The sequence below is a fragment of the Polypterus senegalus genome, chromosome 14, assembly GCF_016835505.1.
Source record: "Polypterus senegalus isolate Bchr_013 chromosome 14, ASM1683550v1, whole genome shotgun sequence".
NCBI classification, from domain to species: Eukaryota; Metazoa; Chordata; class Cladistia; order Polypteriformes; family Polypteridae; genus Polypterus; species Polypterus senegalus.
The window spans coordinates 110,179,956-110,240,903 of record NC_053167.1 but is presented as its reverse complement, the minus strand read 5'-3'; the positions used below and the strand labels follow the sequence as shown (position 1 = coordinate 110,240,903).

Below are 60,948 nucleotides of genomic sequence, written 5' to 3'. Positions count from 1 at the left end.
TGGCATTTTACCTTCTAACTTTTGTCTTATATTATTTTGTGTAAGGGCAGTAATCGGTGTCAAGGCAATATTGCATAGTCAATCTAACTGTAATATAATTAAATCTTAACATCAAATTAAATTTTATGCCATTTACTACATATAAATTGTTTAACTGGATCAGCAGATTTACTGTGTTCTTCCTGGTTGGCATTTAGTTTGTAACCAAAGAAGAATTATCCATAAATGTGACATGAATGGGTCCAGAATTTGATATCCTTCTCAGTAGGCTTTTGATTTAATCAATTTAAATATGAACCCTTAAGAGGTATGGTACCTGCCTGTATTTAATTTTGGTTTTATAACTTTTGCGGAAGTTGAAGCTACCACCGAAGGCCAAATTAATAATTTACAGTGCAGCATTTGCTTTATATGGATTGTAAACACTGCTTGTTATATTTTAAGGAACTGAACTCTTTAATTGCCTTTTTATGCAATAGCATGTATGTCTAAATCATTAAATGGTTTTCTTGTCATGCAGCCTCTGTAGCGTTCTTGTATTTCCACTCTCAACTCCTCTTGTTGAACTCTTTTACAGGAAGTTTCAAAAGGTGTAGAACAGTCAATTTCTGTGTTCTGAGATTTTAGCACATTCTGTACCATCTAAAAGCTACCAGTTCTTGAGGGTTTCCATCTTTATTGTATACTTAACTGTTAAAAGCTGTGCTCTGCAGAGTAATGCCAACCTTCCAGTAAGCATCTTTGTGCCATTTGAGAAGCTGTAGCTGTGATCATTCTACTGACTTAAAATAAATATTCTTTTCAGTGTTTTTTTTAGCGTGCAAAACGTGTAAACGTACCATTGGTACAAAATACCAGATGCTCCCCCAGCAAGACACATTCCAGTCAGTTTTATTGTTGCACTCCCAGAGAGTCACCATACAATTCACAAGATAACAGACAGGAAGGGCACACATCTGGTGTTTGCACCATCATATTACAAAAGTGTATTACTGTTGACTAGTACTGATATTACATAGAAGCCAGCCGTCTTAAATGTAACGATAGGTAAAATACAGCTATGTTACCAGAAAAGGAGGACAATGAAGCTCACCTGCTGCCTGACCGAATTTGACAGAATAAGAAATGCACATCACGTTCTCACCAGAAGACCTTTAAGTGAGAACCTTCATTGGCTATTCTTGTCAAAGTCACTAGCAGGTTTAGAGAGTCTGAAGTGCATCGTATTTAATGGTGCAGTGTATTCACAATTCACAGGTCTGCTTTTATTTTTACATCCAAATGAATCTTTAAATGAACATGCAACTAGGTTAACGAAATTGAGCTTCACAAACAATATGTAGGCCAGATAATGAATGATTTATAGAAATGTGCTCCTATCTTAGTGATCTAAATACTAATATATTATTCATGACAGCACAGTGGAGAATTATGCGGTTTCTTTTGCGAAGATCTTCTTGGCAAGTCCAAGGAATGCTGGATATCGATCAGTTTTGCTCTTCCATGAATCTGGAATTCCACTCAAACCATACTAGAACACAAAAAAATAGCATTTTGATTAGCAGGCTGAATATATTTGAACAACATATGCGTATCGGACTACTATGGGGGTGTTAACAAAGAAACAGACTGGGTGCAGAGACTGAGTAAACTGGACCTGATGGACAAGAAACCATGAAAATGTTCACAATCATATCTACTGAAAGGAGTGAGATACGGTATACACCTACCTACCTGGATATCAACATGCACAGTATTAGCGTAAAGCTTCTAAAGCGACTTGGTTTTATTTTTTGGTTGACATTTTCAAATTCACAGATGGTGAAGAGTGCTTCAGTGGTTGATTAACACTCACCTGTCTGTATCCACATCTGCTGTTAAGTGCAAATCACTTCATGAAGACTTACAACTGGTAAACGTTCCTTTAGTAACCCGCACATTGATTTCACATGTGCAGTGCTCTTATTTTTTTTTGGTACATTTTTTTCCCCCTAGAAGGATTTTTTTTTTTTGGGTTGGGGGGGATTGGTGGGCTGTCAAAACACAGGATTTCTTTAAACCCAACGAGGCATCCCTTGTGTGCTTATATATGTACTTAACCTCCTTGCCACATTACACAACTTTCTTTTCAATTGATTTTTAGTCACAGACTTCACCTAAATAGTGTTGGCACATCAGAGGAAGTTGCTGTGCACTCCTGTGACTTCCACTTGTGTAGTTTAACATTCCCAGTAACTCACCCAGATAAGGTCAAGGTTTGATTTTGGCTGAAGTCATTGGGCTGGTGTATGTGAAAGTTGACATCAGAATAATGTAGCTACGAGGAATAAGCAACAGAGATGTTTTGGACTTGACACATAGAAGAGACGCTCATCTGTCTGATGCTGCAAGTTTTACGTTCCACGACTTATAAATGGGGGGCTGAGAGTGCAGCTAAACTTGCTATGCCTAGATAAAAAAATTCATAGAGCGCCTGCGCCGACAGCCTCTACAGATGAGCTTGTGGCACTATGGAGGTGTGAAACTGTGCTGGAGAGGCGTCACGGTGTTGGCACAAGTTGTCATCCTCTGCGATGACCATATATACTCGCGTACAAGTCGAGTCTTGAAACCCCAAAAATCAGACCCCCCCCGACTTATATGCCCGTTCAAAAAAAAATATTATTTTTTTTTACATCTTCCTTCTTCTTCCATTCTCAGACACATCGAACTTTGTTGCAGCAGCGTAGTTACCAATTTCTTTCGCCACTTCAGGGAGTTTTAATTTAAAACCAGTTTCATATTTTCTTGTGATCCAACGGTCCATCGTAGATAAGGGGTGCTCTTACAATAAAGGTGTATGAGGGTGTAAGATACAAACAAAACAAATCAGTGCAAACGTCGCTTTGGAATAGTTCGGGTATTACCGTGTGGTCACGTAGGCACAATACATAGAAAAAAAAAGGCGGTGTGCTCCGTGGTTATTCTCTCAGGTAGGCGTTAGCATGTCATCATTTCTTGGAGTTTTCCGCATTTGACTTATACAACCGACATTATAAAATAAGTGGGAGAACTTAAACGTGAGTATATACGGTTGCCATGTAATGTGACATGCTCAGGTGACGACTACAGAAGTTGCCGATCTCAAGTTTGACATCTGCTCTGAATGGAAGTCATCTTTTGCCACATTGGCTAAGGAAAGACTAAACTGGTGGCTTCTCATCACTATTGTGCTAAACGTTTCGTTTAGATAGACAGATAGATACTTTATTAATCCCCAAGGGGAACTTCACATATTCCAGCAGCAGCATACTGATAAAGAACAATATTAATTAAGGAGTGATAAAAATGCAGGTAAAAAAAAGTTAAAAAATGCAAGGTGGAGGATGCAAGTCAGGTATGCCAGTCAATAATCTTGTGTAATGTTAACGTTTACCCCCCCCGGGTGGAATTGAAGAGTCACATAGTGTGGGGGAGGAACGATCTCCTCAGTCTGTCATGTCAGTGGAGCAGGATGGTGACAGCAGTCTGTCGCTGAAGCTGCTCCTCTGTCTGGAGATGATACTGTTTAGTGGATGCAGTAGATTCTCAATGACTGACAGGAGCCTGCTCAGCGCCCGTCACTCTGCCACAGATGTCAAACTGTCCAGCTCTGTCCCTACAATACAGCCTGCCTTCCTTACCAGTTTGTCCAGGTGTGAGGCGTCCTTCTTCTTTATGCTGTCTCCCCAGCACATCACTGCGTAGAAGAGGGCGCTCGCCACAACCGTCTGGTAGAACATCTGCAGCATCTTATTGCAGATGTTGAAGGACGCCAGCCTTCTAAGGAAGTATAGTCAGCTCTGTCCTCTCTTGCACAGAGCACCAGTATTGGCAGTCCAGTCCAATTTCTCATCCAGCTGCACTCCCAGGTTTTTATAGGTCTGTACCGTCTGCACACAGTCACCTCTGATGATCACAGGGTCCATGAGGGGCCTGGGTCTCCTAAAATCCACCACCAGCTCCTTGGTTTTGTTGGTGTTCAGGTGTAGGTGGTTTGAGTCGCACCATTTAACAAAGTCTTTGATTAGCTTCCTGTACTCCTCCTCCTGCCCACTCCTGATGCAGCCCACGATAGCAGTGTCGTCAGCGAACTTTTTTGCATGTGGCAGGACTCGTGAGTTTTATTGGATGTTCAATGTGTATAGGCTGAATAGGACCGAAGAAAGCATGTAGTTGTAGGTAGCGCCCTCACTCTTGGTTTGTAGTGAGGCTGAAGCAGAACCAGGTTATGATCTGCTTTCCCAAGCACAGGCAGCGGGGTGGTGCTGTATGTGTCTTTAACGTTGGCATACAGTAGGTCGATAGTCCTATTTCCGTGGGTGTTAAAATCCACATACTGGGAGAAGGCAGGTAATGTTTTGTCCAGCAACACATGGTTAAAGTCTCCAGCGATTAGCACAAGCTCTTCGGGGTGCTGTGTTTGTAGTTTAGCAACAGCGGCATGGAAGACGTCACTCACTATCTCCACGTCCGCCTGAGGAGGGATGTAAACAATAACAACAATGACGTGTCCAAACTCTCTGGGTAAGTAATAGGGACGCAGACTTACGGCCAACAGTTCGATGTCCCTGCAGCAAGTGGAGATTTTAACGTTTACATGTCCAGGTTTACACCACCTTGTATTCACATAGAGAGCGAGTCCTCCTCCTTTCCGAAGGTATTTGCGTCTCTGTCCGCTCTAACTGTGCTAAACCCAGGTAGCTCCACATTAGCATCTGGGATGTTAGTTGTAAGCCACTTTTTACAAAAACACAACAAACTGCATTCTCTGTAGGTCCTGACATTTTTCACCAGTGCAGCCAGTTCGTCGATCTTATTTGGTAGTGAGTTCACATTTCCCAGGATCACAGAAGGCACTTAAGGTTTGTAGCGCCACTTCCTCGCTAGCCATTTAGCCTTTAGCTTAGCTCTGCTGCCCTGATACCACCTTCTTACCTTGTCAGGTAAATAGGGAACCACACCAGCATGGGCCTTTGTTCTCAGTGCTTGAAGTTGACTACCTGAATAGACGAGTCTCGGCGTGTAAAAATCCATGTCCAAGTAGTAAAAAGTGTCCAGGAAACGAATCCACATATAGGAAAGTGGTAGGAGTGATCAGAGAGATAGAGAAAAAGGTAGAAATATAAAGTCGTACACGGAGCTGCTGGAAAGGCTGCCACTCACGGTGGCGCCTATGATCACTCTTGCATGCCTGTGTCCTCAGGTTTCTGTTAAATGCCGAGTGCATTTCACTAGTTTTTAATTTCGAGTAGTTAACTTTTTATTTTCTGCTTATCTGTTACAAAAAATCTTACAAGAACAGCAGGCAACTTAACTGTAATTTTTTACCGTGTCGGTAAAGAGATGGCTGCCTTGATGGCGTCAGATTTTTGTACTGCTGGGCCTTTTCCGAGACCGTGGTGGTGTCAGATCACTGCACATGACAGTTATGATTATCTGAAATTCTTTTTATTACCACTTCGACCAGGAACACAGCAAAAACTGAGACAAAGGCAGGTGTGCTGCTTACCTGTAGACTGCTTTCTTTTAATTCCCATGAGTCTTACGTTAACCCTGCAGCCCTCAGGACCCACTCTTGGTTGGCTTTACAGAGCAGATAAAAAGAGAGCTGCTTGTTAAAGCAAACCTTAAATGTGCTGAGCAAGACAGCAAGGTCTCTCTCCTCCCAGCTGAGTAAAGCTGGTGGCACATTACATGTCTTTGAGGGGATGTCAAATTTGATGACTGCAGCATCTGATTTCATTGCTTTAGGGATGTCTGACTTCATGACTAGAAATCACAGGGCTTACCTCATTACCTGACTCTACGACAATTTTGCAGCACAGTTTCATACTTCTTAAGTATCACGAGCTTGTCTCCATTTCTGACAGCCAATAATATGGTATTAAAATTATTAAAATAAAAATAAAGCTGCTGCCATATGATTGCTTTTAGGGTACGGAGAGTTCAGCCACAAATCTCCTTTTCGTTTTTTCCAATCTGGTGAGGTAGGAAAAAAAAACACAAGACATCGGACAGATGAGCCTCCCTTCTGCTTGCGACTTCCAAAACTCCCTCTGTTCCCGATTCCTTGTAGTGTTATTAAATGCATTGTACTTCCAGTTATAACTGGTTTTCAGCTCATACACACATAGACCCCTATGATGCAAGACTAATTTTGTCAGGGTGGGCAGCAGCCTGGTTGGACTGAGTCGCTAGGGAGGTCCGACTACATGACTGGGAATCGCCGGAGCACACGGCAGCTGCCTCTGACTCACTTTTATACGGGCCATATAAATGAACTCTTCAATAGGTTAAGTTACTTCTGTAATATGAAGAACACTGTGGTAGCAATACGTCTCTTTACAGTGCATGTTGGGTAGTGGGGTCACTTGCTTGGACTAATAGCTATATGCCACGAACTGTATTTTTACCTAACCATAAAAGAGCCACATTTGTGTTAAGCACAACATACATGCTAATAAATCAAACTGATCTCACAACACTTTAAAGAAAATTTAAACAATGTATGCAGATTACATAAAATGTTATTTCTCCTATTACCTGTAATTAAAGTGCACACATTTTTCCAGTACACAGAACATTTCTTTCTCTCTATTCCCCTTCTTTTCTATGAGCAGCAAGAAGTTCATGAAAAATAATAACCCAAAAAAGGTGTACCTGAGCACCAAGACAGGCACCGATGAATGAGCCTCGGCTACAGGAGCACCCCCCACAGCGCATGGTGTTTCGAATGCCCTCTTCAAAAGTGTTTGCCGTCAAAACTCCATGGACTGCTGCCTGGAATGCCCCGGGTAAGGCTGTAAAGAAGGAAACAATTGATGTCATCAAAAACGTGCACAATCTCCCATTGTTCAGTCCGATCAGAGACCTACCCAGAGTTAAATCTGGAGGGATCATGAGGCTGGAGGTTTCCATTTCAGCCAATCATAATAAATAAAAAATGGGTTGGTGGAGCTGGAGGCTATTGTGGCGTCATTGGATGTATAGCAGAAGACAACCATACTTACAATTGACCAGTTTAGAGCTTCCGCTTAATATAATGTCTGTGACTTGGCATGCAGAGTATCTTGGGAAAACCCACAGGGAGAGCACGCAAAGGCCACACAGAGGAACAAGACTTCTGCACTCATCACTCTGTTGGTAGTCACAAGACGATTGTTAGAACCTGGGATTCTGATTTGTACTGTGTGTCGCTGTTTTTCATAGCACTGCAAAAATAGAATTCCAAACCTTTAGAATAAATTGTTGCCATTTCAGTTTATAAGCATTCCAACCACCCAATCATCACATTCAGTAAGCTGGTTGATCAGCCTCTCACATCTTTCTCAGCAAGTTGTTTTTGTAAGGATTTACTCATTTTGCACCATGTGATGGAGTAAGATTCGTCCATTCCTTTTGCAAAATAGTTAAGGCTGTGCCAGGTTAGTTGGAAATGGGTGGAGGTTTGCAGGTTTTAGGTTTCACCACAGATGATCAACCAGGACTCTGAATGGGCCATTTGAGGATATCGATTTTCTTTCATTTTACACTTCTGCCCTGTTCCTCTGGCCGTGTGTTTTGGGTCTTTATTTGAAAACAAACTTCCTCCCCAGTTTAAGCTTACTGGCAGAGGGTCCAGGATCTGTCTGTGCAATGGAGCATTTGCCTTGCCATCGATCTTGACCAGACAGTCAGTCCCAGGTGGAGGAAAGCATCCCCACAACAAGAAGCCAGGTCTTCTTCCCTTTCACATTGCATTGCCATGGAGATTGTCAAGTCCTGAACACCCTTACTACGTGGCAGTCACTGACTTCTGCTGCCCAGTCAGACTGACAGTTGGCATCACAGAGGCCTCTAAGACAAGTGCCAGTCTTGTTTAGCATGGAGCAGTGTGGCTATAGTTTTGTAATTTTTTTCCATTTCTGCATGATGGGCTTCACTTAACTCTCTTTGGTGCCTTTGAGGTGGTCTTGTACCCGTCCCCAGATCTGTGCTTCTCTATGATTATTATCTAGGCTTGTTTTGAAAGCTTTTGCCTTCATTTTCAACAGTCTTACTATTGGACCTTTGTAAGGTCAGTTTATCCTCATAAATTCCTTGACAACATGTGATACACCAGGTGCAGACCACCAACAAACTTGCCCCTGAGTAAATTTGGCTTTGTATTTACAGAGTTTTTTTTTTTTTTTTTAATTATTTTCACAGTTGCGCTTTCCTTTTTTATTCAAATTATTGAAAGGTGTTCAGTTTGTTTCTTTTGATTTAACATTATGTACTTGGCCTTGCAGATTAACTGGAAAAATAATTTCATATATTGCAAGTTTATAATCAGAGGCAATACTCAGTTTAGGACTGCAGAGCGTGTGGTGAACACAGCACAGCATACCACGGGCACACAGCTCCCTACGATCCATGACATCCACACCACACGCTGTCTCAGGAAGGTGAACCGTATCAGGTGGGACCCCAGCCACCCTGCTCTGTCACTTTTCACCCTCCTCCCATCTGGGAAGTGACTAAAGTCCATTCGGGTGCGCACCTCCAGGATCAGGAACAGTTTCTACACAACTGCAATCAGACCCATGAACACTCAGTAATCTTGTGTCACCTCCACTGCTACCTGCACATATACTTCTGCCCCTGTCTCTATTTATTCCTAGGATTGTGGTTGTATTTATTTACTTATATTTATTGTGTGTTTTTTTTTTTAGTCTTTGTTCACTGTCCTCCCTGCGGTGGGCTGGTTGTTCCCTGCTTTGCGCCCTGTGTTAGCTGGGATTGGCTCCAGCAGACCCCGTGACCCTGTAGTTAGGATATAGCGGGTTGGATAATGGATGGATGGATGTTCACTGTCTGCGGGGGCACATGCAAGCAAGCATTTCATTGTACATGGTACTTGTACACATGACAATAAAGAATTGAAATTGAATACTTTCTAAATGCATTATATAATATGAAAGAGGGCAACGTTTGCAGAGGATAGCAGCTGGTCACAATGGAAACCTTCAGAACAAAGAGAGGCCACAAGAGGAGGGGAAACATCTCATACTGGGGGGTAGGAGAAAGGCAAGGGAACTATTAGGGGACTGTAAATTTGACAGGCTAGGTACAAAGATGGGGAAAACGGCTATCGTCTTTGGAGCTGGAAAGAGTCGAAGCAGATTCCTCATGGATTCTATAAGACAGACACCCTGACTGTTCACATGGATGCCAGAAACCTCAACATAGTGGCTACTGATGGTTGGCTAGTGGACAGAACGGCCTTTAGTCACAGAGGACAGCAAATAATCCAAACCTGTGAGAAATGGGACCATGTTATACTTTAAAGGCTGGGGTCTGACAGGAGGCGACTCGCTATCTTGCAGCCAGGCAGGTGGCCACATGGTTCATCAGGCAGACAAACAGGACATTGTTTCTCTTTAATGTGGATCTGGAAGTTGCCAGACAGCCTCTGCCTATTGAAGTCTACTAAGGAGCAGGGACCTTCGGGAACTGCAAAAGGGAGACGTAGCTTGGCATTCCCTGCAGAAGTGACCCTGGGAGGGCAACTCAAAAATAAACTGGTGGGGATAAAAACTGGTCGAGGCTTGTGACATGAAGAGAAGACTGGAGAGATGGGCACGCTGGCTAGCTACCCTAGCTGATAACCAGGGATCAAGGACCTTCTGTATACAGACGAGCCGCATGCGGAGTTGAACGGGGCTTCAGCTGTCATGCTCTTTAGAGTATTCACTGAGCACTTGTACCCTGTGCTGTACATAATAAGCATTTATCATCACTAAACTTTAACTGCACAAATCGCTGGTTATAAATGCTTCACAATTTCGACCACTCAATAGAGTGTTGGTTTATTGCTGTTAGCTCACCCTCTAAAGGAATCATAACAATGCCACCTCTTAAGTTCTTTCTATTAAGCTTGCATCTAATGTACACATATGATAAATGAGCCCTCCAACAACATTCATTTTTCTGCTACGTCTTTGCTGCACCCAATGTATAATTTTAGCAGTAACAGAAGTTTCTTGTGACAACCCAACCACAGATCTTAGCAGACCACACATAATGAAACTTTGTTTCCAATTTAGATTCATATTTGCAGCCGTATGTTACTAAGTTGCTTATCCATTTTTCCTTTCACTAGGATCAATACACTAACATCACGGTTAAGAAGCTGTAGTCCACAGGCATCTATAGCTGATGGTCTTTCTCTTCAGGTTCAATTTGACATCATAGTGGGCCTCGCTTGAAGTCACTGAGAAATCTTCAAAAGTCAGTAACCAGTGGGTTACTTTATACTATACATGACCTTCCACAGCACAGTAACTGCTCAGTTACATCATTGCTCACAGCTGTGTACACCTGCACTGCTAACGTCAATGCTTCCTATACTTTGTCAGCTGTCTGTGCCCGTGATCCTCATAGGAAGGATAAATTGTCACCTGCATTGGACTGCTTTGTGAAGTACTGCTTGCACAAAAAAACAGCTGGCAGTTTCTTTATGAGGAACTGTAGTTGGAATAAATACACCTGATGTTTATCTTCGCTAAATGTATCACATGAGGTGTCTTACTTCTCTTTGATTCTCAGAAAAAAAAAAAAAAACCTGCAACTAAACAACAATTTTAGTAGAGGTCTGCCTCAAGGCTTGCAACAACTGTGGCCATCCAAAAGGTTTCACTCCTCTAAATTAAGGCAACTCCGGGACTTATGTCACAGTGGTTCATTTCACTCCAGGGCAGAGTTTGAATCCTGGCCTCCTTGAGGGCCTGTGTGTTTGTCTTTGCATTCTCTCCATATGTACCGTATATACTCGTGTATAAGTCAGGTCTTGAAACGCGAAAAATCGATCCTAAAATCAGGCCCCGACTTATACGCCTGTTTAAAAATATGACACTTAAATGTATTATTTTTTACACCTACTTGATTCCTCCAATCTCGCACCAGTTTCTCAGACACATTGAATTTTGTTGCAGTGCAGTTACCAATTTCTTTTGCCACTTCAGCAACTCTTCTGATCCAACGCTCCATCGTAGATGAGGGATGCTCTTAACGATAAAAGTGTATGAGGGTGTGAGACACAAAAATCACAAAACAGTGCAAATGTCGCTTTGGAATAGTTTGGGTGTTGCGTGTGGTCACGTAGGCACAATACACAGAAAAAAAGGCAGTGGGTCCGTGATTACTCTGAGGTGGGTGTTAGCATATCATCATTTCTTGGAGTTTTCCGCATTCGACTTATACGACCGACATTATAAAATACCAGAAATTATACGGTAAAATCAAGTCCCAATTTAAGAACTTTAAACGCGAGTATATACGGTAAGTGAGCTGTCCTCTCACACCCCAAAGCATACATGTTTGGTTTAAAACTCTAAACCGTGAGTGTGCTTTGGTGTGGTGACTCATGCAGGACTTGCTGTTGCTGATTTGTACCCAAAGCTATGTCTTGGATTAGATTAAAAAAAATTAAATTAAAATAGGATATTTTGTGTTCAGGCAGATTGATAAAAATAGATAAAGTCATATTACTGTTTGCCAGAATGACAACCAGTGATGGCATTCAGTTTCCTAAAGTTGTATACTATAAATATGTTAAATATTACTGCAGTCTTGCTGATCAAAGAAGTTTATTGCGAAAATGTGTCTATTCTACATCAGTGGTTTATAAAAGGTGGTCAAAATTCTGCAACTTTTTAATAAAAAGGCAGCACTTAAAAAAGCTCCCCCTGCCCACCGAAACTACATCTGCTCAGCCCCTCTTACCTCATGTGTTAGTGAAGACTGCAGGCGTGACATCTTCTGGTGACTTTGACAGGAAGGCTTTCACTTGCTGCAAATGACCTGCAGTATTCAGGGAGGAAACAAAAATGAAAAGCAAACAAAAAAAAAAATTTTAATTATACGATTAGTGGTTTTATGCATAGACTGGGCTACATTAGTAATATTTTTTAAACATGTGCTTATTTGATGAAACCTTTGAGAATGGTAAAAACAAAATGCTTTCTTTTGTTTAATTAAAATTACTTCAAAAAAAATTAAAAGGGCAATGCAGTTTTTTTTTTACTCTGAAAAACATTATTTAATGGCATTTAAATTCTAAAGTTAAACAGTGCACAATTATAAAGAGTGTCTCTGGATTTCCCACTGCACCAGGTAAAAAATAAAGGATGCAAGAGAATAATCTGTCACTCATCACTTTGGGGTCAGTTCTGGGTGGTTTTGGGGTAGCACTTGATGTACTTGCTTAGTAAATGGCAACAAACACTCAAATATATTTTGCCCTAGAAATTAATGAGCATGATAATAAATGGGAGGGCGGCATGGTGGCACAGTGGTAGCGCTGCTGCCTCGCAGTTAGGAGACAAAGGTTCACTTCCCAGGTCTTCCCGGTGTGGAGTTTGCATGTTCTCCCCGTGTCTGCCTGGGTTTCCTCCCACAGTCCAAAGGCATGCTGGCTAGGTGCATTGGTGATCCTAAATTGTCCCTAGTGTGTGCTTGGTGTGTGTGTGTAAACGCATGCCCTGCGGTGGGCTGGCGCCCTGCCCGGGGTTTGTTTCCTGCCTTGCACCCTGTGTTGGCTGGGATTGGCTCCAGCAGACCCCTGTGACCCTGTAGTTAGGATATAGCAGGTTGGATAATGGATGGATGATAATAAAGGGGCTGTTGCCTGTCAGAGGTTTTTAAGAGGCCATATCACAATACATGACTTTTCCAGCAATTCTTAGTCATAAACTTCTTTTACATAATCTGACATTCAGTGACTCGGTCAAAATACTCTGCAACTCGATCAGACAAATCTGATTTTGTGTTACATTGTGGAGCGATTTTGTGTACGGAAGTACAGTGCATATAATGCAGCTACAAGGAAGAAGGAATGCAGGCTTTTTTGGCCCTCGCAAACGGAAAAGATGATTACATGTTGGATGTCTGCAGTCTTACATACCAACACAGAATGAAAAGAATAAAAAAATGGGAGAGTTGCAGCTGAACTTTCTGTGCCTAGAAAGTATACAAACAGCACCGACTCTGTCACACAACATGCTACTGGCCATAACAAAAAGGAGGGAGCATGCAGTACTTTGAAGATGTCAAACTAGGGTGTAATCAGACATTCTCAGGAGACGAGATCTGCAGTTAGTCATCAAGTCTGACATATAACGTAAAGCTGGCTTTTGGTCTCTTTCTCAGGGCATCAAGAATTATGTATTAGGATATTCTGTGTAAAAAAAAAAACAAAAAAACTACTGGACAGTTATGACTTGGTCAGAGGTGAACCCTCTAGCTTAACAAAAACCCTACATGTAACTCAACAATGGATAAAATCGTAAATCTTTCAAAAGATGTTAATTTTAATATACTGTAATTATCTTGGCAAAGAAGCCTGTGGTCTTTCTATATGTGGACATAATTATCATAAGCTATGTCTATTTTATTCTATAAGCCTTTGTTTTTTTATTCTTATTAAATATACAACTTGTTTCACCCACTTTACATTTGATGTCTTCAGCTGTAAATGGAGAATTACTACATTTATTACATAATACCACCAATACTGAGAATTTCAAAGACAGTTTGAAGACTCCTGCATCTAGTTCCTGTGTCTATTGGTTGTGAATTAAAGGTGTTGCTAAAATCCAGCCTTATATTTCACCTTTCATTAATGAACATAATCTCAAGATGCTTTAGATGTTTAACGCTATAGTGCAACTGTTAATGTTATAGGCAGCTGAGACTACGTTCTCAGGTATACAAATATGTAGGTGGGCACTGAATGAGTAACCTTTGAATTTACTATCTGGTGCTTTAGCCACTCTGCCAAATACCCTGCCTTTGGCTGCTGATGTTTGTTTTTTGTCGATGTCACAGTCATAGCTGCCAATTACTGTTAAACTGTTGCCATCGTATTCTTATCTTGTTAGCCACTTGATCTCTGCAGGGGTCATGGCCTCCTTACTGGGATTGTCTTCACTGTTGGACCAGCTTTTTGTTTTAAATTCTCCATAAGATACCTGCTGAATGTTGGGACAAGTGCCTTGTCTGTCTATACACACCTTAATGTCTAGCTATATACACCTTAAGAGTTCCAAAAGTGTTTCTGTGTGTGCAGCTGGCGTTCATTTGCAAGACATTCCTTTACTATTCAGATTCTGGTGACCACAGGTTTCAGGTCAACAAAATTTATAATATAATGGCCTAAATACCTCACTATTTAATCTATTTAACCTTACTCAATCCTTCTTCTCAGTTATATGTTTATTGACCTTTTTTATTTTTTAAAACCATCTTGATAATCTGTTCACTTTTGTAAAGAATGCATTGCCTTTCACCACTATAACATATGGCTGAAGCATTCTCCACATTAACATTCACAGGATCTCAACTTCACAGCACTGCATGAATTGGACATGTGCTGTATGTTGCTCTCCTCTAGAGGGCAGCAGGTTTTCAGTTTTACTTGTTGTGATTGAGAGTCTTTTTATTGTGCAACTGGAGACTAAATTCACCAGTCCTACCATAAGAAACTGGATTTCACATTGCTTAACACTTAGCATTTAACTCTTAACTTGCCATTAGATCATTTTGTATCTTGCAGTTAAAGAAAGCTATAATCATAGTACATTGAGCAATTAATTGCAAGACCGCTGTTTACAGAAAATATGGCAAAATAAAACAGCCGAGCATGACAAATCAGAAAATAACATTCAAGGAAGAAATAAATGCCTCTTCAGCTGCAAAATAAATAAAGACTAACCAGCCACCATTTGGTCAAGGCCTTCTGGATGTTTTTGGTGCTCATCCTGCAGTTGTTCCAGTACACAATCCAAGGCTTTCTCACTGCTACCATGAAGCACATAATACTCAAGCAGTCTGAAATAAAATTTAGCAAACCTTGAGCATAAAAGGTAAATGATTGACTACAGCTCTTAAATCATCATATATTCATTCCCCAAACCCATGTTTTCAATGTTTTTGTATTCTGCTTTGTGCGTATGTTCCAAAGTCTAAACTAATTGAACATGAGGAAGAATGCAAGTGTACCCTAGTATGAAATGGTGTTTCTGCCATGAAGGTGCTGAGCCTTTCCATGAGCCTGTACTGGAATAAACAGAATCCAAGTCTTTTATTTTTTGGTGGGCAAAATTTAAATCTATAATGATACCTGATCTGTGGTGGGTTGGCACCCTGCCCAGGATTGGTTCCTGCCTTGTGCCCTGTGTTGGCTGGGATTGGCTCCAGCAGACCCCCGTGACCCTGTGTTCGGATTCAGCGGGTTGGAAAATGGATGGATGGATGATACCTGATCTTAAACTGCATGGTCCAGGTCAGTGGTTCTCAACCTTTTTGACTTCTGGACAAGCGGAAGAATGACAGAACCTCCACGGATGGGTAGGTGGACAAGATAATATATTTATTTACTCTCTATACTAAATTAGTCCAATCAGTGTCTGAACTTGAAATATATCTAACTGTAATTCCCCTGGAGTTATAAGTGTCCAGATTTAATATGAATCGAACATGGGGAATGGTGGGAGAATGGCCTTTGGGGTTTAAGCTCTACAGAATGCTTTTCAGAACATTCTGAGACAGATAGAAGATCCAGATTTTCTAGTTACATAGGATAGAACATGACGTAATTTTTCATTCGAAATGTTATCTGAAATATGTTCACATTGACTGAAAAACATGACCTGAGATTTAATCACTTTTCACAATCACGCAAAAACATTCTGTGGACTTGTGTCGGACTGTGCACCAGTGGCTGGGAAACACTGGCCAAGATCATGTCATAACTAGAACGAAAGAAACATTTTTACCATACATTTATCTTCCATTGATAAATATAATTTGCACATACTGTTATTAATTTTAAATACCTCAATACTGAATTACTTGAAATTTGTATTTATTTATTTATTTATTTAATCAGAAAAAAACAATATTTGTTTAGTAGTGTATGCAAAGTAAGAAAAATGCCATCTCCGGGACCAATAAATCCTGATCATGTATAATAAAATTAGTTCTGAACAGAAATGTGCACAGAAATGCTAACCTAGCCAGGGGAATGAGCAATGATGCCACAACACTGACAAACTTTCTGTCTAGGGATAGTTCATGCCCAGTATCCAATGTTGCAAACATTTTTTCAATCATATTTTAAAAACATACATCTTATGTTAAAAAGTAAATTGATTAAATATATTTACACTCTTCTGTCTCGGATATATTAAAATGTACAGTAGTATAACTTCACATAGGTCAATATAATGCCCTGTATAGGTTCAGAACAGGTAATCGTTTCTTGTCTTTGTAGCTATAAAAATTCAAATTTGTGGGGGTTTTTCCCCCACAATTCTTTTTATTGTGTAGCTCTTGTTAGTAATCTTTAAGAAAGTATATAATTAATAGAACATTTTTTAAAGTGAGAGCTATAGTGAGAATCCGAAGTATTTTAGACTGGATGTCAGACAGGGAATGCTTGCCTAAGAAAACATACCTGATATACTTCCAACCTGTATGTTGATTTTTGACATACAAGTAAAATACACTTATTGCCTCCTGGTCTGCCAGTTGCCCTTAAAGCTTTATGTTGTACACTTTCCATTGTATACTAGAAGTTTAAGAGGGAGTCCTTGTTCTATTAAAATTTCTGCTGTAACTAAGGCTTCCTAGAAGTGGCAAGAATTTGGTTAGATTAACAGGAACTGGAAGGAAACATCAGACAGAAGATTTTAACTAGTGGACACCACCACAAAAGAAATCAGTCTGTTCAACTCTGCAGATTATGTCCTCTCACTAGGGAACACTCTCTTACATTAATGTCTTCCACCAGTTCATCATTTCATGGTAACAGTCTCTCCTATCACCACCCACCACCATCCTACACAAACATCTTGGCCAGTTTCCTTCATAATTCAGGTACACTTTTTCCACCTGCTAAATTCTGTTGAAACAGTAGCTGTTCCATCAATCACAGGCACTTTAAGTCTCGAGTAATATTGTAATATGGCCATATCTTGTTTCTCAGAATATACTGCTATTACAGTGGGCTTCCAGCTGAGCCTCTTGCAGAAAGTTTCACTTAATTAGATCTTTGACACAATCAGTTTACTGCTTGTGCCGTTTCATTGAGTTTCAAACACCCCTTTCAAAGAAAAACCAGACGCAGCTAAGCACATTCTTACACCCGTACTATACACTGCTCTTAGCACTCGATGATAAATTATCCTTTTTGATTTTTCTTTTTCTTCTTTAATGGCTGCCTTTTGCTTCCTTTTCCTATCAGTTTATCTTTGTTCTTCCCTTACCCACATCCTTTCCTCTACTGTATACCTTAACTGTTTCTAATCTTATTTTGATTGTTGGTCTCTGCTGATTTGTTGAATTACTCTGTATGGTGTGATAGATGTATATAATTTCCAAGCAAAATGTGGTTTAATTTTACATAATGTTATTGAGCCAAAACCAAGCATCTAATAGTCCAGAATGCAGTATTTAGTCAAGTTTTAGAAAATAGTGAAATCAGCATAATAGTACAACTTCACAAACTGACTATATTTCACCATATTACTTGGGTAATAAATGATGACATGTTTGGTAAACTATCTCACTTTTGACACTGTTGTGATAATTATTGTGCAGAGACTTAAGATTCAAAGTATTATTGTATTTAAGAATTCATTCATCAGGAAAAAAAAAATACTGTGTTTAGCCTTGGTCAAGAAGCAAAGGACCTATGAACAAACACTATAAAAAATGAAGGCTGACCTTGCACCTGCTAGTGTTAGGCTAACACACATATCATCATTTTGAGTGACTCGAGTTGCTTGTTCAACTTTTTCCAACAGCTCTGGTTTTCCGGCATACATTGCTACGATAGGAGCCAGTTTTGCAATGCCATCAATCTGTCTATCGATATCACAACCTGCAAATAATATCATAAATTCTCAGTAAATGCAATTTTAACTTTTTCATAAGTCAGTAGCAGTTCAAACTGAGTAATCAATATCACATCAACAGGAACTAACACAAAAAAGACAAAATAAAAACATTAGAATCGGTAAAATTCTTGATTTGACTTTCTGAAGCATTTGCTACATTGGTCCTTTTAAGAGCATAATGGTGTTTTAACACAAAACAATAAACATTTAAGCAAAGGGCTGGCATAAGAATACTACAGGCTGTTGAAAGAATATACTGTATTTTGTCTTCTTTCAAGCTCTGTACCTCCGACAATGCAGCTGTCACATACAAAAGTTTATATTGTGTACTCACCCATTTCCTGTTCCATCACAAATTTTAAGTGGAAAGAAAAGCATTGGGATAATGTATGACAACTTTGAGTGGCAATGTTAATTCTTTAATTTAGCACATAGAAAGAATGAACAACATTTTCAGAAATGATGGATAACCTTAACAAAGAAAATGCAACAACGAAAAGTGAAAGTGGTACAAAGCTCACAACCTGGAGTATAACAAGTTCTTTAGCAAGCCTTAAAAAACAGACCTAGCTGCTTGGAGAAAAAAAAAACATTCGATAAATCTGTCAAAAGAGGGTCCCTGAAAATTTCTTTGACTACCTGGTAGACTTTAGTTTCAGGGTTTTTGATTTTTAGTTTTTGTGCTTTTGCATTAGGCAATATTTCTTAGACCATTCCCGCCACTAAAACATTTTCTAGCTACATATGCTGGTAAATATTCAGTCTGGTGTGTAATTGTCTCTCCAGACCAAGGTATTTTTACATAGCCAGCATAAAATTTATAGGAATTTTGTCACTCCCCAGCAGCAACAAGGAGCCGTGTCCTAAAAGCTACATTTATTCTGTGTAGTCCGTGAATTCCAATATTCAAATGAGAACAGTGTCTTCACAGATGCTCTTATAGTGAATGAATAACATTTCCAACTGACCTTGGGGCTATCCACTGACACCTGCAGTGAACTACACATTATTTTTTGCCACAGGGTTATTGAAATGCAAGTCATTTGCACCATGTAACTACCTTACCATTATTCCATAGCCAAATGTGAATATCCAGTGCTTTGTGTTTAAACTTTCCATGCAGCCGCACACATTGGTCTGCGTTTTCTTTTTTCTGCATCAGCATGATCGTAAAATATGGCACATTTCTGTTTCAAGAATGGTATGTGCATTTTCGTTCTCCATGTGAGAAAATGTTACAAACTCGCAATCAGATGATGTGCTTAAACATCGTATTAACATTTTTGCACTAGCCATACATATAAAGTTAATCAGCAATATTTAAGAACCATAAATTTTCAGATTTTAGAAAGTCCATCTTGGAAATGAAAGAGCTATGCCTATAGAGGGGGAAGATACTAGGTGTGGGGTTATCCACTGCATTGCCTGTAACCCTAGCCGTGCTGCTACCTATGGGTGAGAGAGGCCTTGATGATAACCCAGAGAAGCTTTTTGCATCAAACTGCTGGCATTCCTTTTGATGGCAGCTTTACCCGTGTTATAGACAGCAAACTTTTTCTTGCAGTGCATTTGTTGGTTTTGTCTCTCCTGAAGTCAGATGTCACTTTTGTTTTTCAGACAATTTAAATCAAAGAAACACTTGCCTGGCATCTCTTTTACTGCATTAAGACTTAAAAAGCAGATTTTATATATTGCTTATGCTGATGTGGAAAGCTTTAGCTCACTAAAGAGAACGGCACCTTTACATTTTTCATTGGACTTCCCTCCCCAATCCAATATGCAGCACATGTGATGATGGTTTTTGCACTAAATTTAAATATTTCCCATGAAAAGATTGTTTTCAATGTTGGTAAGTGCATTTTAAAAACGCTAAATTCAAATAAATAAATAAATAAATAAGTAAATAGATAAATAATGGTTTTCAAGCATCTTTAAAAAAAAATGTAATTTTCAAGGTTATTCCAGGACTGAATTTTACCAATGTGTGACTCCATGTTCTTCCTGGATTTCAAGCACCCTAACAGCCATTATTCTTCTAGCATTAGTAAAAATGTTGAAAGATTTGGTGGTCTCAGACTTTAAAGAGGAGGAAACGCATCAATTTTTGTGCTGTATAAACATTTTGCAACGTGCCATTGCTTTGCCTGTTGTTAGCTGAATGGTTTCAAGATCACAACATCACTGCAGATATAGATACAAAAATGAAGAACTGGTGAGTATGCTACAAGTATCTGTTCTACCAAATACAACACTAAAACTTCACAGAAACATTAGAAATAACATGACCTTTCTCGCTAACAGCAGTCCACAAATGCTAGGTAGCTCTTTTAGGCCTTTCTGATGTCTTAAACACTTTTTTTCATGAATGCCTTCAGCATTACCTCATTCTAAATGGGCACCGATTTCTCTTTCAAATGCTTTTAAGCTTTTTCAAATAAATATTCACCCAGGCTTTTTAACTTTCTGCTTTGAACTAAAAATCATACCAACTAAAAGTTCCCATGGATTAAAAATTTAAAAGCAAATGAAATTTTAATGAAGGCTAATGCTTCAACAACATTTCTATACTTATTTTACCTGGAAGGCACCTTTTTTGTTTATCCCAAGACGTTCTATTAATATCTATGCTTTTATACAGGAGAGTTTTGTGGACATTTTTATGAATACAAAGTAACTCTTTCTCTGTGTCTCTCTCAGTCCAACTGGCTTTTTATTATTGTACATGTGATAACAGTCTCAGGCAATATGAGCACATATTCTCATACTTGCTCATCCCAAGCCACAAGTTAAACTGAGATGGATGTCTTTAGCATGAAATAGGAAACTGCTGTACACCAACACAAAATACATGAAGAATATGCACGAGGTCTGTTAACTTCACAAGCCTTCAAAGCAATTATATTATATGTAACTGGCACACGTAAGATGTAGTCATCCAAAATTATTGCATTAAAGGTTTAGTTGGTAATCAAAAATAGCATCCAGTTTCCATTTGCAGCAGAAAAAAGTAAAATCTGAATGATATAAAATTGACTGCTTTAGTGTGTAAGTTATAACCTGTAGACCACTTGCCCATTTTGCAAAGACATTTCAAAGAGCAGGAGATGGAGCACTTGTGCACAATAATTAGCACTACTGCCTCACTGATCTATAATTATTGGCTCCAATTCTGTATCTGTGCGAGTTTTCCTCCCACATCCAAAAGGATGTATGTCAGGGTCATTAGCAATTTTAAATTGACCCACTGTGTATTTGAATGACTGGGCCTTATAATGGACTGTTGTTCTACCAATGACTTGGTGTCAGCCTTATACCCAGTGCTGCATAGACGGGCTCTGTATCTTAGCAATCCTGAATTATGTTATTTTTAAAATAGGCACAGAAGAAAAAGCTCCATTAACTTATTTAATATCTGTGAATAACAGTATGCCATCTGGCTGCCAAGAAGCCCAAACCATTGTACTATAGCTGCCATGCTTCACAGTTAAATTGAGTGCTACACCGTTTATTACTGTCCTGTATAATGTTTAATTATTTAACAAGCTTCAATGTGATCATTCTGTATCAAACACATTATTCCAATAGGCCTCTGATATATGAAGTTAGTCAGTGGAAATGTCAAGATGAATGACAGTGTCCTTTATGGAGGGTAAGGGTTTCCTTCTTTGTACCTTCCTGTAATAGCACTGGGGTCTTTTTTAATGGTGATCCATAAACACCAACAATGACCACTGCAAGAATGGCTTATTACATTAGAAGTTTAGCTGTTGTCCAGAGGTTTTGCATGACTGTCCTGTATTACTCCTGTTTTACTGCAGACTAATGAAGATCACAGTCATTAGATGTAGTTTTACATCTGTTTCACATTCTTAATGAGCACTGACCATCAGATTACCGAAGTCCTCAGAATTTTCTTTTTATTGAATTATTATTCTTCTCCACAAAGAAAAGGTAAATAAATCCACCAGGAAGGTGAATTACCACCTAAATAGAGACGAATATCTAAAGTATTCACATATTTTTCTAAACAGATTGAGCATTATGGATAAATGTATTTAGTAGGGATAGGAAATTGTGTAATTTGTGTTAATTAGATTGTATTATATGTTACTAAACCTCACAGGCCAACCTGATCAAATTTTACTCCATATTAGTGCAAGAATATACATATTTCTAAAGAACTGAACTTTTTATCACCTCTTCCAGTTACAGGACTTGAGTTTTATAAACAGGTACCTCTAGACTGGGGTTTAACACTGCTAGCCTTAATCTGGCAGACAAGCTTGGCTAAAAACAAAAAGCAAGAGTATGGCATGGCAAAAAGCAACAATGAGAAAAAATGAAAGTAAGATAAACCCAATGGGTTAAATGACATTTTCTTTTAATGTCTTATTTTTTTCTCCATTTTATATACTGAAGCACAGCATTACACTCTTTAGCTCTTACTTAAAAAAAATTATAATTTAAGTGGTTACCACTATATACAACACTCACAGATTCTTCAATTTAGAACTCAGACAGGTTACAGAAATTACTCAGTAAGGCAGAGGAGGGCTGTTCCTTCAAAAATATCAAAAAGTATGTTCGCTCAGAAGTAATAAATTGCCTTCCAATTGCAGTATTGCCTGGAAAGAAAACCTACCGCCACTGCATCCCTCCAGGAATTGAGTAAGAGACCTATTAGACATACTGACAAACAGTGAAATAGTGACATGATATAGCACAGCTCTACCTGCACTGACCATGCTGCCAACGACTGTTTTGAGAAGTATTTCTGTTGCAAAGTTATCATTTCAGTATATGACACCCATTTGTTTTTAACTGGTGGGGACTTTTATTTAAGTCTTACTGAGCTTGTAACAATTACAGACTAAATAAACCATAAATATTTTTGTGTGGAAGATGGATAAAGATGTATCCTGGGCACAAACACTGAAACATGAGCAGAACAGTTGGCTTCACGATTATTAACTAGGAACATAAGTGGTTAAGAGTAATCATTTCAACACAAGTATCTAAAAGACAATTTGTCAACAATGTCCACAGGAATTAATTCAAGTGTCAGCCCTTCCAGTAAAATGTATTTATGGCTAAGTAATGCACATGTACTGGCATATTCATTTTTTCATTTGAAAATTAATGTCAGTTGACCTGAGTTAAGTTGAACACTACCTGCAAGCGAGATAAGATAACAATTTGTGTATGTATACTACTTTCCAAACAAACATGCTGGCTACCTGCAGGCAAAGTGAAGACAGTGTTTAAAATAGGAAATCCCCATGAAGGGTAGCAGGAGTCACATAAGGCAGGAGCTTCTAGGCAGTTCTCCTCACTGCAAGAAAGGATATGACAGGGTGCAGCTGCATAGCCAACTACTTACAGATATCATGGAAATGACTGCAAGCAAATACCCCAAACACACTTAAAAAGACATTCAGACTAAATGTTTTATTTTGTATTCAAAGTATATTCCATTACACACTTTTAAAAATAATGTCCAAATATTTTTGTTATTTTGCATTTTGAATTGTAAAGTGGGTGCAAATTAAACATATGATAATTCACAACTACACCCAACATTTCATTATGGAAGCATGTAATGAACCTCTGAATTTGAAACTAAATACTGCACTGCTTATAGAAATACTATACAGCTTCACTAGAGAGATTTTTTGTTAATAAAAACTGTGCAGGATTATTCACCTTTGTGGTGTTACTGCTGGGATTTGATGAACAAAACATTCAAATCAAAATAGTCCATAACACAGAAAATAAAAAGACAATTTACACATTAACTCCGATAGATGAGATGATTGTAGACTACCACCTTGCACTGTATTAACATCACTAAGATGGACAGTTTCAGATACTCTGCGTCCACATACCAGAGAACCTGACCTGGTCCAAACACAGACACCTTGGTGAAGGCAGCATGGTAACATTTTTACCACCTCTGATGGCTCGGAGACTGCAGGCTACCCTTACAGATAGTAAAGAAATTGTACATGTCCACCACCAAAAGTATTCTGGCAGAAGTATACAGACCACAAGACTTGCAGAGAGTGGTGTTGTCAGTTGAACACATCACTTGGTGTGTACTCCATAGCGTCCAGGACATTTACACCAAATGATGCCGGACTACGGCAAAGGAAAAATTATCCATGACACCAGTCCATCCCAACAACCATCTCAGTATTACTGCCTAAAATCAAGTTCAGAGAGAGTAAGGCGGAACTTTTCCCCCCACATTCCATCTGCATGTTGCATAAAGAAAAGTATCTAGAAATGTATGATGCCCTAGTATTACTCTCTTACATTAAGCTAATTATTTACTACACATTTATAAATTCTATTAATACTTTTTGAATATTTATAATATTATGTATTACTGTTATTGGCCCTTTATATTCTTCTTAATGGCACAGTCATTGGAATTAAGCAACATAGAACTACATATTATACTGTATGTATAATTTGTGTGTGACAAATAAAATCTGATCTTATTTTTTGAGAGATCACCTTACTGTCATGTGACAAAAATAACTTGTCAGACTCAATATTGGGCACACGACAATTAGAATCAGTTTTTCTCCAGAATTTCCATTAAAATTGAGTTTCTGTTTTCTTCTAACTGTGAAGACTTTGCCACATGTGGTATGATTGTAACCTTAATTTGCAATATATTTGTTGTGTACTGTGACTTGAATTGACAGTTTGTGTTCATCCCTCTCAGTCCTGTAATAATGTAAAGAGTTGTTTAAAAAAAAAAAAAAAAGATTCTGAACAGAGAAAAAGACAACAATTATTTTTATGGCAGAAGAACATTTTTTTAATAAAACAGGGACAAGCAGTTCTTATAAACTGGTACTTACCAGTTTCTTTCTTCCTGTTATCGTAATTTTTTAAAAAACTTTTAAGGCTTGCATGTCTCCATGGCCCTTCAATAGGCAATTGTGGTCTGGGACCTTAAAGTCAGAAAAATACTATACATGAGTCTTGACATGAATCTATTACATTGTTATGATTAATACTTTCTAATATTCCAATAGTACATTTTACACTTGCATCCAAAACTACAAATATGCAAATACTAAGCGAAGCCATTCGTGGCAGGTAAAGATTTATTACATGAATAAAGCACAAAGTTACTTTTTAAGCAGTATGAAGCTAACAGTTCTAGCAAACCATTTATATGTTGTTAAATCACAAAATTATATAAAATGCATAAATAAATAACCTTGATTCTCAAGCATTTACTCAGATATATACAGTTTGTCTTCTAAGCTCCACAAAAAACATCAAATATATCAGCATATTCAATTTTTTCCATAAGTCAAATGGTATTTTCTATATTTTAGAGTAAACATTAAATAATCAACATTATATATGTTTCCCTCCACTATCATTGGCACCCCTTGTAAAAATTTGTAAGAAGGGTTAGGAAAAAAGAAAAAAAAAAAAAAATCAGTTTCCTGAAGAACTGTCATCTTGCACTGAAAAAATGAGAAATATCTAATATTTAATTGAAACCATTTTAATAAGGGGTACCAATAATAGTGGAGGACATTATATCTATACTAATAAAAGGCAGAGCCCTCACTCACTCACTGACTCATCACTAATTCTCCAACTTCCCGTGTGGGTGGAAGGCTGAAATTTGGCAGGTTCATTCCTTACAGCTTCCTTACAAAAGTTGGGCAGGTTTTATATCGAAATTCTACGCGTAATGGTCATAACTGGAAGCAGTTTTTCTCCATTTACTGTAATGGAGATGAGCTTCAACGCCGTGGTGGAGGAGTTTCGTGTGACATCATCACGCCTCCCACGTAATCACGCAGTACATAGAAAACCAGGAAGACCTCAAAAAAGCGCTTAAGAAAACATGCATTATATAATTGAGAAGGCAGCGAAACAATAAGAAGCGAGCGAGTGACATATACAACCATATTCATGAGTTCTGCTACTTGGAAACAAAGCGATGTAAACCTACACTTTAAATTAAGTTCATAGACAGGCTGCGCTGGCGTTTGTAATTTAGTGCCTGCCCATATAAGGCCGTCCGTCAGCGGCAATCCAATAGCAAACTGCCACGGGTAAATATTCACGGGTGAAGGACTGTGCTTATGGAGAGGAAGATGAGATGGTCAGGGTGGTGTTTGACACAAACTCAGCGAAACTGCAGAGAAAGTTTTAAGTGCCAGGACTAAGGTAACATTAAATAAAGCCATGGACATAGCACGAGATGGCACCAGCACAGCTGGGAACCGATGCATGTACACCGAGCGGCTCACGTGAACTCACGCAGTGCACAGATAAAATGCAACAGTTACAAAGAGCTGAACAAAACGAATTACACAATTGAAAAGGCAGCAAAAATATGAAGCGTCTGATAAGCATATTCATAAATCCAGCTACTGTGGAAACAAAGCACACGGTGGAAAAAGTCAATGTCCCGCTAAAGGAAGACAGTGTAAAAAAACCGTGCATGCAGTGTGTCAGGTCTCAGATAAAGAAGAAGACGAGCTGTTTATTGATGCAGTAAGAAGCGAATCGATGAATGAAACCTGTCATCTTTACAGCGATTGACAAACACGGAATGTAACTTGAACACAACACATCCTACAAATACGAACCTGATTGAAAGAAATAATGATAATCAAATCCTTGATGACAGCAACACTCAGTAACACTCACAAAACAAATACTGTATATTGACAGTCATGTTACGTTATTTTTAAAATGTTCCCTTTTCTTTTCTACCTTTTTAACACACTACTTCTCCGCACGATACGCGTATCTGCGGGTATATATATATATATATATATATATATATCCCGCTCTACATACTCGAATAATGGATACTTTATTAGCCATCAATGATTGTTTTGGTAAAGCCATACTCAGTGTATTCATTAGATGAGCGGTAAAAAGTAAGAGCGAGGGAGGATGACTCATTGAGGCATGCAGGCTGTAGTCTTGGCGTCAACTCTATCTGAATTGCGCGATCACATTTGAAAAATATATCTTTTCAAGTTCTATTTAGTCCATATGTGTCAAACTCAAGGGCATGGGCCACATCCGCCCGGCGTGTAATTATATCCGGCCCGAGATCATTTTATATACTGTATTATTGTTATTAAAGCCGGGTATATGAAGCGCTGGTAACACAATAAACTACAGATCCCATAATGAAGCGCTTCAGCTGCCTTGCATCAGGGTAACCTGAATGCAATTCAGAAGATACAGAAAACAGCATAATTAAATAAGAATCTGACACTTCAGCGGACGTTTTAACCGTGCACAATCACAAAGTGATTTCAAGTGAAGCTGCTTTTATGGGAGACACAAATGCACCAGTTCACCTTGCCCCACTTTCCCTGTTGCCAAGTACTGTTAAACCAAGTCGTCACTACGGTGTTCCCAAATCGCACTTTGCTGATAAACTGGCGCACTGCACACTGAGTTTGCACGGCGCTTTGGTGACTTTGAAGAACAAAAAGTCCGTCTACATGCGGCTCGAACCTTGTGCATGTTTGGTAGCACATATCTGTGTGAGAAGCTCTTCTCAGTGATAAAGACTAACAAAACAGCACACAGGAGTCGCCTCACTGATGAGCACCTGCAATCCATCCTGAGAATCTCCACAACACAGAACCTCACAGCAAACAGAAACGAACTTGTGGCCAAAAAAGATGCCAGGCGTCCAGCTCTAAAATGACATATGAGCAAAGACAACTGAATGATTTGATTTGTTATTGCGTAAGAGCGAGTCAACCGTTTTAACAAACAGCGTATTGCACTGATCTGAAATAGCTGTGTGTGTATATATGTAGATATGTATGTATATGTATATATATGTTTATATATGTGTGTGTGTGTGTGTGTGTGTGTGTGTGTATGTATATATATATATATATATATATGTATATATATATATGTTTATGTGTGTGTGTAAATATATATATATATATATATATATATATATATATATATATATATATATATATATATATATGACAACAACACTCATCACTCACAACAGTGACAAAACAATTACATTGACAATCAGGTTACGTTATTTTCAAAATGTTTCCTTTTCTTTTCATTGCTTCTTTAACACACTACTTCTCCGCTAAGCGGAGCGCGGGTACTATGCTAGTATATATATATATATATATATATATATATATATATATATATATATATATATATATATATATATATATATATATATATATATATATATATACACACATATACATATACACACAGTATATTTATTTTGTCACAGATGGCCGGGGTCCTTGCCCAGCCAGGATGCCTCTTCACTGAGAGGACCAGGGGCCTCATGCATAACGCGGTTCCTAGAATTCACACTAAAACATGGAATAAGGACAAAAGCGGAAATGTTCGTATGCACAAAAAAATCCAGATGCATAAATCTGTGTGTTCGCCTACTTCCACGTTCTTTCGCTCCATAAATCCAGCTCAGCGTGAAGAGTAACGCACGTGCATGCGCCTGTTGCCACTCCCCAAACTCCTCCCAGAATTACACCTCTTTGAATATGCAAATCAATATAAATAGCCCTTAAGCTCAGCGTTTTGTGAAATGACAATGGAAAAAGAACGGGGGGAAATAGAATTTAAGCAAATACCAAGTGGAGGCAAGGAAAAACGTACTATTTGTTGGTTTAAACAGTGATATAATCAACAAAAGGAAGTTGATCGAGTGACATAGGGTGTTGGTGAAATTCGAAAGCTCAAGTTCACAAAGTCGCACAGTGCCCGAAATAAAAAAGAACTTGTCAGATATCAAAGTCGCCGTGAAAAGGAGAGTCGTAGCCCACCGTCTGAGCGTCACATGTAAGTTTATTAGGTTACAGCGGAAAAAAAAAAAAATAGGTAATGTCAAAAGCACAAAATGTTTAATCTCGAAATTTCCACTTTAATCATGTAGTTTATTTTGTCATTAAAGTAGAACATCATAAACTTCATCTTAAAATCGTTTAATTTACTAGTTTCTCAAATCCCATCATGACTAAAGTAGCACGTTAAATGCTTTGTTTTGTATTTGATCTTCTATGTACTCTGTGTGTGTGAATCACCATGTGCTTCTTAAATGGGCTTTCTCTTCCTCCAATAGGACACAGAATCCATTACATTCGTGATATTACAGCTCTCTGAATAATTAAAATACTGAGATGTATACGTGATATAATTTTCATGAAGATAGAGGAGTTAAAGCATGTTATTAAACATGGGAACATGGTGGCGCAGTGATTGTTCATGCCTCACACAAGATGCTTGCTGCGCTGTGCACGACCTTCGATGAAATAATTTATTACAGCAGTACTCTCTCTTTCAAACGTACTAATCCCCAATTCTTGTCCTTACTTTTCTTTCTCCAAATACCCAATCGCCACACAATCAGCTCTGTAATAGACATTAAACCATCTGTAAGCTCAGAACGCCAATTCTTCAAAACTTTTAAGGAACATTGAAATATCTTCATAGTACATGTTTAATTATTCTATCCATCTATCCTTCCAGTGTCACGCCAGCACCAGCAAGAATACAGCATGAGGCAGGAACAATCCATGAACGGAGCGCCAGTGACTCGCTAGTGCTGCGGCACCGTGTCCTCACATGTTTAATTATTAACAATATAGATTATTTAAATAAAGTTAAAGTTTTATCTGTATAACATTTTGCTGCATTTCATCTTAAAAATGCTATTGTCATCATATGTAAATACGCGCTTTATAAAGTGGCTCAGTTTGTGCAATAATACAACTGTATCGCAAGTTTGCAGTGCGGTAATTGCACTTACAAGTACAAAGCATTCTACAAGGTGCAATTGATAGAATGATTGAGTGTGTGTAGAGTTCTTGGGATAAAACTGTTTCTGAACCGCAAGGTCCGTACAGGAAAGGCTCTGAAGCGTTTGCCGTATGACAGCAGTTCAATAGGTAGCATGGCTGAGGCAGCGTGTGCTTGATGCTGTATAACGATAATTCTCTTTCCAATCAGCTGCTGTACATCTGTGATTCACACTCAGATACAGTGATATAAATACTCAGAATGGTGCAGTGAGATTAGTATGGAAAAAGATGATCCGCTGTGGCAACCCCTAATGGGAGCAACTGAAAGAAGAAGAAGGTGGTGCAGTGCGAGGAACACGCTAAAGTAGCTATTGTATTTAGAATAGTTTGACCATTCTGTGGACCATTATATTGTTACAGGTTAATTACAATCAGATGCCTTAAACTAATAAACAATATGCAGTTAATTTCAGTGTATTTATAAAGCCGCGTCAAGGATGTGGATCTAAAAAAGAAAGGGAAACCACACTGGAACAGTAGCACTGCATTGACACTGGGTGCTGCCAGTTTGCAAAACCGAGCACAGAACTTGTGCACGCCAGGGTTTTAGATAGTGTGAAAATGTGCATGGCTTTACGGCAAGTTTAGGTTTTATACATTGCGATTTGAGCATGGAAACGTGAGTACGCAACATTTTTGTGCGTACGCACCGTTTATACATAAGGCCCCTGGTGAGTATGCATGGCCAGAACAGTACCTCCCCTGGGACAGTAGATGGCAGCCCCCATGGGTTGCAGTGGTGCCTCAGACTCCCGCACGGCTTCATGGGAGATGGAGTTGTCTACAGCCCTGTTGGGTCTGAGGGCACCGCCAGAGGGCACTGCAGCAGAGCCCGTATGGGTGAGCCTTGCACCACACCCAGAAGTGCTGCCAGAAGCAGGTCATCAAGCACCGGAGCACTTTCAGGTAACATATAAAAGGAGCCAGCAGACAATAATCGGTGACCCAGGGCCAGGAGGACAGAGAAGAAGTTTGCTGATTAGAAATGGAGGAGAAAAGAGAGAAAGAAGAAGGGAAAGGAATCGATTTATTGTGTTTGTGCGTGGGACTGTGTCTTATACTTGTGGGAATGGGGAAGGCATTGCCCACAAGTCAAGAAAAGAAATAAAATCACTTGTGCTTTTATCTGTGTGCCTCCTACATCTGTGTCAGGTTGGGTGGCTCCTATATATAGGAGGAAAATTCTAGGATAACATGAATGGAACATGTTACCTTAGGGAAAAAACACACAATTAAAAATAAAATTTTAAAAATGAGCCACTGTTGAGAAAAAGTTTTAGGCTAGTTATCCTACCTGGCAAGCAGGACTCAAGACCTCTACAGTATTTATTCTGTACTTTATATTCTCCCTGTGTTATCCCTGCCTTGTATGTTTGAGGGATAAAACAAATATTTTTATATTTTTGTCCCCTTAAATTTTTCTGGATCTAGATACCAAATAGGCATTCTCTTCTCTTACAATATAACAGCTGCATTACAGTACATTAACTGTTAAGAAGCGTCTTTAGTTGTGCCCTCTAATAAAGGCACAATGGATAAGTCACATCAAACATCAAAATACTTGACTGCCTGTCTGGTATCTTGCTGGAATTTTGCCAGGATTTGCTTAGTAACACAACTAAATAACAGGTTTTTATTTAAAAAAAAAGAGCAGAAGTCTTGAACATATCTAGCATCAGGCGGACATAATATCCACACTGAATCAATAGAGGTTAAACATGTTCCCTTTAATTCTACATAGCTTTTTCCATAGTGAACAACACTGTTAAATGCGTTATAATTATGGCACTACAGTGAGGTCCATAAATATTTGGACAGAGACAACTTTTTTCTAATTTTGGTTCTGTACATTACCACAATGAATTTTAAATGAAACAACTCAGATGCAGTTGAAGTGCAGACTTTCAGCTTTAATTCAGTGGGTTGAACAAAACGATTGCATCCCTTCATTTCAGGGGCTCAAAAGTAATTGGACAAATTAAATAACTGGAAATAAAATGTTCATTTCTAATACTTGGTTGAAAACCCTTTGCTGACAATGACAGCCTAAAGTCTTGAACTCATGGACATCACCAGATGTTGGGTTTCCTCCTTTTTAATGCTCTGCCAGGCCTTTACTGCAGCGGCTTTCAGTTGCTGTTTGTTTGTGGGCCTTTCTGTCCAAAGTTTAGTCTTCAACAAGTGAAATGCATGCTCAATTGGGTTAAGATCAGGTGACTGACTTGGCCATTCAAGAATTTTCCACTTCTTTGCTTTAATAAACTCCTGGGTTGCTTTGGCTGTATGTTTTGGGTCATTGTCCATCTGTATCATAAAATGCCGCCCAATCAATTTGACTGCATCTGAGCAGACAGTATGTCTCTGAACACCTCAGAATTCATTCGGCTGCTTCTGTCCTGTGTCACATCATCAATAAACACTAGTGTCCCAGTGCCACTGGCAGCCATGCACCCAAGCCATCACACTGCCTCCACCGTGTTTTACAGATGATGTGGTATGCTTTGGATAATGAGCTGTTCCACGCCTTCTCCATACTTTTTTCTTGCCATCATTCTGGTAGAGGTTGATCTTGGTTTCATCTGTCCAAAGAATGTTTTTCCAGAACTGTGCTGGCTTTTTTAGATGTTCTTTAGCAAAGTCCAATCTAGCCTTTCTATTCTTGAGGCTTATGAGTGGCTTGCACCTTGCAGTGCACCCTCTGTATTTACTTTCATGCAGTCTTCTCTTTATGGTAGACTTGGATATCGATCGCGACCCCTGGAGAGTGTTGTTCACTTGGTTGGCTGTTGTGAAGGGGTTTCTCTTCACCATGGAAATGATTCTGCGATCATCCACCACTGTTGTCTTCCGTGAGCGTCCAGGTCTTTTTGTGTTGCTGAGTTCACCAGTGCTTGCTTTCTTTCTCAGGATGTACCAAACTGTAGATTTTGCCACTCGTAATATTGTAGCAATTTCTTGGATGGGTTTTTCTGTTTTCGCAGCTTAAGGATGGCTTCTTTCACCTGCATGGAGAGCTCCTTTGACCGCATGTTGTCTGTTCACAGCAAAATCTTCCACATGCAAGCACCACACCTCAAATCAACTCCAGGCCTTTTATCTGCTTAATTGATAATGACATAATGACGGACTTGCCCACACCTGCCCATGAAATAGCCTTTGAGTCAATTGTCCAATTACTTTTGAGCCCCTGAAATGAAGGGATTGTGTTAAAAATGCTTTAGTTGCATCACATTTTTATGCAATCTTTTGTTCAGCCCACTGAATTAAAGCTGAAAGTCTGCACTTCAACTGCATCTGAGTTGTTTCATTTAAAATTCATTGTGGTAATGTACAGAACCAAAATTAGAAAAAAGTTGTCTCTGTCCAAATATTTATGGACCTAACTGTATGCTATAACTGCTTTTAATTTGAGATACAGACAGATAATGTGATCATAGGTGGAGACACCCTTGTGGTTTAGAGCACAATGCCTTATCCACCAGTGGTTATGAAACAAAAATAAGTTCAGAGTGGATTTTAACCTTACTGTTCAAACATATTTGTATTCTGTAACTATTGATATCTCTTCTTTCAGAACCATAAGAGTACAAATATATATCATGAAGTCAAATACCACTGCTGTGAGAAAAGAAGTATTGCACCACAATGCTCTATTTTCGATATTTTCAATGGTGTTATTGGTATACAGGTTTGTGTTACTAATCTGTAGTCATTTATGCTGCAGAGTTTACAAATCTGGAACAGTAATAATAGGTCACTGACCAGTTCAAAAAAGAAATGAAAGACGGCAGAAAGATGTTCATAACGTAAATTAATAAGCCTCCCAGAAACAAGACAGAATTCTTTTCTTCTGGTGCAACTGTTGAAATGTACTACTAAATTCACCAATTTCTTGAAATTGCTACTTCCAATTTTATGACAAAGGAGTTAACAGAGTAAATACAATGACACACCCCCATGAAAATAAAGAACAATTAGCCAATAGTTATTTTGGTGTGTTCACATTAGTGTGAAACACACATTCTTTTGTTGTCTCGTCTGTCTGCATGTCTACAAGAAACAAACTAACTCCCAGTGGAATAATTTAAATTGAAATTTGGAAATTTAAAAGGAATTTATTGGGATTTCAATGGAATATCCCAAAGATCCGTGTACTTTTTGGTATTTGAAATTTCATTTTAGAAGCAAAAACGAAAAAACGAAAATGAAAGGAATTTTCAGATTTTGATTTTTGATTAAAGAATAAAACGAGGGATAATAAGGTATTTTTTATGTCTATAGTAACAAATAGCAACCATAAACTTAAAATTACACATACTTTTCTGGATTTATTTGTGATTCAAATAATGAAAGTGTAATAGCTCAAAAACAACAGTTGTCTGAAACTGGAAGTACTTGTTCTTCTGCGCGATTTTTGACGTCACGTGCGAATAGTCCTCCTCACAACACATTGATCGACGGCCTTGAAGTTACACTGGCATCAGCAGAGGAAGGACCATTACATTGTTTTTTGGAACAGTAAAAGAGTGACACTCTGGGACAAGGACATGACTGCAAAAAACACATCTTTCAGGTAAAAATACAAGCTTTGCACATTTTGCTTCATTGATGTAGCAGTTCTTTTATGAACCTTACGGTTGTTACTTACTGAGAAATAAAGGGCGTTTTATCGTTCTCGTTTCTTGCATTTTTCTTTTCTGATGTACGAAAGAACAAAAGGAAAAAAGTAATTGTTTCGCGTTTTTCATTTTTCCCTTTTAAGTTAAAAATCAAACAAGTGTCTGTTTTTCTTTTTTAAATGACATTTTCTGAAATAAAATTTCAAATACCAAAAAGTACATGGACCCCCAAACAGGGCAAGCTAAAAAAATTTTTGAAATTTGAAAAACTTTCATTTAAAAGCATTGGTATATTTACAAAATAACTTGTCTTAAAAACAGAAACATCGTGAGCGATTCTGAATTAGTTAATCGATTAGTGAATAATCTTCAGAGAGATTATTTCAACTTGCATGTTTTATACTGTACACATCTTACTTTTTCACCTGTTCAAAGCCACTCACAATGGCTACACCAAATCTGTGATTACATATATATGTACAGACAAGCGTTGGGGAAATGCTGTCAGCTGCTCACACCCACTCAGCTCTCCTGCTCGATAATTTAAACAGTCTTTGGAACCATAAAAGCAAAAAAATGCAAGAAAGGAAAGTAAAAAGTCACTTAACTTACTTAGAAGTCAACCAAAAATGACAATGACAAAATAATGTTCGCATGGCCCTGCAAGTTTTTACGCATTTGCACACACCTGTGTTGGCTAGTTATTTTGCACTGGATTATTGCCGTTATTTTCAGTTGTTTTTAATTTTAGTAATAGTAGTCCTTTGTCCAAAATATTTAAGGTTTGTTTGGTTGTTTACACCAACAACACTGTCCAAAAAAAATCTTATTTATACACAACACACACACAACTTACTCATTTATAGCCACCCAACCTCCATTCAATCTAACTGTGGTTAGATTACAAACAGTTAGGCAAGTAGGCAAAATCTTTTGACTGGCACAGAACTTACATAGAGTGAATAAACATACACCAACAACACTGTCCACTGTAAGGTACACCCTTATACACAACCACCAACACTTATTTATACTGGGCCAATATACTGTCACAAAATGACTAAACATGCATTGGGGTATCAGAGAAAAAACATTATTTAAAAATACATGTATAAACCTCAAGTCACTCACCACCCCTCCCAAAAAATGTATATCAGAGAAACGTACCTCCTTTGGGACGGTCTACTTGGTTCACTGGGGAATCATATTCTGAGCCTGGGCCAAAGAATGTGTACGTTCGTTCTTTTAAGTCTTCAACATTAAGCTCTAGTGAAAAAGGTACAAGACAAATTTAAACTAATAGAGAGAATCAGGCATTTTCTATGTACTTTGCTTCACTGTAAATGTAGTTGAAGCGTATCCAGTGGGAAATATTCATTATTTAAAGGAGAAACATGCCAGAAGTATTTTTGTATTCACATGCCATGTCAGTTTTCACAATTGTCATAACACCTTCATACTTCTTTCTTTTCACATGTTTTTTAGCCAGAACCACATAGCTACTATTGGTTTGTTGCTTGATCTGCACAAATGACACCTAAAAAAAAAGGTTACTCTTTTTTGTGAAAATTGTCACACATTAAGTGGGAACCATTAAAATGCAACAATTGCTACACTGGCAATTTCTTCTTCAGACAATTACTGGAAAAAAAAAATGAAACAATTTAGCAGTGTGTCTTGGGATTTCAGATAACAAAATTATCTTCAAATTCTCCCACTATAAGCTTCCACAGAGCAGGGCATTCACTGTCAATTTCCATTTAGGAAGCTTGTATTTCCAACAATACCTGAATGGGAAAGAACATAATAAAATCCTAGCAAAAATCATCCATATTCATCTTGTTACCTCCACATTCAGCTAAGGACTCCAGTAAAACAAAGGCCTGATCTCCATAACAGCTCTGCTGACCAGTTTTTCTCCGATAAAATGGATTTGCAGACTGGAATCGAAATTCAGGAAAAGGAGTCTCTGACAAAATATTCTGAAGCTTCTTCAGGTCATATATCCAATGCAGAGGCTGAGCTGGATGAACAGGGAAAACGGTAAATGCATAAGCCATGCCAGCAATGTATAAAATGACAATTTGAATTTTAAATTCAATGGCACTGTTATGTCATATTAGGACTGTCTACATGCAGTTCCCAGTGAGCACTCAGATTTCAGGTGTCTGCTACTCGTTCCTCAAGTCTGCTGGTGATGCTCCATCAACTAGACTATTTTTGTCTTTTCATATCTACTACGCTTTTTGTTAATTAACCATAGTGTTGCTTTCCCCATTAGGTTCGCCAACACTTCAACCATTCGCATTCTGCTCACTTTCTTTTTAACCTGTGCCCATCCATTGGAAGGCTTTCTCCTTTCTTTGGAGGTGCTGGTCTCCTTTTGCACCTTCAGTGACTATACCCATATCTAAAATTTGGCAAAAAAATTTAAATGTGTGGTGGGTGGTGTTATTAGACAAACTGAGAAGCACAATTAAAACACCACCACAACAAATACATAAAATGCATTCCTGGCAGAAATTTACATGGTAGATTTTTAAAAAGCAAGTATCAATTGGAGTTATTAAAAACACACACACATAACACAGTATGAGAATGTTGAAGACATGCAGCTACTTTAAATGGGATTTTCTGGGATTCCCATTAATGGCTATGAAGAAATTAGAATTTTCTTGCTGGCTGTCAAAAGCCACTGCAGTTCTCCAGTTAGATTATCCACTGCTAGCAGGGCTTGGATATTAGTATAGGAGTGCAGGTATCCTGCCCACTGCTTACAAATCCTGCATTGTTTAGCTTAGAATTTGGTATTTTTCAAATCGAAGTTTTTCTGCTTCACAAACAGGGTATGCTGTATATACATTTGTCATGCAAAATTGTGTTCTAAAGTTAAGATTTCTGTAATTTTTTAAAAACTAGGGGGCTTCGCTCACCAACCCCAGTGTTTGGTTTTCCGGATACACATTTTTAAGATTTTTTTTTTTCCTTTGAATTGTTGCTATTTCATTAATTTCACTTTGGACTAAAGCCCTAATATTTAAAGCATATATTTAAATAGTACCGGGGCAAATGTGATGCCACCTCCAGTTACAACTAATTTCTGTACTTACAGTTTGCTCAGTTCAATGACTAATTCTGCTTTAATACACAGGAATAAAACAGGAGGGAAAATGAAAGCATCAGATTTGTGACATTTGAAATCTGAATTAATCTGACTTGTGCAAGAAATAGTGCTCTTTCATAACAGCTAATGTCTCCTTTATATATTGGTGTAAATACAGTGCATCCGGAAAGTATTCACAGCGAAAGTATTCCAAAATGGATTAAATTCATTTTCTCCTCAGCGCTTGAGGTTTTGCAAATTTATTAAAAATAAAAACTGAGAAATCACATGTACATAAGTATTCACAGCCTTTGCTCAATACTTTGTTGATGCACCTTTGGCAGCAATTACAGCCTCAAGTCTTTTTGAATATGATGCCACAAGCTTGGCACACCTACCCTTGGCCAGTTTTGCCCATTTCTCTTTGCAGAACCTCTCAAGCTCCATCAGGTTGGATCGGAAACGTCTGGTGCACAGCCATTTTAAGATCTCTCCAGAGATGTTCAATCAGATTCAAGTCTGGGCTCTGGCTGGGCCACTCAAGGACATTCACAGAGTTGTCCTGAAGCCACTCCTTTGATATCTTGGCTGTGTGCTTAGGGTCGTTGTCCTGCTGAAAGATGAACCGTCGCCCCAGTCTGAGGTCAAGAGCACTCTGGAGCAGGTTTTCATCCAGGATGTCTCTGTACATTGCTGCAATCATCTTTTCCTTTATCCTGACTAGTCTCCCAGTTCCTGCCGCTGAAAAACATCCCACAGCATGATGCTGCCACCACCATGCTTCACTGTAGGGATGGTATTGGCCTGGTGATGAGCGGTGCCTGGTTTCCTCCAAAGCGTAATGCCTGGCATTCACACCAAAGAGTTCAATCTTTGTCTCATCAGACCAGAGAATTTTGTTTCTCATGGTCTGAGAGTCCTTCAGGTGCCTTTTGGCAAACTCAGGCGGGCTGCCATGTGCCTTTTACTAAGAAGTGGCTTCCGTCTGGCCACTCTACCATACAGGCCTGATTGGTGGATTGCTGCAGAGATGGTTGTCCTTCTGGAAGGTTCTCCTCTCTCCACAGAGGACCTCTGGAGCTCTGACAGAGTGACCATCGGGTTCTTGGTCACCTCCCTGACTAAGGCCCTTCTCCCCGATCGCTCAGTTTAGATGGCGGCCAGCTCTAGGAAGAGTCCTGGTGGTTTGAACTTCTTCCACTTACGGATGATGGAGGCCACTGTGCTCATTGGGACCTTCAAAGCAGCAGAAATTTTTCTGTAACCTTCCCCAGATTTGTGCCTCGAGACAATCCTGTCTCGGAGGTCTACAGACAATTCCTTTGACTTCATGCTTGGTTTGTGCTCTGACATGAACTGTCACCTGTGGGACCTTATATGGACAAGTGTGTGCCTTTACAAAGCATGTCCAATCAACTGAATTTACCACAGGTGGACTCCAATTAAGCTGCAGAAACATCTCAAGGATGATCAGGGCAAACAGGATGCACCTGAGCTCAATTTGGAGCTTCATGGCAAAGGCTGTGAATACTTATGTACATGTGCTTTCTCAATTTTTTTATTTTTAATAAATTTGCAAAAACCTCAAGTAAACTTTTTCACGTTGTCATTATGGGGTGTTGTGTGTAGAATTCTGAGGAAAAAAATGAATTTAATCCATTTTGGAATAAGGCTGTAACATAACAAAATGTGGAAAACGTGATGTGCTGTGAATACTTTCCGGATGCACTGTATAAATCTCACAAAACTGACAAAGTGATTTATCTAACAAACCTTTATGAAAAGTGCACTGTCAAAAGAGTTTGTGTAAATGAAAGCGTCCCGAGTTGTCTTGGTATTCAGTATTTAATGTGAGAATGATATAACAATGCCTGAAGTTTTATTTTTGGCATTGTTTTTAGGCAGCATATTGTTTTCAGTTCCTGGAGAGTACCGGTAAATGTCAGCTTGTTCTGATATATTCTATCTCTTACAAGCTCAGAGAACTGCACACAATTTCAAAACATAATATATAGTTAAACCAAAACACAAAACCACAGTTCTGAACAAGCTGAAAAATCCATGCAGTGTATGTGTAAAAATACATACAAAGCTTCTTAACATACTTAAGTATTAATTAAATAAAGAATAATAAGGACACTTAGGCATGTCCAGATAGCACAGCAGAAAACAGAATCACAAGCCTACACAGACATCAGCTCCACTTATCTAAGATGTAAACAGTCAATAGCTTGTTGCTCAGAAGAAGGGCCCTGAGCTGCCTTGAAAGCTTGCATACTGCAGTCTGTTTAGTTAACCAATAAAAGGTGTCATTTGGCTTCACTTCTCATTGCATCCATAATGTTTAAAACGGTACAAAACCCTACTCTTAAATGATCTGAGCACCGTAACATTATTACTGGATTATGACACTGGTTAAACGAATGGTGTTAGGTGAAGGACATTTTAATAACAAGCATTTACCAAGGTAATAGGGTGACAGTTCTTTGCAGGGCACACAATTTAAAGTTATCAATTACCTTATATAACAATATATAAAAAAAAAAAATCAATAAACTGGTTAAGTTTGCAATAATGCCAAACAAGATGATAGGACAGATAATGTAGAATCCACTAAATTGTTAAAGAGGCACTTGGACAGCATACAGACTTGGAAGATTTGAGGCTGATGTAATTTAATGTAAGTAAATGTAAAGTATTACATGGAGGAAGTAGAAATGATAGATTTCAATGCACAATGGGAGGTCTGAAAATTGAAAGAACAACTTATCAGAAGGAGTCGGGGTGGACTCCTCGCTATCAACTTCCAGACAGAGTTTAGAAGCCATTATGAAGTCTAACAGAATGTTAGGATACTGTATATAGTAGATTTCAAGACAAGGAGGTTATGCTCAAGCTTTACAACAGTCTAGTGGGACTTCATCTGAAGTGCTGTGCACGGTTTTGGTGTCCAGGGTACAAAAAACACAGTCTTCCCAGGACTTGAGAGGGCCCTGTAATGCCTTGTCCATAATTCTTTCTTACCTTGCATATAATGCTAACAGGTTAGATCCTGACACCTCATTACCTCAAAATGGATTAAGCCAATTCCAGATTGTTTATATTATGCATTTATGCTTATTGTAACATCCAACATCAACTAATTATTGTTAAAAGATCTTTAAAATTTGAGAAAAACCTGACAAAAATATAGTTTGTTTATAGAATTAAAAGTTTTTTTTAACTGTTTGGTCCTATTCTAAGTTGCTTAGAGGCTCCTAGTGTACCCCACTTTGTTATGTTACACAAACACAATTCTCACGATAAGTCTCCGGAAATTTGCTTTACTCCAAATGTTCCAAACCCTGGTAAGGTTCCGTCTAAACTGAATGATTAATGCAGGCACTCTAACCGGAGACGTCCAACTTCAGTGTTATGCAGTTAGTGTGTATATTTCAGAGCACGTACCTGCTGCGTCTGCAACGGCCGCTCCAATTATGGCACCGAGAGCGCGGTCTTCAACACCGACGGACATACCTGTGTTAACGGACAAGGAGTCAGTCATGCGACAAGCTGGACTCGTGTCTACAGGTGAGCTAAGGCAGCACAGTACAGCATTGTCCTTTTTTACGCTTTTCTCTTAGCTATCACTATACAAGAAGCAGGCACAGCAATGCAAATATCGACCAGCAAGTACAGCAACCTGGCAGCTCCTCCTGCCTTTTCACAAAGTAAACAAAACTCCCCAGTCAACCCTCTCCACGCCCGCATAAATTTCGGCATTTTTACTAGAACCAATTATTCAAACCTGTACGTTTGCAGTCAAGGACAGTGGTGTCCCATGCACAGACCCTCAATTAGACGTATGCTCAATAATAACGTCTTGTTTTTCTAAAACACCCACATGCACGCAGTCTTTCCGCCGCTGTATAAAAGGCAACTTTTGTTATGCGTGCCTAATCTGATTTAGCCCAACGCTAGACTAGTTCGCCCCGCCTTCGTGGCTGTTACGTACTGTACAATTGCTCAATCACAGGAGAGAACAGCATGATTGATGTCTCATCGCACCAATTGACAAACTCCTGTCATTAAAACGTGTTTATTTCGAGACGGCTGATTATACTTTAACTTCGTTTCCTTTATGTCTAAATATGATTACTGTATATTGCACAGAACTGAACTGTTATATATGACTATAGCATATCCGTCGTATCGGTTCACTATCGAAGTAAGACAGATCTGAAATGTAAAATAATAAGTAAAGTTTATTTCCATGCTAAAAAGATACAATTCGTTTAGTGAAAGACTTTTTCGGCTGTGTAGCCACATCAACAGCGATCCGGAGCTCTCTTATCTTGTTTAACTTGGCAGCACCTGTCAATTTCGACACACCCTGCTGGACGTAAAGGCGGTGTGGCCAGAGCAGATAACATAGGCATAAAGCCTCTTTGAAATGTGTCAGCGAAATCTGAGTTATGTGGAGTCAATTGTGAACGCAAAAATAAAAATAGGATATATGTTGTAATTTGTATATATTTTGTAAAGGACGGCAAACATGGGTTGGCTTCCGTGCTGGGATGGTTCAAGATGACTTATCTAGCAGGGAGGCCAAGCCAGTAATAGGACAAGAAGAAAGGCTGGGTATTCCCTGCTTCCACCAGGAGATTGGTAGAAGGTACCAACACCACAACAGAGATGCTGGCATACCGGATGGGGTTAGTCAAGGATCCTTACCTGGCCAGGAAGGCAGCGTCCTGGAATGACATGGGGAGACAGCTTATGACTGCAGTACCCATGCAAACACCTGCAGGCCATGCTGGGAACTATAGTCCCATGGACTGGCCCTGTTGGGATCCATGGGTTTTGCGTGGACTTGTGCACCCAACATTTGTGAGACTTCCACCTGACCCAGAGGTACTTCCTATGGGCACTGCCCTGGTATAGGGGCAGCTCTGCCTTACTCAGATCGAGTTGGAGTCAGGAGAGGAGCTGGACAACACTCACTGGGGAGAAGGAGAAGAAGTACAAAGAATTACACTGCTGTACTGTGCTGTTTAAACCTGTTAAGCGTAGTCTGTTCAATGTGTCTGTGAGGTTGTGTTGGGAGTTTGGGTGCTTTTAATTCTCCCGGATACGCCTCTCCATTGGGAAGAAACACTACTTTTCCCAGATGGCAACATGAATTAGGCGATCTAGAAGTCTCCGACTTAAAGTTTAAATCCGAACAATATATTTGATCTCTTTTTGCTGTTCCGTTATTTCACTGAGTAATAATTTCCGTTTGTGCTAATGCGATCTTTACTATCATTTTTTTGAGACTTTCGAATTTTAGCTCTTTCATTATCTCTAACCTGCTCTGCATGTGTATTGCGCCAACGTTTTTGAATTCTTTACGACATTCTACTTTGTCACCTACTCTTTGTCTTTTATTTCTGGCCCCAGGCGTGATTAAATCTCTTGGCACAAAGTCTCGTCTTGCGGGGACGTGAAAGTGTCTCTCTGAGAAAGTCACGTCTTGTCTTTCTTCTCAAGATTTTTTTTATTACAATATATATATACTGTATATATATATATTTTAATTAAATAAAACTACTCTTAATTCCACCTGATGGCATTCCCAGTGTTGTTCTTCCAAACAACAAACTGACACCCTACACTTCTAACCCTTATCTCCATGCCTCACTTTCTCTTTTGTTTTCTGTCATTGTGCTTTGAGCTGATGAGTTACTAGGTAATGGTTTACTATGCAGGAATGTTGTTCTTTTTTTGTAATACCACATTTTCAGATACAACTTTGATCAATATCAATTGAATATAATACTTTAATACAATACAGTTAGAGATTCATTCTGTTATTAGGATGCTTGAAAGCACTAAATTGTGAGTGTGCCTCTGTATCCTGTGATGAAGTGCGTCCCATCTCAGTGCTTGTTCATGCCTTGCGGCCGTAGATTAGCACCACATTCTAATGGTTTTATAAGGATCTAGCTGAAGCGCCCAGTGTTTCCCGAGAATGTTTGTATAATAGGTTAAAGTAAGGCAAGGAAGGAACAATACCTGGACATGGCGTCAGTCAGTGCGAACACACACACAAACCCTACCCTGGATAAGCGGATAGGAAAAAGAATGAATGGGTGGATTAATGTAAGAAAACAAATAACTGTGTTTTTAAATGTTGACCCTTTTGTCAATGCTGACTGTACTATTCTTTAAGCACAATGAAGCCTCTATTTTAAATTGCATGAACAATAATGTAAATTAAAATTTTATGAAAGTAGACCCAGCCATTTTTGAATGATGCCTGATTTCTGTGTTGGTTCACCATCACACCATACCCACCCACTCTTCACTTAAACATCCCCTCTCTGACACACTAACACTGAGGACTTTCAGCAAACAAAATATTCAACAGAAGTGTGTCAAGAAACGCTATACCAAGAGCTTTTGTAAAATGCCAAATTTCCCCCCTGGAATAAATAAAGTTCCATCTACCTGTTGAATCACTAATGTGAATGTATTCACTCTGTAAACTCCATCTGCTTAATCCAATTCATGATTGTGTGTGCTAAAGCTTATCCCAGATACATCTGGTGTGAAGCAGGGACAAGTCATGGACAGGGCACCAGTTCCTCTATCACAGGGCACACTCTTCAGTTACTCTAAAATAAAAGTGTTTTAGATGTGGGAGGAAAACCACTGTGCCCAGACAAAATCTCCATATAGACCAGCCTAGTATTAAAACCTAGCACCCTTGAGCTGGGTGTCAAAAGTGCCAATCTGCAACCAAGAAAGAAAGAGTTTATTAGCTGATCTTCTAGAATGTTTTTTAGTTGTTCTCTTGTTGGTCTTGGAGAAAAACTATAACATTTCCGTCTTCAGATATTTTAAAGTGAAGTGTTTCCAAAAACTGAGGCATAGGGATGACATATAGAACATAATAATGGCAAGTGCAGATTTATATGTTTAAAGGATCGTTATTGCCCATTGTACAGAATACAGAGAAATTCTTATTAGTATATGCTAATCAACATGCCACTCTTTGCCAGTCTCCAGCACTGTGGTTAGTGAGAGGAAGCTACTTTACCTCAAAACGTCTTAGAAGTCTCAGAACATATTTGTCATATCCTACCAAGGCCGAATGAGAGAGTCTGCTGCTACTTAAGAAGAGCCTTCACAATTAGAAGTCCAATTGGTGCTGGGACAGGAGGAGATCTTATTTAGGTTCACTTCCTAACTGGGGTGCCCTGTAGCCCTAAGGCCTTGAGCAAGAGAAGTTAATCAGCTGAGAGAAGGTGCCACCCTGAGAGAACTTCTCAGCAGAGACAGGACAACAGAGATGAATCTTGGAGCCTAAGGGTTATGTTGGGTTAATTCTCTGGTTTGTGTGTATTTTCTGCTTTATTTTTCATCTTTCTGTGTAATTTCTGTTAGGTTTACTTCCTACGTGTTATTTTTGTGTACTACAGCACCTTCAGAAAGTATTCAGACCTCTTTTTTCAATATTTTGTTATGTTCCAGCCTTATTCTAAAATTGCTTAAATTCATCAAACACTCAATACCCTGGAATTAAGGAAAATTTTGCTAATTCGTTAAAAAAAAAAAATGAAATCTCACATTGATGCAAGTGTTCAGACCCTTTGCTATTTTTATTTTTATCAAATTTTCAAAAAAATCTAAAACCCTGCTTTTATTTTGTCATTTTGTGGTGCTGCTATGAAGGAAAAAAATAATTTAAATGGATTTTAGTCGGCTGGGATTGGCTCCAGCAGACCCCCGTGACCCTGTAATTAGGATATAGCGGGTTGGATAATGGATGGATGGTTTTAGCACATGGTTGCAACGTAACAAAATGTGTAAAAAGTGACAGGGTCTGAATACTTTCTGAAGACACTGTATGTCTTTAAATGTTCCACCATTTCTTGTGTTTTGTGGGTGAAACTGCTGAACATGTGGTCACTCTAATGTCACTGCTGCTGGTTCTTCCCTCTGCCTGTATTTGAGTTCAGAGAGGTGGTCTCAGCAGTGGATCGTTGAAATTTGATTGAAAGGTAGTAGTAGTAGTTGTTGTTGTTGGGTAAGGCTATTTCTGGACAGGTCTATGAAGGTCCATGCCTGCTTGTGAAGCTTTTTGGAGGGCTTACACCACTTTTGTCATGTCTGTAGCATTGACAACACTTGGTGTTTTAAGATGGCAACACTACACTAAGTGTACACTATACTACTACATGTTGCAACCCGATTCTCAATTGTAACAAGCAGCTGCACTACCTGTCAAAAATGTTGGGCAGAAAACAATTCAAATAAAACTGAATCATATACATCTTGCAATATAAAACACCCATCAACATCCTTAAATGTTACGAAATCTCATGCTAATTTTGATCGAAAGTAGAGTAAAATGACAAAGTTTTTGCCGAAACAAGTAAAAAATTAAATGCAAACAGTCATGGCGCCTAATTGTCGACAAAGGAAGTTGGGTAGATGATAAAAGCTACAGATAGATGGCTAGCAGTCTCTCCTCTCCTTGGAGTATTTAGTGCTGCACTTACACTGTTTCATGATTCCTCCGCTGGCCCATTTTTGGTAGATATTTCAGTAGCAGCCACAACTCTAAACAACGGCTCCTCCCAAGAGGTTATCCAGCATTTATGAAATCCTGTCAGGCAGAATCCATGACACGTTTCTCATTAGGATCCTTGCTAGCTCACTGTTGATCTATAAAACAGAGGTAGAACATGAGAAAGAAAGAAAAAGTGGTAATTCGATTCACCCTAATTATTTTACGAAACTCTGTGCCGCATTCCACTCACTAGTGCCAGATTTCAAGAAGTCAACTCTGTCTCTCTTTTCATGTTATGTTTTTTTTATTAATAATCATCTTTAAACTCAGTTCTTCAAGCTTCTTCTTTGCATGACATTTAAGGAAAACTACATCTTAGAAACAGCCATCAACAAAAATGAAATGTTAAAGAACCAGATGGCTTAATGTTAGTATTAGTATTGTAGCTGCTTTTAAAATGAATATAACATTCAAAACATCAAAGGCCTCTTTGTCTTTTGTTCGCATTAAGCAGGACTGAGTCTTATTGGAGGGCAAAGGTCATAATAATGGAATAATGGGAAACTCTTGAAAAATATCTAGCTGACATTATTAGAGCACTCAGGGTCAGTGAATAATGTATTTTCTATAGTGACTAAAATAATATTGCCTAGAAAAATAAAGTGCAACTGAATATATGAACATCACAAGTAAGACCCGGATCTACACATAAATGTGAGAAAAAGGTAAATAAATCCAAATTAAAATAATAAATAGCTGCAAACGTTGAGGGCTGGAGGAGTTTCCACCAGAAACAAAGTGGGTCAGGCTTGTGCGTTGGTGAACTAATGGACTGCTTCAGCACACAGTGAACGACTAATCTGAAGGTTCATTTCAACTTCAAAAATGCTTCCAAGTACACATCCACAAACATTGACATTATATGACTAAACATTAATACTATGTAAGAGATAGTAAAATAGGTTCACGAATGTATGATTTATATTAAGTATGGTTGGTCAAATTCAATTTTTTCCTGTACATTAATGATATTTGCACTCTACATTTTGTACTTACTGAGCCAGGCCATCCGGGGAAAAAACAACTGTAAAATAACTCTATTATTTGTGCAGCAAAGCTGAGATGTAAAAGCCCAATTGCCACTGGCTCTAGACATAAGGTGCAGATTGTCAAAATTGTCCAGTTATTTGATTCACCGATTGTTGAGAAACTAAGTAAAGCTGAATGACAAGGCTGAGGTTGTTCCCTTTAAGAAATGTGACCCTGTAGTTAGGATATAGCGGGTTGGATAATGCATGGATAGATGGATGTTGTTCTGAGGAATTCTCTATCCCCATGTGACTTTTGCCTCAAAGAGAAGAATTCTGTATGCAATGGGTCAACTCTGACATACTGCCTTGTGATATTTTGTGAATTATAAAATCTGAATGTTAAATACGTAAATCCAATTAAAAAAGCTGGCTAAAGATGTTTGCTTGTTTTTGGGTCTGGGTTTGGTGGTCGTTTTTTTTTCTGCCTGGCTGGGGTGCATCAACATGACATCGACCTCAAGGCTTTTTAACAAAAAAACTTAGAACTCATCTACAATCCCTGGAAATAAAAAAAATCAGGCATGAATTTACATCAAGAGCTGGCCATGAGTTGCACTCCATCTTAGACCTTTGTTTTGTACAAATTTATTGACAATAATTGTCAAATTATCTTTTGACTTGATTGACCATTGTAATATACTGTAATGGATTAAGGTTTACACTAGAGCTATTTAACACTTTGTGTCTGTTCTGCATAACTTGATCAGGATGAAGGCAAACACAGATGTATAGACACTTTGCATTTATCTTTCAGTTAGAATGTAGAAGAAGGGCTGCATTTACATTATGGTTGTCATATCTGGTTCGCACAGCAAGATGTTATGTTTGGAAGAGAACTGGACATTCAGTCCAACATAGTGTAATATACACTCCCCTCTATGTGTGTATCTTTGCTGTTTACATTTTTTTAGTATACTGTATAATCTTATTTTGATGTCTATTTTCCATTTTTTAATAGAATTTATAATGTTACTGTACTGTATATTGTGATTTTCTGTGCTGTGGTGTGTTGGGCTGGTAACATCACTTCAAAAGAGGCCCACTGAATCAACATACTAATTAAAAGGGCCGCTCAGTTATGGGACACACTCAGGAAGTCGTAGTGAAGAAGAGACCTACAATAAAATGGAGTGCCCTTATGAATAATGCTGCAGATCCTCTCTCTGACACACTGACATTGAGGACTTTCAGTCAACAAACATTTCATGAGAAGTGTGTTAAGAAACGCTACTGGGGCTCCATTATAACAACAGCAATACGTCTGCATAATGCCTCGCAGTGGCTGGGACTGCCAAGTCAGTTTTTTTATTTTTTTTTTATTTCTTTACTTTTTGTCATTCTGGTGTGTCTTCAGACTACAGTGTGTTTGTGTGTTTGTATTAAATTATCGATTTACATATTTAAGTAATTATTTATCTATTTATTTATATGCGACTCAAACCACTTACACCTTAACACCAGCAAGACCAAGGAGCTGGTGGTGGATTTTAGGAGGCCTAGGCCCCTCATGGACCCTGTGATCATCAGAGGTGACTGTGTGCAGAGGGTGCAGACCTATAAATATCTGGGAGTGCAGCTGGATGACAAATTGGACTGGACTGCCAATACTGATGCTCTGCGTAAGAAAGGTCAGAGCAGACTATACTTTCTGAGAAGGTTGGCATCCTTCAACATCTGCAGTAAGATGCTGCAGATGTTCTACCAGACGGTTGTGGCGAGTGCCCTCTTCTACGCGGTGGTGTGCTGGGGTGGCAGCATAAAGATGAAAGACGCCTCACGCCTGGACAAACTTGTTAAGAAGGCAGGCTGTATTGTAGGAGTAAATTTGGATAGTGTAACATCTGTGGCAGAGCAACAGGCACTAAGCAAACTCCTGTCAATCATGAAGAATCCACTGCATCCACTGAACAATGTCGTCTCCAGGCAGAGGAGTAGCTTCAGTGACAGACTTTTGTCACTGTCCTGCTCCACTGACAGACTGAGGAGATCGTTCCTCCCCACACTATGCGACTCTTAAATTCCACCCGAGGGGTAAACGCTAACATTACTCAAAGTTATTGTCTGTTTTTACATGCATTTTTATTACTCTTTAATCTACACTCACCTAAAGGATTATTAGGACCACCACACTAATACGGTGTTTGACCCCCTTTCGCCTCCAGAACTGCCTTAATTCTATGTGGCATTGATTCAACAAGGTGCTGAAAGCATTCTTTAGAAATGTTTGCTCATATTGATAGGATAGAATCTCGCAGTTGATGGAGATTTGTGGGATGCACATCCAGGGCACGAAGCTCCCGTTCCACCACATCCCAAAGATGCTCTATTAGGTTGAGATCTGGTGACTGTGGGGGCCATTTTAGTACAGTGAACTCATTGTCATGTTCAAGGAACCAATTTAAAATGATTTGAGCTTTGTGGCATTATCCTGCTGGAAGTAGCCATCAGAGGATGGGTACATGGTGGTCATGAAGGGATGGACATGGTCAGAAACAATGCTCAGGTAGCCCGTGGCATTTAAACGATGCCCAATTGGCACTAAGGGGCCTAAAGTGTGCCAAGAAAACATCCCCCACACCATTACACCACCACCGCCAGCCTGCACAGTGGTAACAAGGCATGATGGATCCATGTTCTCATTCTGTTTACGCTAAATTCTGACTCTACCATTTGAATGTCTCAACAGAAATCGAGACTCATCAGACCAGGCAACATTTTTCCAGTCTTCAACTGTCCAATTTTGGTGAGCTTGTGCAAATTGTAGCCTCTTTTTTCTATTTGTAGTGGAGATGAGTGGTACCCGGTGGGGTCTTCTGCTGTTGTAGCCCATCCGCCTCAAGGTTGTGCGTGTTGTGGCTTCACAAATGCTTTGCTGCATACCTCGGTTGTAACGAGTGGTTATTTCAGTCAAAGTTCCTCTTCTATCAGGTTGAATCAGTCGGCCCATTCTCCTCTGACCTCTAGCATCAACAAGGCATTTTCGCCCACAGGACTGCCACATACTGGATGTTTTTCCCTTTTCACACCATTCTTTGTAAACCCTAGAAATGGTTGTGCGTGAAAATCCCAGTAACTGAGCAGATTGTGAAATACTCAGACCGGCCCGTCTGGCACCAACAACCATGCCACGCTCAAAATTGCTTAAATCACCTTTCTTTCCCATTCTGACATTCAGTTTGGAGTTCAGGAGATTTTCTTGACCAGGACCACACCCCTAAATGCATTGAAGCAACTGCCATGTGATTGTTTGATTAGATAATTGCATTAATTAGAAATTGAACAGGTGTTCCTAATAATCCTTTAGGTGAGTCTATCTATCTATCTATCTATCTATCTATCTATCTATCTATCTATCCTGAGGACAATTAATGATCTATCTATCTATCTATCATATAGTGCCATATCTATCTATCTATCTATCTATCTATCTATCTATCTATCTATCTATCTATCTATCTATCTATCTATCTATCTATCTATTATATAGTGCCATATCTATCTATCTATCTATCTATCTATCTATCTATCTATCTATCTATCTATCTATCTATCTATCTATCTATTCATTCTAGTTTTACTGCCATTTTGGTTATTTGAGTCACAGCCATTTCTGTGGCCACAGAGGTTACAGTGCAATGGGTTTAAAACGTCATCAAAATTAACACTTTCTATCCAACTTTGTGGATTTAAGACATCCTTTGGTCAATTATTTGTGTTCCTCTTTTTTACTTCAGCATTTTTCTGATTTCAACTTAGATATTTAGAATTTGTTTTCTGACTTTTCATTTGACTTTGGTAAAGGTATGATATATCTTCCAGTTTTCAATTCCTTTTTAGCTTATGACTACACCACTTTAAAAAATATTCTTGCTAGGGTCCCATATACTGATCAGGATCCAAATAAATTCCTAACTCTGGTTTCAGGAACATTCATAGAAAAAGGTAAATGAAATTTTTAAAAAAGAGCCTCGGTTTTTAGTGGAAAAGCAGCATACCTTTGTATATAATACTTTTAATAAAAATGTAGTGATGTCTAAAAAACGTTCAACCAACAAAACCCAAGTCCGTATTATTTCCATACCTTCTGTAAATCACAAGCTCCATCAGTTTGACTTAACTTCCTTCATACTATCAATCAAATCCTTGCTTTCCATGTATCGTTCAAAGAGGTCTATTAAGCAAGTCCTTTTAGACTACAATATATGTTAATAAGAGAAGGGCCGGCTCTACCATTTAGGGGGTGGTTGGTGGTGGACAGGTTCAAAAGCCACAGGCTACAATGTACATAATAATGCAGCAATACCAAGAAAACAACAACGATAATGGTAATAATAATAATCCTCAAGCTGGCGCAGCATAGGCCGCACTGACAAAATAAAATTAAACGATCCAAATTGCAAAGGACTGTAAGTTTTGAATGCATTGCTAAAAGTGTCAATGTATACTATTTAAAACTTCCATTACAATTTAGCAAATATTGTTCTCTGTTGTCTACCATCATCTTTGACATACAATAAAAAAATTCTCCATAGTCTGTCTCTCACCGGATGTTATCTACCTAAGTTACAAAGGATGCAGTAAATAGGAATCATGGTGAAGTGTTTAAAGATAGTTATTATAATAATATTTTTTAATGTTGTGACTATGTAAAGCTTGCCAGTTTATTTCAATAGCACAAATGAAATGTAAATATTTATGGAGCCATCTTGGTGAGATCATAACTAGATTGTCACCATCATTGAAAATCCTGATGGGCTGGCAGTTTAAATAGAGAGCTGCATATTTAAATTATATATTTTAAGTGCATTTTGATTGGGTGGTGTCAAAGTATTTCTTTTTCCTTTAGAGAAATGTTAAAATAAAAAAATGTAAATTAGCGTTTCTCAACCTTTAAGTATTTGCGACCCGAATTTTCATAACAGTTTTAATCGCGCCCTCCTAACATTTTTTTGAAATGTAGATGCATATTTTATTATACCTACTTAACTTTTATCAACATTTATCTAACTCTGTATTTATTGTTCTAGTATCAGAATGTAGTTTAAGTTAATTTGTTTTGGTTTCAACAAATGTTTTTTTTTCATATTTTTGATTCTTGTTTTCTTTTTTTCACATCTTTGCACCCCCCTTTTTGTTACTTCGTGTCCCCCTAGGGGGGCCCGCCCCACAGGTTGAGAACCACTGATGTAAATAAATAAAGTCTGCTAGTGCAGCCAAATCTTACATTTTTTTCTGAAATGGCATCCTTCATGCATGTACTTTTCTGAGAAAAACTTGTAAAAAAAAGGTTGCCATTAGTAATCAAACATCCCCACAACATTCTCAAGTTGTCAATCCACTGTTCCCCATTTCATTCTCCCCAGTCTTGACTCCTCTCTCATTTCTCCAGGTTTCTATGTGCCGGTCTGGCAGTGATGATTCCTGTCAAAGCAAAAGGGGTAGTGGCTTGCCATTTACAGCTTTTCCTAGGGGAGCAAAAACGCTAGAGGCGGCCCTGTTTAAGTGATCAGGTAGGTTGGGTGATGCAGAACAGTAGTTAAGTCATTTGCAGAGGACAATACAATAATATTAAGATCAATCCCCAAAGTACAGTAGGCTACACTAAAACCAATTGTGTAAAACAAATTGAATCAAAACCAGAACCACTGTGTGATTATTTTAATAAAGTGTTATTTAGTGTGACAATCATGATATCATAAACCACTGCAGACCTAAAGTTGCAAAAAATGTTGCTGCCTATAAAAAAATTTCAACATGGTGATGAGATAACATAACCGAAATAATGATAAAAATCTAAACACATCGATAAAAAAGAATGCATTCCAGGCCATACACTTACTGTACACATGTGTGTCTGACGGTCACCTTCCAAGCTCATCTGAGGTAAACACTACCACTCTGAGACACCAGGGGGCGTGGCTGCAACTCTCATATAACTCTCTCTTAACACCCACCACTCAGAGAAGACACCCACTGAGGGCAGTTGACCACGCCCCTTTGGGTCTGGGAGCTATAACAGTGAGGCGCTCCCGACAGATGCCGTCTCATTCAGTGGATGACTTACCTGCATTACAGAGCTCGGATGCTATGAATGGACTGCTCTCCAGAGTCAATGGATTCGGAATCAGTGGCTAAAACTTAGTTTTTTATTAACTCTTCGCACTATCACGCATCTGTTTCAGTTCTTTTTCTTTGCAAGCAAACAGATTGGCACGGCTGGCACCTAAACATTTCTTTTGAGTCCTGTTCTTCCCTCAACCAAATCAAAAGACGTTCCATTGTACACAGATGGTACTCGACTCCGTCCTGCACATCAACTCACGTGCTTTCTTTTCCTGAAGCAGGACAAAGTGCTTGGTCTTTTATCCTATCTGGAAGAGGTAAAAGGTCAAGTTAATTTTAGTAATGAAAACGCCAATTGGAAGCTTTGGCCAAGCACACTTTCAGAGCGGGTTTATATTACAATTCATTTTTAAAAATCTACTCGGTGTGTCTGTGAAGCACCATGCCCTTTGATAGCCTTTTTTCACTCTTGGCAGCATAAAGCTATACTGTGTTTCCACAGATTATACCCTAATGCCACATACTGCCAAATACTTAAATGTTAACTTCATTTGAAACATTTCTTTTCTGTTGTGTTTTCCTGAATTAGAGCTACTGTAGATCCTGAGCTCAACGTTATCAAAGAGATGCAAATCGGACTCAAGCAGAGGCCTTTTCCGATTTTTTTTTTCAAGCTAAACAGGAAATTCTTTTAGTTGGTGGAGGGAAATATCAAGATAAGAACCTAAAAAACCTCAAACTCCTATTTTTAGAATTTTCTTGTGTTTGTCATTCACTGTAGATTGAGTGGTCCATCTCTGATCTCATCTGTCACAGTGACAAGGAACACAAAAAATAAGTAAATAAAAAAGTCAATAAACTGGAAAACAAAAGACATATTCTTTTTTTCTCTAATTAACTGAAAGATGAAAGCATCTGGAAATTAGAGCTGTTAAAAGAGCCCAATTTGGAGTGGTACAACAAAGGGCCTGAATACACTGTGGTGGATGGCCTGGGCCCTTACCTGGCCAGGGCACCTCGTCTGTGGAAGGACCAGGGGAGAAACCTTATTCAGGCCATTACCTCTCCTTCAGCTCTAATGGGTGGCAGTGGTGCCTCAGACTCCCACAGGGCTCCTTGGGAGTTGGAGTTTGGAGCAGCCCTGCTGGGTACCATGGGCGCCACCAGGGGGCACTGTTGAGCCCCACCCAGAAATGCTGCTGGAAGAAGGTTGTTGGATACTTGGCGTACTTCTGGGTGCCCTATAAAATGAGCCTGAGCCAGAGTCAGAAGGAGGTGGACAAAGCTTGCTGGAGGAGGAGTGGAGGCGAAGAGAGAGAGAGAGGAGAAAGAAAAAGAAGAAAAGAGGGGAAGGCATTTCTCATGTGGAAAAAGAAACCGCGTGTACTGAACTTGTGTTCTGCATCTGTCTGTGTCGTGTTTGGGTGGCGAGAGTGGCCTCTGTAGGCCACACCATGTATGAATAAAAATTTTGGATTTTTAATAAATTTGCTAACCTTTCTGAAAACATGTTTTTACTTTGTCATTTTGTGGGTTATTTATATGTAGTGTCCCAGATGACTGGGGACATCCCCGGACAGTCCCCGAGATGGACAATACCTCCCCTGGGCCATGAGAGGGCAGCCGCCCAGGTCTGTTTGGGGGTCACGGGAACGGAGCTGGGACGCTCACTCCTACAGGAGGACTTGGCCACCGCCGGGGGCGCCTGGATAGTTAGGGAATCCTGGATGGCAGCACTTCCGCCACACCAGGAAGTGCTGACGGAAGCAATCCCGGGGCACCTGGAGTGCTTCCAGGTGCTCTCTTGACACTTCCGCCACACCAGGAAGTGACATCAGGTGGAGCACCTGGGGCTCATCCGGGTCATGATAAAAGGGGCCGCCTCCCTCCTGTAGACAAGCCAGAGTTGGGAGGAAGGAGACAAAGCTTGTGACGAGGGGAGAGGAGGTCAAGAGAGAAAGAGGAAGAGAAAGAAGAGGAGAGAGAGAAAGGAAGAGAGTTGGTGGATGAAGGCATTGTGGTGCTGTAAAGAAAAATAAAGAAGTGTGTTTTGGACATTCTGGTGTTGGTCTGTCTGTGTCCAGGGATATGCTTTCCACAGTAGGTTGATGGGCAAAAGTGGCACATTTTTTCATTTAAAATGAAATCTACAACCCAGCAAAGTGTACAGAAAGTGAAGGGATCTGAATACGTTGTGTATCCACCTATATCTATATATTTCTAATAAAAAAATAATTAACTTTTCCAGTCTGCATGCCACTACTGTCTTCACACTTTCACTCTGAAATGTTTGACAGGTCTTTCCACCAACCAGAACATTGCAAAAACTAGACACAAAAACTTTGGTGGGAGTTTTCTTTTACTGTCCAGATACATGCCAGTTAGGAGCAAAATTTACTTAACAAAATTTCTTAAAGTAAGGTACTAAAAAGTAAATACAAATTTTTTGATAAGTCAATAATTCTTACAATATGGAAAACAAGGTTTAATGTCATGAAATAAAAGCTTTTCACATACTTAGACAGTGCATTCTTCTTTTGTTTTGTGTTTGTACCTACCTACAGTTTAGATTTTGCACATGCCACCCGTTAATGCTGCCATTCTTCTGATTTTGCTTGTGCCAAAACTTGTATTTCGCAGATGTCACTTAGTTTAGGGCGGTAGGAAGGCACAATGGTAACAGTAAAGAGACCAGGGTTTGAGTGTGTGTTTGCTCTGTCTCTGTGTGTTTGGTGTGTATGTGTGTGTGTGTTTGCTCTGTCCAGGGACTATTCCTGCTTTACACCCAGTGCCTGCTGGGATATGCTTCAGCTGCCCTAAGACCCTGCAATTAAGTGGGTTAGGAAGGTGGATGGCTGGTTGCAACCTCTCTCTATCTTTTCGAATATGATTGTGGATGCATTTTACATCTTCTGGTGTATTTTACTCTTCACAATAATTCAGAGAAGAGTGTCTCATAACAGTTGTGGAGTTTGCGAGAAAATATCGCAGCAGAGTGCAGAATGTTCATCACAGGTAGTGGCAAGGGTTTCCCAAGCTAAATAAGCTAAAGATCCTTAAGTAGCAACAGCAGCCCATCAAGCACAAAAAAGAAGAGCGCATCCTAAAGCCAGGAGAATTCAAAAAACAGGGCGACACTTTCATAAGACACGTGTAGAAGCCATGTCGTTGATGAAAAAGCACTAGCACGTAGCTAGTTGTATCTTGTTCCCTATTAGTATTTGTTTTGTTGTTTCTAGTAAAAACTGGAAAGTTCAGTCATCTGTCTTGTTAGGCCCATAAGGTATGATATTGCTGATTATTGTTGTTCAGTAAACAAGCCTATAATTGGTATGGACTTGGGCCATCACTTCTAAAAAAACTTCAGTTACCAACATTCAGCAGAATTGTGCACTGGACAATGGGAAACGGCCTTGACCTGCACACACTTTAAAGGAAGCTGGCATTCAGGGTGAAGTTGTCTGTTTTTTTCACATGCAATGTTTAAGGGTGTATGTGGCATAAAACAATGGTTGTTTTGCATGATCATCTTCTTCTTTCGGCTGCTCCTGTTAGGGGTCACCACAGTGGATCATCTTCTTCCATATCTTCCTGTCCTCATCATCTTGCTCTGTTACCCCCATCACCTGCATCTCCTCTCTACCACATCCATAAACCTTCATTCTTTAGGCCTTCCTCTTTTCCTCTTAGTGGCCTGGCAGCTCTATCCTTAGCATCCTTCTCCCAATATACCCAGCATCTCTCCTCTGCACATGTCCAAACCAATGCAATTCATTTTGTAAAGCACTTTGAGCTCTCTGACATTTGTCTCCCAACCCATGTCCTCTCTCACCACATCCAACCTGAGCTGACCCTCTAATGTACTCATTTCTAATCCTAATGTACTCATTTCATCCTGTCACACCCAATGCAAATCTTAGCATCTTTAACTCTGCCACCTCCAGCTCTGTCTCCTGCTTTCTGGTCAGTGCCACCGTCTCCAACCCATATAACATAGCTGGTCTCACTACCATCCTGTAGACCTTCCCTTTCACTCTTGCTGATACCGTCTGTCACAAATTACTCCTGACACTCTTCTCCACCCATTCCACCCTGCCTGCACTCTCTTTTCACCTCTCTTCCACAATCCCATTACTCTGTACTGTTGATCCCAAGTATTTAAACTCATCCACCTTCGCCAACTCTACTCCCTGCATCCTCACCATTCCACTGACCTCCCTCTCATTTACACACATGTATTCTGTCTTGTTCCTACTGACCTTCATTCCTCTCCTCTCTCTAGAGCATATCTCCACGTCTCCAGGGTCTCCTCAACCTGCTCCCTGCTATCGCTACAGATCACAATGTCATCAGCAAACATCATAGTCCACGGGACTCCTGTCTAATCTCATCTGTCAACCTGTCCATCACCATTGCAAATAAGAAAGGGCTCAGAGCTGATCCCTGATGTAATCCCACCTCCACTTGAATGCATCTGTCACTCCTACCACAGACCTCACCACTGTCACACTTCCCTGTACATATCCTGTACAACTCTTATGTACTTCTCTGCCACTCCCGACTTCCTCATACAATACCACAGCTCCTCTTGAGGCACCCTGTCATATGCTTTCTCCAGGTCCACAAAGATGCAATGCAACTCCTTCTGGCCTTCTCTAAACTTCTCCATCAACATCCTCAGAGCAAACATTGCATCTGTGGTGCTCTTTCTTGGCATGAAACCATACTGCTGCTCACTAATCATCACCTCACTTCTTAACCTAGCTTCCACTACTCTTTCCCATAACTTCATGCTGTGGCTCATCAATTTTATTCCCCTGTAGTTACTGCAGTCCTGCACATCCCCCTTATTCTTAAATATCAGCACCAGTACACTTCTTCTCCACTCCTCAGGCATCCTCTCACTTTCCAAGATTCCATTAAACAATCTGGTTAAAAACTCCACTGCCATCTCTCCTAAACACCTCCATGCTTCCACAGGTATGTCATCTGGACCAACGGCCTTTCCATTTTTCATCCTCTTCATAGCTGTCCTTACTTCCTCCTTGCTAATCCGTTGCACTTCCTGATTCACTATCTCCACATCATCCAACCTCTTCTCTCTCTCCTCTTCATTCATCAGCCTCTCAAAGTACTCTTTCCATCTGCTCAACACACTCTCTCGCTTGTGAGTAAGTTTCCATCTTTATCCTTTATCACCCTAACCTGCTGCACATCTTTCCCAGCTCGGTCCCTCTGTCTAGCCAATCGGTACAGGTCCTTTTCTCCCTCCTTAGTGTCCAACCTCTCATACAACTCATCATACGCCTTTTCTTTAGCCTTTGCCACCTCTCTCTTCACCTTGCGCCTTATCTCCTTGTACTCTTGTCTACTTTCTGCATCTCTCTGACTATCCCACTTCTTCTTTGCCATCCTCTTCCTCTGTATACTCTCCTGTATTTCCTCATTCCACCACCAGGTTTCCTTTTCCTCCTTCCTCTTTCCAGATGTCACGCCAAGCACCCTTCTTGCTGTCACCCTTACTACATCTGCTGTAGTTTCCCAGCTGTCTGGTAACTCTTCACTGCCACCCAGTGCCTGTCTCACCTCCTCCCTAAACTCAACCTTGCAGTCTTCCTTTTCAACTTCCACCATTTGATCCTTGGCTCTGCCCTCACTCTCTTCCTCTTCTTGATCTCCAACGTCATCCTACAGACCACCATCCTATGCTGCTTAACTACACTTTCCCCTGCCACCACTTTGCAGTCTTCAATCTCCTTCAGATTGACTCTTCTGCATAGGATATAATCTACCTGTGTGTATCTTCCTCCACTCTTGTAACCCTATGTTCTTCCCTCTTCTTAAAGTGCATATTCACCACAGCATGTCCACCCTTTTGGCAAAATCCACTATCCTCTGACCTTCTTCATTCCTCTCCTTGACACCATACCTACCCATCACCTCCTCGTCTCCACTGTTCCCTTCACCAACATGCCCATTGAAATCCGCTCCAATCACCACTTTCTGTCCCTTGGGTACACTGTTCATCACTTCATCCAACTCACTCCAAAAATCTTCTTTCTCACCCATTGCACACCCAACTTGCGGTGCATATGCACTAACAACATTCATCATCACACCTCCAATTTCCAGCTTCATAATCATTACTCTGCCTGACACTCTTTTCACCTCCAAAACACTCTTGACATACTGTTCCTTCAGAATAACTCCTACCCCATTTCTCCTCCCATCCACACCATGATAGAACAATTTGAATCTACCTCCAATCCACCTGGCCTTACTCCCTTCTATTTAATCTCTTGCATGCACAATATATCAACCTTCCTTCTCTCCATCATATCTGCTAACTCTCTCCCCTTACCAGTCATACTACCAACATTCAAAGTTCCTACCCTCAGCTCCACTCTCTTTACTTTCCTCCTCTCCTCCTACCTTCAGACATGTCTCTCTCCTCTTCTTCTCCTTCTTTGGCCAACAGTAACCCAAATTTCGCCAGCATTCTTTTAGATTACAGTACTGGCGAAGGTTGTTGTTAACCCGGAGCTCAACCGATCCGGTATGGAAATTTGTATTGTTGTCCACATATTGATTTGGCAAAATTTTACACCGGATGCCCTTCCTGATGTAGCCCTCCCCATTTATCCGGGCTTGGGACCGGCGCAAAGAAACACATTGGTTTGTGCATCCCCTGTGGCTGTTGTGGCTTTTGATTGCAGAGTGTGCGTTATGTCGGATGTGATTTTTTCATGTTAGTTAAGAGAATCATAAGTGATATCATTCTACATAGTTAAGTTATTGAATAATCACTGTTCACTCAACCCTGAAATACTAATGGGATGCTTCCCCATTGGCTACAACTGTAACCTGCTAGATTTTTTTAAATAAAATTATACAGTATATTATAACTTCACTTAAAGCAAGGGTCTGTACAAAATCTAATATATAAAGCAGAGTCGATGTATGTGTGTGTGTATGTTTGTTTGTCCGCCATACAAATCTGCACCGGGCGTCCTATTGGCACCAAACTGGGCATGAGGTTACTTTGTGACCAGGAGAAGATCGTGGGGTATGTTTGGTTGAGAAAAATGTTCATGATGAACTGCAGGGCACCTTTTCACCGACACAACGTTCGGCACACGTCCCTGCGCTTAAGATGGCCGCACATTGCAATCGAACTTCAGTGCGCCGCCATCTAGTGGCAGCATTGGTCTTCGCTCTTTACCCATGTTTCTTTAAATTGCCAAGAGATGGCGGAAGTGTCCAAGTATAAGAAGGCCGACTGCTTTGATCAGGTGTAGGGGAACTGCCATATGGATGTAAAACATGAATGACCCAGTGCGCGTGACTGACTGACACACCTGTGTTTCCACAAGTCACACTCCCACATGCACTGATAGTGCTGTATTTCATTCGCCAACGTCCGTTAACTGGCAGCAAGTTTGAACAGAGACACAGCATCCTTCCCCCGCCATTTTCCACACACGCAGCAGTGGTTGTATGTCACTTCTCTCTGTAGTTACCATCGCTAGCGTCCTTTAGATAGCAGCACGGTTCAACACAGACGCTCCTTACTGTGTAATATCACTCACCTTTTTGTCAAGACTCTCTATCCAAATATTATTGAAGGAACTAACATGACACGTTGCGCAAGATGTAAAGATGTAAAGATGTTTTCATACCAAGAATGCCGCTGATTCCGAATGATTTAC

General features: G+C 39.5%; 1 protein-coding gene across 1 annotated transcript; it reads right to left on the bottom strand.

The window, feature by feature from the left end:
• Window positions 1-875: 875 nt before the first annotated feature.
• On the bottom strand, window positions 876-41,508 carry selenoj (selenoprotein J). The gene is made up of 10 exons (XM_039735830.1): window positions 41,334-41,508; window positions 40,994-41,062; window positions 36,290-36,466; window positions 35,611-35,709; window positions 24,815-24,907; window positions 17,770-17,926; window positions 14,756-14,871; window positions 11,767-11,844; window positions 6,682-6,821; window positions 876-1,531 (listed from the first exon to the last, which is right to left on the bottom strand). The coding sequence occupies exons 2-10, from the start codon at window positions 41,058-41,060 to the stop codon at window positions 1,430-1,432; spliced, it is 1,029 nt and encodes a 342-aa protein (XP_039591764.1). The 5' UTR covers window positions 41,061-41,062; window positions 41,334-41,508; the 3' UTR covers window positions 876-1,429.
• Window positions 41,509-60,948: the final 19,440 nt, after the last annotated feature.